This window comes from Polyodon spathula, chromosome 6 (assembly GCF_017654505.1).
Source record: "Polyodon spathula isolate WHYD16114869_AA chromosome 6, ASM1765450v1, whole genome shotgun sequence".
Classification (NCBI taxonomy): Eukaryota; Metazoa; Chordata; class Actinopteri; order Acipenseriformes; family Polyodontidae; genus Polyodon; species Polyodon spathula.
In genome coordinates this window covers 66,245,310-66,317,398 of record NC_054539.1, presented here as the reverse complement: position 1 = coordinate 66,317,398, position 72,089 = coordinate 66,245,310, and the positions used below count along the sequence as shown (strand labels likewise).

Sequence of the window (72,089 nt, the reverse complement as noted above, 5' to 3'; positions counted from 1 at the left end):
ATAACTCATCCAACATTCAGATAGCAAGCTCATTATTATTATTATTATTATTATTATTATTATTATTATTATTATTATTATTATTATTATTATTATTATTATTATTAGTAGTAGTAGTAGTAGTGTTGCTGTTGCAAACTTTAACTAACCAGTACTAGACTAAAATATATAACTTGCTTCAATATTTGAAGTAGTTTATATTGTCTTTTATCCCTAGAAATACTGCATTACAATTTATTTTAAACAAAATTTGTAGCTTTTCCATGATAATAACGTTAGATATTGTTTTATTGTGGGGGTAAAAAAAAAAAAAAAAATTGACGAGACTATTTCTATTCTGTTGTAAAAGCAGCCTTTTTGCAAGTTCAAGCCCGGTCTATTGCAACATGTACCCTATTACTCGATGATATATCACCTGTTAAACGACCGCTCTGTTCCAGGCCAGTTTTACGTTTTAAAACCAAGTATCTTAATGTTTTTGTTTTTGTTTTTTTACAATATGGCGTGCATACAATTTAATTCGTCCTCACCACCGGACCTTGTCCCGTCACTTTTAAAAAGGTTCTGGCGCCGTTGATTGAAGCCTTCGGAGCAAATGCTGATGTTATCGTCAGTTATGGCCTTCAGCATGATGAGCATATAACTGTAGTTTCATATATTAAAATGTCGTATTATATTAATGGACCCTATTGCATTAACAAAACACCAAATACAATTATTTAATGAAATAGGATTTCTCAAGTACTTTCGCTGATATTTTGGTGAACTTTATTTTTTCTAAATGCTGTACTTTTAAGAGGATACCTTGGACTGCTCTTGTTCCTTTGAGTGCCTCAATATAATGAAATATCTTATATCTGTGGCACTTTGACAAAAAAAAAAAAAAACATCTTGAAGAATGTATTGGAAGCCCTTGTCTTTAACATCCTATACAAATTGGTTATGGGATTGAATTGATGTATTTTCGGTTAATCGTATGTTTGAACATGATTAGAATGTATGTAATGTTTTACACATTGCTGTTAATGTTGATAGTTTGTATTCAGAAGAAAATACAGGTTTTAAATATATGATCAGTAACGTTAAATTCATAAGACACGCAGCAGTAAAGATACACCTCGCGGATTAGTTTTGTAAAATCAGCACCTGTGATAGTGGATAGCAATGTATGTCACTGGTAAAATGCGGCTTCATCGCGCTCATTTGGATAATAGTAATAATAATGCAGTCAAAAGTTGGTAATATAGTTTTTACTGTAATCCTTTGTCAGTTTTTTTTATTGTGTTCTTTTTTTTTGCAATTTTAGTAATACTGTCCCAGATAAACTAATATGTTCCCAGAAGATCGAAAAGGTTATAAATAGAATGTACTACTACTAGTATATAGCTATACAGTACACAACTATACAATAGACAACTAAATGAATGCTCTGTTGACAGTGATATATGGGCATAGAAATAAATTGGCTAGATAGAGGTGTTCCACAGTTCTATAGGCCTGCATGCGCATAGACAGGTGGCCTCGGTTTCTTTAGACTAGCGTCAATCCTAACCAGGAAAAAGCAGGGCCTACTGGCAGGTGGTCTTTAAACTGAGATGGCCATTAAGTAGGATTTGCTTGCCTGGCGTTTGTCTTTTTTATGTCATTATCCCTACCATGTGAGGTGACGAATATATTACATTGGTGAATAGGTGTTTACTTGTGCCAGTTAAGATGTGTTGAGCACTAGTGGTGTTAATAACGGGCATAAACTACGGCTGTTACTTTGTTTATGACTTTGCATTTGTTTAAGGGAAGAAAAGTTGTTATGCAGAAACTGGGGCTACATCGAACTCATATATTTGGAGAATAATAACTTATTATTATTATTATTATTATTATTATTATTATTATTATTATTATTATTATTATTATTATTATTATTAATACGAGTACTAGTATTATTATTTTGTGGTAAATACTCATTCTAAAACGGTTAAATCAAATTAATAATTATTATTTAATTATGTTATATCAGTAGTTATAGTTGTTCAAGTATGCATGTTAAACCATGTCTGTTACACAATCCTGCATTCACAAAAGCTTACTTTTTATTTCTCGAAATAGATATATATTTTTCTTTCTTTTTAATTGTGACATACCACTAGATTTATTTTTGAGAAGGTCATTTTATGACCTTTGTGAAGACAAAGCATGTTGGGGAAAATAGTCATCTGCCCCTAAAAGGCGCCTTTGGAAACACCAGATGGTTTTGCCTTTTGTTAAATTATATGGATTGTTTAGATTGATTCCCATTTCCAACATCTGCATGATTTACAAATGTTTACAACAGTGGAAACTGCACATAATGCATACACGTATCGCCATTAAATTGAATACACATATAACACCACTTCGCATATTGGATTTCGTTGTAATGTATTTAATGTCATTGAAAAACTGGTTTATTTATTTGTTTATTCCCACAGAGAAAAGGAGGCGAGGAACGAATGTAAATGTATATAGCGCCTTTCACAGTGTGCTGCGTAATCCCAAAACACCAGCTGACTGGCACACAACACCAGCTTCCATGTTTAATCCCATATATTGTCAGTGGCAGTTTTTGGAATCGGAAGTGGGGCGGTATTTAGCACGCACTGACCATCCCTGTTCTTCTTTTGAAGGTTATATTTATTATCTGTCAGGATATAACAGTTTATAGTGGGCTGTGTTTTAATCACCATTATTTGTCACAAAAATTGTAAAACTTAATCTGTGTGTGTGTGTGTGTGTGTGTGTGTGTGTGTGTGTGTGTGTGTGTGTGTGTGTGTGTGTGTGTGTGTGTGTGTGTGTGCGTGTGCGCATGCGCGCGCCACCTGTAAATTCCTAACCCATATGCATGAGACAGAAGAATAGTCGGGATGACACTTTTTCACTTCTAGGCCCCTGCATCATACTTTATCTATTCATATATAATGTGAGTCAGCACAAAGGGGTAGATTGCAGGGCTTTCTTTACCATAAAAGACTGGCCATCTGGTAAGCACTGCGTGTCGAATCTGTTTATAGAAGACACGCGTTCGGCAGACGACACTCATTATAACTGCAGCAGAGGGGGATAAGGAGACCTCTACTGACCCCGCACTAAAAGAAACGAGAGACTAAATAAAAACCCTCCAATACATAAAAAAACAATAGGTGACCCAGACAAAACACCGAGCGGCCAGCAACCTAACCGCCGCTATTATGCCTTAAAAACTAAAAACACTCGCTGAAGAGGTTTTCACTAATTGATGCAATCAACAGTAAGGGTGTTTCTCTACCCTGCTGATTACAATTACTAAAAAAATAAAAAAAACATGTTATATACCGTATCTATATAATTCTGCCTACCAGTCATTTATTTGTGTAGCAGCTGGTATACATTAAAATAGTCCTTTATAAAGTCACTTCTAAGACTAACTATACAAAAATGCACAAATACGCCTTTGATATAAAACCTTTGAAGAATCGTTTGGAAAAATCTGTTAATTTTGTTTAATTTTTCTTTATGTTAACATAAACAATTTTCAAAGATATATTATTACCGAACATGTATTAAACCGAGGATCTACATTTCTAGGATTAAGGAAGGAGGTCGCACATATGTCACGCCATATGGAAATGTATTCTACTCAATCCGATTTCTAAGAGTTTTTAAATTGCATTTCTTAAAGTGTTAATACAGTATGGGCGTGATCGTTATCACTTTAGAATAGAGATATTATTGAAAGTTTTGCGGATTCACAATGTCAAGAATAATCTGACACGTGTCTGAAAGCCTCTTATAAATAGTACTATTAATGACGAATTTACCGAGTTCAATTTCCATTGGTGGTCAACACAACAGTACCATACTTCTAAAGTAACATGTCAAGGAATCCTGTTTTATAAGGCCTTGTGATTTAACTTGTTCTGTTGCTCTTACATTTCATGTAATACGTGTTTTACATTGTATGTTTAATGTGGACGAATACATACGGCAAGTCAGAGAATGACAAGTGAATAGTTTCAAATAATTGAAACCTATTTATATATACGGCAAGTTAGATCAAAGAAGTTTTACTTCTAATACATGTCATGTTTACAGATTTTGTGGTGTTCGAAAGATGCTATGACGAAATGTATAAGTAAACTCAATATAGAAAATATTAAACCCCGCCGATTTTACAGCTAAATGTCAATCCTGGGACCAATGTAATATATGATATATATATATATATATATAAATATAATATATATTATATATAGATATATATGATATATATATATATATATATATGATTACCCGTGGGGCATTTTGATTTGGGTAAACTCCTGAATTACTAAACATTTGAGACCGCACCAAATAAACTAAACATTTGAGACTTAATGGGACGCCAAGCTGGCCGCGGATGAGGCGTTGGAATGGGGTGGAGGTGAGACGAAGCAACTATGACTGATCCTATTTTATTATGATCATAATCCGCTTGTTTAGTAAACCCACAAAAATCAGCAGATGTGAAGATTTTTTTTTGCTGATTAATCCTGTAAAGACAAAAACTGGATCATCCGCACAGAAGGAGAACAGTGAGCAAGAATTAGGCTGGGTTTATGATAAATTGGGATGCTCCCCTCCTCTTTGTCAGAACACTGCTTGCAACAGACCTTTTTGCTTGACAGTTGCTGCTCTCGGTAGGTTTTTTGATTGTAAAATACAGCTCTGCTTTTTTTCTCCCCCTTTTCGTTTTTGTTGTTATTTGTAGCCTCGCGTTAGTGTATGCTTTTTGATCAAGGCTTTTTTTCATCTGCATTTCCTTTAAGAGGGACTGGTCTTTTTTACGTTTGTAGGTGGAACTGAATTGGTTGCTCTCTTCTGTAAATGGTACCTGCATCAAGATACCACTTATTCGACTACAGGATTTTTCTTCAACAGCGATGGATCAAACCTTCCTGCTTAACATTATTGGATGTAGATGAACTGTAAGAAAAAAAAAAAAAAAAAAAAAAGAAAAGCTAGTTGATTTCGGGAAGGGCAAATCTGTAAGTTGTTGTGTGCTGCATTATGTCTCTTGGTGCATTGCATTAAAGACATCAGATTATTTTATCATTAAACTTTTTTTTGTTAATGGTTATACTGAACACATATACATTGTGTGTTTTAAACAGACTATATATATATATATATATATATATATATATATATATATATATATATATATATATATATATATATATATATATATATATATATATATGTGTGTGTGTGTGTGTGTGTGTGTGTGTGTGTGTGTGTGTGTGTGTGTGTGTGTGTGTGTGTGAATTTAATTTGGGATTACACTGGTCGATTAGAATATCGGAAGCGTCCGTTCTTGTATGCCCTTGCCTAAAATGATGTCATCGGGTATTTATACTGTAGCTTTTGTTTACATACAGAAACCTGACACGTAATGTATAATGCTTTGCAATGCGCTGGATAAATTGCACTTTGTGACACTAGGACGTCAGATAATCTTCTATTGAATCATATACAGTGCAAGAACTATTCAGATGCCTATTCTGCTTTTTTTTTTTAAGGGAGACCATTTTATTTGAATGGCTTAGAGTGTTTCACAGCGTTTGGTAATTATCTTGCTTCCAGGCGTTTGTCATCATTCTGTATCCAATATCTGGTAACGGAGCGCCTTTCCTTTCTTAATATGTCTAGCTTACCTTCTCCATATGCAGGTGTTTACATCAGACACCCCCGCCCCCACAAAAAAATTGGGGTTGTCTCTGCTACAAACGCGGAATTTTTCCCCCTTCCTCTTCCTCTGCTGCATTTTGCATGAGCTATGTAGGTCATTAGCATTTTAGCGTATGCAAGACTTGACAAAGCTGATGAGAAGCCAGATGGGCCCTCTCCTATTTTTTTTTTTTTTTTGCACCACTTGGGAGTTGAGCAAAAGGACTGACTGCAGCAAGGCAGTCTGTTTTAATACCATCACCCAGGCCCTTCGATGCACCGCAACGTGACCAGTGTTTCCAGAACCTCGAAAGGAAATAAAACAAACAAGCCGTGCAAGCGGTTTCCAGGATAGGTAATGTAGAATAAAATAATACCGTCTGTGTTTTTTCACATATTCGAGGAAGATTTTTTTTTTTTTTTTTTTTTTTTTTTTTTTTTTTTGAAGCATTTACAGCGCAATTACAGTATCACGTTGTTATGTATTAATGCATCGCCAAGCGGAGGAGGTAGACATTTTTTGGTGCAGAAGCGCTTCAAAAGAAGGCAGCAGTTACCCATATCTTGACAACACTGCTGCACGACAGTTAGTTGCTTTTGGGATTTTCTGTAAAATCCCTCAGTGTGGGCAAAGACAAACAGGGGCCTGTCTCTCTCCGTGTTCACAGCGGACCTTGATTTAAATGTCCATACAATTAAGGCACGCGGTGAATGCCAAGAGGGTGGCCAGATAGCATCGATATAACAACACTGCAATTGAAAAGTGTGTGCGGTCAGTAAGAAGTGCGCATGTGTTTTACATTATTACAACAAAACATAGTCCGCCTGTTGTCTAGTTGTCTATTTCTTGTAAACAACAGATTTTAAAGTCTTATAGAGAACGCTTCTATGGGTGCCTGTTGAAAAGACTGCTGCTCGTACGATGCTATTACAATCAAAATTATGTTAGTCTTGTTATAATTATGTAAACAGGAGAAGATAGCATATGTGACTGAAGCAGGCAGGTTTTAAATGTACTGTACATGTATGTTGTGAAAAAAAAAAAAAAACATGGTTATATTCAATCCATATGTAACTACATATAATATGTGTTTGAAATATTACAAGAAATACAGTATGTACAAATTGTGTTGTTAGAATGGATTTAAGCAAATTCTAAACAAGAACATGCAATGATTATAACCCATAAATTATAGGTGCTATACGTGCTGATTGCGCTTGAGGTTAAGATAAATATCAAGACAGATAAAAATGTTTAAGCCCAAAATTGTTAACAATAGAGAAAAAAGCCAGAAATGCGCACATAGGCAATATAAGTGAAAAATACCTATGGAACTATTCCAGAACTTTTTTTTTTTTTACCAATGCCTGTCCATAGCAGTGCAAAATAATCTTTAAAAATGTACAACACACTTTAAAAAATTAACAAAGCAACAATAGAAATAATTATACTTTTTTTTTTTTAAATTAGACACTCTTCAAGGTTATTGGATCCTTGAATGAAATTTGGTCGAGTTGTGGCATTTAGGACGCACTATTCTTTGAAATATGACCTTTTTAAAAACTGTAGATATATACATTAAGTAAACAAGTGCTCAGTAAAAAGATTCTAGATGCTAGTATATAATGTCATTATATTCGGCGTGCAATGCTGGATTGCTAGTGGAAGGTAGTGGAAAAACACAGCATGGGCCTACCATATAAGGACCCTTTAACCAGAGTGACAAATCCTTGATAGCTAAAACAAATACATAGTACACGCTTTACTGATTAAAGTATATCAGTAGCAGTCACTATCTTGGCTTTGTCATTGGTACCACAGTAACTGAAGTCATGTTTATAAAGCTGTTGATTCTCAATTCAATTTGAATGTAACCCTAAATACAGTGCACGGGTCTTGCTAGAAAAACATTTTCAATGTAGTATCTCCCAATTTGCTATATGTATTTGGTATTGTGTTCATTTAGCTATATGTTTAACTTGGGGGGATTATGAATGTCGTTTGGAATAGAGTACAATTATTATTATTTTAAAAAGCAAATTAAGGCATGTGTGTGTGTGTGTGTGTGTGTGTGTGTGTGTGTGTGTGTGTGTGTGTGTGTCTATACTATATTTCAAAGTAAATATTTCAGTGTATTGTAATAATGATTCTAAACCGTGTATTAAGCTGTAATTTAAGTATGGTTTTCAGTTCACATTTAGTAGCTTAGTAAGCTTCATGATGATAAATAAACATGTTGTCTTAAAAAAATGTTTATGTTCATTATTTAATCTGTCTCATAGTTATCTACTGAGACAATACATGTCTTTGAAAGTCTGATAGAATGTGTTGATACATTTGCTGATAGTTTAACAGAATGTAGCTGGACATTGTGAGGCAGATTTTCTGACTAGCTCTAGATGCTGTCATTGCATCTCTAATGCCCTCATGTTTAATCTCTTAACATGCATTTTCCATTTCATACTGTGACTTCATAACAATGAAATAACAGAATAGCACATGTTATGTAGCCATTTAAGAAAAATCACTTTTAAGACATGTCTGTTAGCAAATACGTTTCTTTCTGTATTTTTTCGGTAAACAATATTTCTGTATTAAATAAACTTGAATGACATTTACCAATTAATTAAAATAAAATTCGGCATGCAATGTTCCTTATATTTCGCATTTTATCTGCGATATACATTGTGATATTTGTTCACTTTATTACCACAATTTAAACAGAATTTGTAAAACTTTTGTGTTAATCCAGCTGAAATCAACAATCATGCAATAAAGGAACTTCTTACGAATTAAATCCACAAAGCATTAAATCCAGTGTCATAATAATAATAATAATAATAATAATAATAATAATAATAATAATATACACGTTTTTTATGACATACTTATAATCGATATCCTGTTGTGTACATAGATTGATGACCAGACCCTAATTTGTAGGCTAATATTACAAGGTCGTATAGAGGACATTTTATACACTTCTGGATGTAAAGCACGGACAGATTTATTTTCAACTTGCATCTACCTCAGTTTGAAGATACATTAAAATAAAACAAAACAGATCAGGTTGATTACATGTTAGCATCTAACACAAAACCCACAATTGCTGTTTATTTTTATATAAAATAGTGCACGCTAATGTTGCCTTTTTAAATTGCAATTATTTTAACTTGCAAAACCGTATTCTGTAGTATAGCTAAAACACATGTTAATGCTATACTATAAATTACGTTATGAAAAAAACTCAAACAAGACACATTTTACATAACATTTTTTTAAATCCAATGACTTAGACTATGAAGAAGCGAAGAAAGCCTAGTTATGTTTGAATGATATGAATATCTACAAATGCTACGAGGTCAGAGCATGATATACTGACTAGACGTTTCATGCGTAATGTCATCACTGTTCTTTTATGACTTTTCGTAAGAAGTGGAGAATTCTTAAGACAAGCTTGTCATTTTTTTTCGTTTATTCACCAAAATAATATGCTAGATCTCAAATGCCCAATAAATTACTAACATTATTTCAGAAGTCAACATTAATTATTCAGTACATTTTAATAATAACTGATGTTTTTCAGAGGCATCATCAAAATTATGAAGTAAATAACTACCTGAGTAGGTATTTGTTGCGATTTGTTGCTGTGTTTTCCAGCAATATGTTTACGTTATTGGAACAATAAACACAACAAAACACAGTCGTTAATGGGTGTGTAATAAGTTGTGACACATTGGCTAAAGCCTAATTCGTGTAATTTTTTTTTTCATTCTATATGTATTATTATACTTTCCATATTCAAATGAGGACATTTTATTGATTGTAAGCAAAAAAAAAAAACAAAACCCGAAAACTTAATTTCCTAAAAACAAACTATTTCAGCTAGGCCTATTTCCAGTATGTTAAACTTTAAAGGTCTCACGTTTTGCTGATCAGGATCAACTCAGCAGTGTCTAAATGCACAATTTCCAGAATTGTTCTCAACACGGGCTACTACGAACATAGCTCACAAAACTAAATTCGATTTATGTCCGTTATATATTTAAACCAAGGAGACCTGTAAAGCGATCCTCAAAATATGACGTAAGTGAAATGCTTTTGGAATGAATCTTTCTCCTAGACTTCATACAAAAGCAAATACTGTTATTATAAAGAAAGAGATATTACATTCTATTTAGAGAAAATACCATCAAATGAATTGTATTAATTCCAATCGTTATCCTCCAATAATAATAATAATAATAATAATAATAATAATAATAATAATAATAATAATAATAATAATAATAATAATAAATGCATACTTAACACTTATTCAAATTAGAGATTGCACAGCAGAATAATTTACAAACTGTCCAATTAAAATACTTGTTTTAAAAATATTTTTTAGGGCATGAAAAGAATGATGATGAATCCTATTCATTCTTTCTACGCTGTATCACGGTCCACATTCCTCAAATGCGTTTATTAAACATCTGAAAAATGAAGAACGATTATTGCTTGTCCATTCTTTAGCCTACATAATTGCATCACTAATTATTCAAATTCATACTGTAACATAGATATTTAAAACGAATGCAGTTAAAGTTAAAGAGAACATGCCAAGGGGATTCCTAAAAGATAGGGGGTTCGGATACTGTCGCTGGTAATAACATTGGCAAGGCATCTTCAGTGTGCTTATCTGCAACTTTGTGTTATTTGATTGCATTATGGTAAAGTGTTTCGACTGTTTAATCTATTCGAAGCAGGTGTATTTCAAAAGTTAAGGTTATGCCCTGTATTTGTGCTTGTGGTGCTGAAAGAACAGCTCTGTGTACAGAAATGTTGGGTTCAATGATAAAAAGCTAAACAAAACAAACCATATAGCAACATATCAGTGACAGTAGGCCTCAAAGTGAACATATTAGGAACATGGATGTTCATTTATCTGAAACGTTTGGATTTGTATTGATTAACTGCGAAATTGGCTGTACAGATAGAGTCGACTTATTAAACCACAGGAATGTAGACCCAAGTCTACCTGTCCTTACAATAAGACAACACTAAACTGAAATATAACTAGCTTTTAAAACATTACATAAATCAATACTTCAATATTTAAATACATGATTTCTGCTTTGTGGCGTGACAATGTGGTACATTTTTATTGCTTGGTTTCCAAACCATATAATAATGTTCTTTGTGTTTCGTATCGTGTCAAGGAGATAAGTCTGCCACCTTAACAAGAAAAACGAGTTTACTCACCCCTTCTTAGCATGAGAATATTTCAACATTAAAAATGTCCAGTGAAATGTTTATGACAAGAAATGTGAATGTTTATGTGTACGTGTTCAAGAATTGGCTTGACTAAACTATATAAATTACAAGGTTAATTGTTCATACAATTAGTTATTTAGAAGATGCTGTGTTGAAAACCGTCGTGTCCACTGACATCAGACTAGTTCCTTCCTGAGCTGACCACGTGGGTATACCCACAGTGATCCAACTTCAATTTGTAAAGATAAAAGTGAATTCACAAATAGAGAAAACAGAAAGCCGATCTGATTAGAATCAATGCATTCAGCAGAACAGTCATAAGAATCTTGTCATGCAAAACTAGCAATGATGATTATGGTATATTTTGCGAAAAATGTAACAAAATTAAATATGTAGGAGACAGGTACACCATTATATAAAAGCTCAAAAGGAGGAAGCTGGTAGTCAACGAGGTGCAAAAGCAGGAGGAGAGGATCAGATGTGTAAAGGCCATTTCCCAGGCCAAGCAGGGAGAATGGATGAGATGGGAGAGTGGAACAATGCAAGCTCAACTAGCAAGACCTATGGACAGTGGAACAGAGCAGGATCAGTTTCCTCATCAGATCAATACATGATGTTCTCCCATCACCACAGACCCTAAACCTCTGGGTGGGTGACGATCCTGCATGTCTTTTGTTTTCTGCAACATTAAGGCAGATTTTGACAGGATGTAAGGTGGGCCTAAGCCAAGGACGGTTTACTTGGCGCCATGACCAGGTGCTGCAATGTTTGGCCTTAGCATTGGAAGGCAACCATCAAGAAAAGGTGTTAAAACCAAGCCTAGCCCAGGACAACTAGAAGCTGCTAGAGACTGGAAAATGCTGTCAGATGTTGGTCAACAGCTTATTTTTCCACCTGAGATTGCCACCACTAACCTTTAACCAGAAATTGTCTTGTGGTCTCGATCAGCACGTTTTGTTGATTATTCTGTAAGGATAATGGTCACAATAAAATAATTTTAATTTTTTGTTGTTGTTGTTCTGTAAGAATTTTATGGTTAAAGGCTGTGAAGCGGAAGATAAGCAGAGGAGACTTGTAGTGTTCTTGACTTGTCAGCTGCTCAGTATTACTGAAATGAGAAGCCAGCGCTAGGGAGCCCTCCACACCAATGGTTAATAAACGTCAGAACATCCTGGCACCCTGGACTGTGAGCTGTCTGTAAAAAAAAAAAAGCAAATACATTTCACAATTTTAAACGTAGTTCAATGGAGTAAACTACTTTCCATTCTAGTGCCATTAACCACAAACATATGCAGCAGGTGGTTGACTAACAGGGGCACACTAATGTTATTTTTAAGCCATTTTGTTGTGCAATTTGCTGAGATTTAGTTTAGTTTAATCTGAGTAAAGCATCCATTAGCTAGAGCAGGGTTTTGGAAAAACTGGCTATTTTCCGAGCAAGTCTTTGTTCTAAATATAAATGTAATTAAACCAATTACTGGAACATGTGATCCAAACCCTAAAGGAGTCAATTAAATAATTGTATCTATTTAACCTGGAGAGCAATGACCCTCCAGGAATATAATAGGACATCACTGGCATACAGCAAGCAAGGCCAATATATAAAATAGAGCCCACAAAAGTGTTATTCCATGGCATGTTATAGGGTTAGAATTTTAAAAGGAAGGAGATGCAACCAGTGGGGTTAACATTTGTATACATATTGTTATACATTTGCTGCACTTAATGCTTGAATTGATATTTTCCCCAGGTACAAAGTTAATTGAATGGCACCTCCAGTGTGTACTAATTAAACGCTTCCTGCAGTCCAGCACCAACTTACCTTCACTGCCATCAGGAATTTATTCCAATCATCTTTATTTACTGCCTTCCTTAGTCTTTTAAAGTCTATTTTGTTTCTGAGAACTGAGTATCCTGCACACATTTAGAATGTAAGCTAGATACATACATTTTTCCCCAATATTTCTCTGCACTCTATCACAGCAACAGGGCTGTGCCTTCAACTTCACACTAGTCTCTAGCCTCTATAACCAGAGAACAGGGGATTGGATGCCAAGAAGAATGGAACCACAGATCTAGCTAAAGCAAACTTTAGCTACAAGAAATCATCTATCCTGAGAACAGTAGTCACTACCTCAACCCCCTGATGGATCAATAGCAAATATATGGCTTCTGATGGTTAAGGTGTCACTCGGTTGATACCAATGCTAGACTATTAACTGAAGAAGGTAAATCACACACCAGTTGTCCACCACCTGCCAGTGGTCTCGTCTCTGGATAGGCTTTATGTCAGTCCTAATACCAAGGCATTGAATTTTCCCTAGGGGATACGGAGATGCCCACCATATTTTCTACAGGTCACAAGCTCATCTCGATCCAGAAGTGCAGTATAAAATAACCATAGCAACAGATAAGTGAATTGTACCTGTAATGAGACAGGGAAGTGCCAGTATTTACAGCCATGAGAGATCCTTCTTAGTGTCCGTTCATCTTTCAGTAGAACCTGTTCCACTCTCTGATCCATGGACACAGTTAGTATCCAGCCACAGATTTCCTCTCGCTTGTCATTCTGAAAGCACCAAGATGACGGTGGTGATGACAGAAATGTATCCTGCCATATTGAAATGCATTAACTATTTGACTCATTTAAATCCTGCCCAATAACCTTCAGTTAAACCAGCATCTCATACTGTACATATCATATACTGATGCTTTTAAAGGAGTGCCACGACTGGAATGTAAGCATGTTTTGACAGGTAGCTGCAATACATGACAAATCTTTACCATGAAGAACATATGTCATTTTACTGTCAGAAAATAATCACCTGATTCTCATCTGCAAACTACTGGAATTCCAACCTCCACAGGGACTCTATGGAGGAGAAAGTGATGTGCATTACATCCATCAAGTTGCCTTTTCATTCAACTGTGCCAACCCTCCGACAAGCTTGCTCGAAAACAGTTTTAAAGAACGCTGCAAACTTGTTATTTGACCAGGCTTTAATTGTTAATCAGTGTACTCTGTTCTGGTTCTTCATTGTGAAGTGCCTGGAGATGCTGATGAAATATAAATAGCTGCTATAAGAAGAGGCTTCTGCTGTTCTAATTGTAAAGGCTATGGATGAAAATGTAACCCATTAGCTGTATCAGTAGCCTGAATTTGAATGTAATTGTATTTACCATTTACTAATAGAGAAAGACACTATGCTATGCTAATGGAATTCAATATGAAATAGGTTTAGCTGGAATGCTTTGATTGTGTACATTTCTTTGGTGGTAATGTAATTTATGTATGGTGTACACAACATTCATGCTAACAAAACAACTAAATGACGTGTTTGATTTATCGCTAAGCTTGCGTGTTTCGTGTCCCTGAAGTCTTGGATTACTACAGTGTTTTTTTCTTATTTTTTTTTTTAAGTAAGACAAGAACTTTTTCCAAAGCAAGTTATCTTTCTATTTTTAATTGTAACACAAAAGTGAAAAGCGGTTAAACCTGCTGTAAAATCTGCAAATCTGAACACACACACACTTATTTATCTCTCGCGTTGGATTTATTAACATGGACACATATAAAAAGTCTGTATAAAATAAGAAAAAAAAGCTATAAGTTGGATTATGCAACACCAGACACAGAGTGAGACAGGTGTCAGGATTCAATAACAATAGCTATTCATAACAAAAGCCATAACTGAAAGTAAAATACACCATATTACCAATGGCCAGCAGGCTGACATTTTCTATAAGTGACCTGCAATTATCAATTGGAGTAGTTTGATGTCCTTAGCACCAATATTGTATTTGCTGTAGAATAGTAAAAACAGTGTCCATACAGATTCATGCTTTGCTTGTGAAGACCTATCCGCTCTAATGATTTTCTTCAGATATGGCCCATACATTTTGCTGTTTTATTTATTTATTTTAAAAAACTGTATTATGAATAATAATTTTGAACCATGGTAGGTGATGCTGAACAAAAAATACGCATCCATTTACCTGCTAATTAACTAAAACAATGTATACTTACCAGGGGTGCCGCCAATAGGGGAGCAAGGGGGGCCACGACCCCTGGACTTGTCCGACAGGTGGGGCAAGTATATAGTTTGGACCCCTTGCTTTTACTCTGAAAAAATAAAGCTGCCAATTTTTTAATTTTTTTTTTTTTAATGTCCTCAGTGTGGTGACGTGGTGCTGTTGTGTATTAACATATTTTTTTCTTAAACGGTGTTCATTTAAATTTGAACTCACTTCCTATGGCTATGGGAAAGGACGATAGAAGGGAACATAACAGTTTCTTAGCTGGATGTGGCCAGATTGAATCTGCAGCACCGAGCTGCATGACAGAAAGTGAATTTTATTTAATCAGGTAAACTTTTAGTTTTTCCTGTAGACCTTAAGAGTTCTATAATTAAAATAACTGATATCATCGTGAGAAGCAAATACTAATCAATTCAGATTTAAACAGTGAGAGAAAGTAGCATGTAAGGGTTTGCATGACCATGTTTGTTTTACTGTTAAGAAACAAGGCTGCAGTAATCTATTTATTTAGATATGTGCGTGCAGTTTTGTATAAAATGAAACTTTGCACATTTTTTTCAAAATAACCTACTTTAGTGAGATATATAAAACATTTTTCAATGTTTATTTCTGTTCTCTGCTTCCTTTAAAGCTGTAATTAGCATTGTTAAATCATCTCTATTTCTTAATTACATCATGGATATCTGGCAAACGAGCTGAAACATTTTTCTAGCTATACATTATATATATAATATATATATATATATATATATATATATATATATATATATATATATATATATATATATATATATATATATATATATATATCTGGTTTACTGTGTTTGCAGAGTATTGATTGCAAATTAAATTGGTTATCAATAGATATAAAAATCCTGTTTTGTATTACTTGAAAAAGACAATCATATATGAAAGTGATAGTAAAATACACGCACACATTGTAGCATTCATTGGAAGACGCAGGAACAAGAGTGCAGTATTTACTTGTGTGTTTTCTCCTTGCTGTTTTGTGTTAGAGCTATGACTCTTTCAACACAAACTTCGAGTTAAAATATTTTAAGTGTGCAGCACATCATTTGCTGAAGTAAAAAGAAAGGCTCATTAAGTCAATCTGGCAGTTACGACTAAGTCAGCACAAATGACATTTCTAAGGCAAGTCGTTTGGGTAGGAATATACATCTGTACATATATTCCTGCAGATATTATTACAGTTTAAATGAAGAGCATTCCCATATGGACGATTTTAAATACAACTTCTTACAGATCCTGTCGTGCTTGACTAGCAGCAGAACAGCAATAGAAAACATGCACTGTTCTTGCTGAGTGCTTTTAAACCTTTGTCTGTTTGCTCAGCCAGGTGCTTGAGAAAAATATGCCAGGGTTTAATTGTTTTATTTGGCAAGAAATGCATTTCTTGCCAAGTTTTGTTCTGTGAATTATCAACAAGTTAATATAGCTATTTTGTTTCTCAGACGCCTGCTTTGATAAGTGATAGTTAAAGGGTTAATGTATATGGGCATGTTGCTACAGTAGAAGAGTATGCAGATTTGTGATTTTACCCTCCTGTGTGTCATACCTCAGCAGTAGCAACAGAAGCTCAGGATGAAGTCAGGTGCTTTCCATTGACCTCTCTGTAGAATGTTGCTAGTAGTAATAGTTGCCCTTGTGTTTGCAACATACAAAATTAAGGGGTTTTATGCACAGGTCTATTGGTCCAACATTAGTCTAGTGGTCCCCCACTTTTTTTTTTTTTTTTATCTGTGATGGCACCTCTGATACTTACAATACTTTACATTGGTAACAAGTATAACATTATAGAATTTATGACGTGGAAACCAGCCCTCTCTTGGGCTAATATAACACTGCTCAGCATTCCTGTGAAAAAGCAAAAATCAATATTAACAGATAGTTCCACTCATCCTATGGTGAAGAGAAAGGTTACTGTTGGAGATGCTTTTAAACTTCTACATTTTTAATTGGCTCAAGTGAATCTTTTCTGACTAACAGGGGTGAGGCAATACTTTTTTTTTTTTTTTGATGCAAGCTTGAGTAAGCCTGGTAATCAACATGATCTACTGATATACCACTGTCTACATACTGTAAACTTTGAATGAACAGATATTATTTACTTGAATCACTCAAATCCAAGACATGATTCAGGAAAATGAAAGCCAAGTTCTCCCAACCAAAACTCATTTAGGGCAACATCTTTGGAGCAAATATTTGGTTTGAAAACTGCACCAGAGACGAAACATTTATACATTGACAGGGGTCATCGACATGAGGAACAACAAACAACACTGAATATGTCATTTAATAGTATAATTCTGGAAAGCAACTGGCATTTCAGATAAAGCTACCTGGACTACTACTTTTACACATCGAAGGACCTAATTAAAACATGATCATCAAAACATGAAATATCAATTGAATTCCTGTCTTTTAAAAATGTGCCCTATGCCTGCAACCTTCAGTGAAATCATCACAATCCATAATACTGAATTAATAAACAAAGACTTGATTATATTCTCACACTGAAAAGTTTACACAAAACAAACAGAAATTACCACAGCTTCATCGTCCTTGTCACACAAACATAACTGCATCCCATAATGTAATCAGGGCTTCTGATTTTCGTTTTTAACCGATATAAAAACGATTAAACACCCTGATACAACAAAAATGAAAATCGTTGTATAGCCAACAAACCTTCAGAATACTTGAATGCACATTTTAAAGGAGAAGATGACCAGCTATTCGGACATCCCAATATATTTAGTAACTAAGGGGTCTAAGTAGGATAAAAGGCACAATAAATGTCTTGCCATCAGTAATTCTATTTCAAAGCTGGGGACAGGGTAATTTTGACCACCAGTTTATATTTATGTACAGTACTACTATATATTATAAAGCATGCCATAAAGAAAGAAATACAAGGGCCCATATCCTTACTTGCAGTGGCAGTGAAGCAATCAAATTCCAAACTCTCCTGAGTGCACATGGCTATGAAATGACCCAGAGCACAAAAAGCAGAGGCTTCATCCCTCTCCACTAACATTAGCACCGTCCTCTTTCCATAACATCCAAGCATTAGATGGCAATCACATTTTTAGCAACTGTTTAGAAACTTTAACATCACTATTCAAATGAAATCTAATATTCTCTAGTAAAATCTGTATCTATTAAATATACATGGAATTAACAGTTTTTAGTTCATATTTGTAAACTAATCAATATAAATGTATTATGTTATTCTTTCTCGCCTACTTCTTCAGTTGATTACTCATACACCCACAGCACTGCTCACCTGAATTTTTTTTTTTTAAAACCTTGGAAGGATGCACCAATGAATCGAGTGTAGGTCCCTCATTAGTATATTAGGTACTAAGGATGATAAATGCATTTTTAGGATCGAATTATGGTAATCCAGGATGTTGTGATGTGCTGAAATATCACAATGGTGGGAGGTTAGATGCCCTCCGCCTTCAGCATCTTGTCTCATAGCGTCCCAGCCATTGTGATTTTTCGGTACATCACAACACCGGGCTACCTTAATTCTTAATCATACGTGTTGGCAATTTTTCTATACCACACTTGAAATAAATGTCCAATACATTAAAAACAGCGATTCCCTGTGTGCAGGATTCTGGTTGTGGATTGTCATTCAGATATAACAAGTATCCGTTTTGAGGCTGTTTCAATACATTCCTCCCATTGACCTCTTTCAGCATACATGTCAAGAGCAGCTATCACATCCACTCCAACAAACTGAGAAAGGAAAAAAAACAAACAAACAAAGACAGATTAGAATAATAAATCATCCTTTTTACCCTGACACATTCAGCACATAAGTAGGAACATGACAAAGAGTACAAGGTTAATTTAGAGGAGTCATATTAATTTAAAACTGCAACACAAGCACTTACTATGGTATTCAGAACTAAAATGTACTATTTTAAAAGACACCTGTGGTTCTCAAACTATTAGCAGTTAGTTGAAGAAAAGAGGCCGGTATTTCATATTTCTTCTTTTGTCCAAAACTGCATTAAATAATATATGTTTTACTTTCAGTCTCTGGTCGTTAAAAAAAAAAAAAAACAAAAAAAAAAAAAAACAAACAACAAATATTATATATATATATATATATATATATATATAGATATATATATATATACACACACACACACACACACACACACACACACACACACACACACACACACACACACACACAAACACACAAATACAGTGGTTTGCAGAAGTATTCACCCACTACCAATAATGTCACATTTTGTTGAATTACAAATAATGTATGCACAGCATTTTAAACAAACTTTTTTTTATTCAAAGCTGTATTGGTTTAAGTGAACACTTTTATAGAGGAGGAGGGTAAATGTCAGCAAAACTTGCAAAGAAAATGTACAGAATGAAATTTACTGGTTGCATAAGTATTCAGCCCCTTAAGTCAATACTTGATAGAAGCACCTTTTGCAGCAATTACTGCTATGAGTCTTTTTGGCTAGGTCTCTACTAACTCTGCACAGTAGGATGGTGACATTTTTGCCCATTCTTCAAGGGAAAATTGCTCCAGTTCTGAGAAGTTTGTTGGGGATCGTTGATGGACTGCAATCTTCAAGTCTCGCCTTTTCGATTGGATTCAAGTCAGGACTTTGACTGGGCCACTCAAGAACATTAATTCTCTTCTTGTTCAACCATGCCAGTGTGGCTTTGGCTTTGTGCTTCAGGTCACTGTCCTGCTGTGAATTTCCTCCCCAGTTTCAGAGTCTTGACTGACTCAAATAGGTTTTCCTTAAGGATTCACCTGTCTTTGCATCATCCATTCTCCCCTCTATCCTGACAACTTTCCCAGTCCTTGTTGAAGAGAAGCATCCCCGTAACATGATGCTGCCGCCACCATGCTTGACAGCTGGGATGGTGTTGACTGGGTGATGTGCAGTGTTGGGCTTGCACCAACGTAACGCTTGGAATTTAGACTGAAAAGTTCAATTTTTGTGTCGTTTGACCATAAAACCTTTTTCCACGTGTCTGCATACTTTTTTGCAAACTCCATACATGCTTTAACAGCTTATTGTTGATGTATGAACACTGACTCCCATCTCAGACACAGAACTTTGCAGATCTCTCAAGGTTATTGTTGGCTTCAGAGTGACATCCCAAAGCAGTTTCCTGCTTGCCCGGCTGCTCAGTTTGGGAGGGCGACCTGATCTGGGCAGTGACTGGGTGGTATGATACATCTTCCGTTTCTTAATGATGGACTTCACTGTGATGAGAGGGATAATCAGTGTCTTTGACATTTTCTTGTACCCTTCTCCTGCTCTGCCTCTCTACCACATTATCCCTGACATTTTTCGAAAGCTCCTTGGTCTTCAAGGTTGCTTTGTTGGATCACTATGTGAGTTGCAGCTTGAAAGTCTTTATATACCTGAGGGAAATTATCTGCAAGTTAAATCACTTTAAATACACACAGGCTGAAACCATTTCCATTGTGACCTTTCAAACAAATCATTTGCACCTGATCTGATTTAGGAGTTGAATACTTCTGCAACTGAGATTAATCTGTTTTTTTTTTTCTTCAAATGTTAAATATTTATACTCTATATGCATTTTTTAACTTTTCAATGTGGAGTAGTTTGTGTAGATTCTACATGTAAAGTCTAATTTGAAAGTGTCGTGGAGTACGCCCAGGTGCCAACAAAATGTGAAAACTTTGCAAGGGGGTGAATACTTCTGCAAACCACTGTGTGTGTATGTGTGTGTGTGTGTGTGTGTATATATATATATATATATATATATATATATAATATATGTGTGTGTGCATATATATATATATATATATATATATATATATATATATATATATATATATATATATATATATATATATATATATATATATATATATATTTGTTTATATGACCAACATAAAAACAAATGAAGTTGATATTTTGCAATCTGCCCTTGAAATGTGTAATTCGTGAACAGATTTTGTTCTTCTGAACAGCAAACTGCTTTAAAATAAAACATTTAAATGGGTGTTTTTATAAACAAAACTCAAGAATGCTTGCATTGCATTGTGCCCCAACACCTATGTGATTCCGAACTGGCGCGTTTTGATTAGCACTGCCAATCCATGGAAAGTGGGAGGTATACTGGGTTTGCAAATGAAGAGAAACTTCCCTTTTAATGAAGACTACTACTGCACATGTGTTTCTTTGATTTCTTGAGAATAATAAAATAAGCATCTGTTAATTCCATTATAGTGGACAACCCACCGTGGAAGCTTATTTTGGGCGCAGTGCAGAAACTGCATATGTACAACATGGAACACAGCAATGAATATTATTGTAAATACACGTTATACTTTATAATTATTATTATTATTTTTTTTAATGTAGTTCATGGGGTGACAGCAGGGGCTACGTACAGAGAGTTTTGGCCGTTTCCACTTAATGGATGACTATTCAAGGCTTGGAATGCTTCCGCTGAGCAGCCCCATGGGATAGGGCAGAATAGGGAAGAGGGGTCTCGTTGCGCTGGAGCCTTGCTAGGAAGAGGAGCTGTCTCCAAGGATGGTTGTTCCAGCAACCCTGAGATAGCCTGAAAACACATAATAAATGTCTGGCGTGTTGACAGAAAAAGGAAGGAAACGGCAAGGTGTTTGGGACTCAAAAGCGAGCGCAGGCCAAAAGTCTCAATACCCCCCCAAAAGACGGACCCTCGGCTTCCCGCAGAACCCCACACCCATGGGACGAACAAAGACGTGTCGCGCATCACATGTACTAGAATTAAACATGAAAGACAAACAGAGTAGTTTGTGAAATTAAACTATAGGATTTTATACCTGCCGCTCAGTGGAGTGGTCCAGACGGTCAAAGAGCCTTTTCTTTGGTGGGCTGCGGTGATGTCGAAGACTGATAAGCAAATTTAGCCCTCTACTGCTGACGATGTCCAGCGCCCCATGTTCTTATACGATATTGATTGACGTTAGCTTTAGCTGCTGAGGTGGCTGCTCCTATCCTGAAAGAGAGATGAGTATAGAATTGAGGTGGCAGCCCTGCTCTAGAGATGAGGTTGGCTATGAGGGTTGAGAACCAGTGCCTGGTTACCACTGAGCGTGAACTGTTGATGAACAGAGGAACCGATGGGAGGAAAAGTTTCTTCCGGGAGACGTACCTTGATAAGGATGTATATGGGCATATTGTAGAGTTAAGCATCAGCTGGATTGCTGGGTTGATAATAGGGCCGGAGATGGTATGGACACAAGACGATAGTGGTATTGGATGCCAGAGACCTGTATCTTGACTATAAAAGCCAAAATCCAGTCCTGGTTAAACAGAATGGGTTGAATTTGATTTTGGGCACAGAAGGTTGAGAAGGTAGACCATGCTGTGTAGTATGAAGACCTTAGTAAATCTCGCTAAGGCTGCTGACATGAAGCTCTGAGTGGACTGAAGCAGGTTAGAGATTGTTGCATTTATCTCAATATCAGGTCCTGGAATCGAGGGATTTGAAGAGGTTCTGCTGCTGCTGTGGGAACTAGCCAACGGAATCTGGGGACCTGGAGATAAGACAGGTGACAATAATGAAATGTTGAAATTGATGATCTGCCTTTGTTGATGATGTGGACAGTTGATGTGTTGTCGCTGTAGAATAAAATGGACTTCCTGATCATTGGTGACCCCAGATATGAGCGGCTGAGATGATAGGGTATATCTCTAGTAGAGCCGAGGGTTTAAGATGGGGTATCTCGGAGGGTCATTCGCTTCAAAACCATTTTGGATTATAGATAGCTTCCAAATCCTATGAATGAAGCATCGGTGAACAAGGATAGATCGTGTGGAGCTGAAATTATAGGTCATCGTGGAATAGAGACAGCCCGTTCCAACGGTGGATCAGTCTTGAACTCTTTTTATGTCCTTTCTTGATTCATCGGACATGTTGATATAAGAATTGAGTTTTTTTTATTGTTGTTGAAAGAGCTCGGAGGCGAGAAATGAAGGTTCTGCCCCTGCGGAATGATTCAGGTGGCATCGTTGAACTGGCCAAGAAGAGACAGCAGATCTCGTTCCCTAATAGTTGTAGAGATTTGGAAGCTATCTATGAGTAGGTGGATGTGTTCCACTTTAGCAGGAAGCAAGCAGGCTTCAAACTTTAAAAGTATTTAGTGTAATGTCGGAAACTGGAATTGAGTGTCCCGCTTGTCTTCCCGAGTGTTGAAAAAATTGATTTGTTCCTGGTAATAGCTTGAGCTGGGGGATCCAAAGGTGGTGATATCAGTAGAAAGTCATCGAGAAGGAATTCTGTAATGTCCAGCACAAAGCTTCAGAGATAGTCGAATGTTTTTGGGCTGCTGCGACAGCTGAAGGTGAGTTGGGTAGTGAAGAAGTATTTATTTTTGCCAGTAGATTCCAAATAGATGGTGGAGGGAGGGGTGGATAGACATAACTTTACATGCATCTGCAATGTTGGCTTTCTGCTGCCATCTTGATGCTTGTGATGGCGTCGACGATTGTGATGTATTGAAGAGAACACTGTTCGTGAGAGATCAATGAATTTATGCTGCTTGTGAACTTCCCTCAGGGGGGCTAAAAGGTCGCTAATCAGCCTCTTTTTTCTTGAGATCTTGCGAATAGCTATACCTACTAGGTTGATTCTGTACCTGGGAAAAGGAGGTGCTGAGTATGGGCTGACCATGAATCCTTTGTCAATTTCTGCTTGAATTAAGGAGTTGGTTACTGGTTGCACAGCAGAGGTTGTCGCACATGAAGATGAGGAGGGAATGGTAGACCGGTGAAAAATCCATTTTGGAGGCCGTTGATGAGGTAAGAAACAAAGTGCTTATCTGGATGGTGATGAAGGGCTTCAGCTAAAGCTGCCACATTTGGAAGGAAATTGTCATTTCCTGTTTATGGGACAGATGATTTTTGAATGTGCATCGCCGCAGAAGCTGCAGATATGGAGGTGCCTACATGCTGCGCAGACAGGTTGTATTATTGAAATTGTTGTAGATCTGCCTGTTTCCTGAAAAGTTAATGCTGTGTCCATATTTGTCTGTGGCTGTCAAGTAGTCGGGTGGAGCAGAGCCGTGGATTGGGTTGGGAGCTGAGATTCTGGTGTTGAAACAAGGAGGGGTTGTGTGATGTTCTTGCTGGTATGAAGTTGACACTGAGGCTGCTTTTGGAAACAGTGATGTGGAATGGGCAGTGGAGGTGCACATCCCACAGACATTGGCTCACAGACTGCTGAAAATCCTGTTAAATAGGTCTGGATCTGGACAGAGCCAATCGGTGATGTGGTTATCTGTAGCAAGGATTGAAGCAGCTTTTGAGAAAATGATTTATGGTATTCGTAAAACATGGTGCCTCCGTATCTTACTGACAGTTCCATAACATGAAACATTTATTGGCCCAATTCGTTCTGGCGATGAGGGTAAACAGAGCAGCGGACTTCCTGGGAAACTGAGAAAGCCATCGCAAATTCCCCCAAAGAGAGATTTTTTAAAAGGCGTGGATCCCTGGATTTTAATGTTACCGATAAATCCCCACATTCAATGACCCGGTGGTCTAAGAATTCTGACGTGGCTATCAGAATGGAAATTAGACTTATGTATTTACTTTCTATAATGCTTTGGCAGAGTAATGGAGACAAGCAGTGGCGTTGAGTGGTGTTCGCTGGAAGTAGGCGCGGCTGGGGCTGGAGTTGCCGAAGCAGGGGTAATGGCAGCTGAAGCTAGAGTTGCTACCTGATTATCCAGTTTGTCAAGCCTGGCATTGATGGCATTGATGGCTATGATGGTTTCTGTGACTGGTTACATAAATCCTTTAATGTCGTCGAATATTTCCTGGAGCAGACTGTAAATGGGATGGGCTTGAGTTGGACTTGATGGTTGTAGTGCTTCACTGTATGATGGAATGGTGTCCCAGGGAACAGAGCAGTGTTTAGATTTCTCTGTTTGAATGGTTGTTGATGCCTTGTTGTCTGTTTCCAGGTCATTTTTATATCAGGGTAGTTTAATTTATTGGCTTTATTTATTGGTGTTAAATGTCCCCATAAGTACTGAAATGCCCTATACAGTAAATCACTTGATGTCTGGAGGAAATTATTTGTTATGAGACACTGAAGATCCTCTGCAATTTAAGGCACAAGGCCAGTGAACCTTCAAGGGAAAGTATAGTCAGTCTGCAAATGCATGATTATATATATAAGTTTTGTATTCAGATATATTGCCAATAGAAGAAAAAAAAAAAATTTAAAAAAATTACGTACTGTAATTAATGAGCATTTTTAGAATACATTGACAGCTTGCAGTTTTTTTTTTTCTTAGAGATTCAAGGTTGCATGATTTTCTAGAAATGAATAAAGATGGCTTCACCTTGGTTCAAGTTCCTTGGCTACTCACTTGGCTTTGTTCCATTCTTCTTCTATAAAGGCATATATAGCTTCTTAATGAGGCCCAGGTTAAGGTACAGCTCAGCAGCATGAAAATAATATATTATTTATAATTTAAATAGAACCATCACAGGTTGAAGGATAGCAAAAAAGGGGGCAAAAATGTGTCTACATTTATGTTTTTCTTTCTTGAGATACACACACACACACACACACACACACACACACACACACACACACACACACACACACACACACACACACACTATATTATGAATCTCAGATAAACTTAATGGTTTGAACAAAGTACATCAATAGAATATTTTCTGCAACAGACAAGTAGGCTATTCTCAATTTAAGAAAAGTTGATAATTTAACCCTATGTAACACAATTTTTGTTCCTGGGTAGTAAGTGTTATTTCCTAATTGCTTATGCCTCAAAAGTATAGAACATGGCTATTATTCCCCGCAAACTTTGCTTTTGTGACCAGGACAGTGATATTTCAAAATATCACTATTTCTAGTGGGAAAACGGGCAAATGTGTGTCTTTTCGTTCACATAAAGTCAGAAAAAAACAACATATGAATCCAAATTAACATGTATTTATACTAAAGTAATACAAAAATGACTACAAAAGACTTAGAAGTGAGTAGTTTTTTGAGATTTACGATTATACTGTAAATACAGTATAATCGTAAATCTCAAAAAACTACTCACTTCTAAATCTTTTGTGCCACTCGAACAGCTGTAAATAAAAATGCCTTCTAAAACTACTACTGTTGTCACAAAGCAAAACAACCGCAGATTCAGATGTTGATAGGTACCTTTCATGTTAGGCTATTTACCTTCCGTTTGTTGGCATAAGGTATGGAGCAACTTCTATCACATCATATACCTCATGTTCCACACTGACCAATTAGAAAACTGCACACAGAGTGCTAAATTGCACACAGATTAGTAAACAGTGCTCACAGATTAGTCAACGTTTTTGTTTTTTTCTCAACCATGTCGTCTCTGGGACTCCGTACGTTTGCGCTGACAATACAAGAACATACTGAAAAATAAGCGACACATTAAACTAAAACAATCAAGTGAATTTAAGAGACTAATAAAGCCATTTCTGCGGCCTTTACACACGCTTTAACAAAAGGAGAGTGCAGAATGACTGTTTTAATGAGTTTGCCAGAGCGCTGTGCTTTGCTGGACAGCTAGTTTACTGCAGAAAGGTGACTTAGTGCAACAATACTACTGTCCATCAGCTAAAACACTGCCTAACGCTAAAAATCTTAATCGTAAATATTTGACATAAAATGATGATGCTTTAGTTGGTAAACTTATATGGAACGCATTGATGGAAACCAGTGTGTTTTTTGACACATCTCCCGATGGCTTGCACCACCCAGTTCTGTCAATTTTCTTTTTATGATTTCAAGGTGAAGAAACCTGGCTTGTTTTGTGCTGATGTCATGTTCATAGCTTCTGTAGATACTATTTCCTTCAGCACAGTGATTGCCCAAACGTTCGCAAAGTACAAGCTACTTGGGAAAATGTGGCTTCAATTTGCACGCCAATAAGGTAGTCCCATTTACAACATTGAACTACACACTAAGTTAAGCTGAGTAAATACATTTTATTGGAACATGCAAAAGAAAGTATTGTATCTGTATTTATGATATTGTGGACTTTGCCATTGAAAAGATACACCAAGGTGGAGTTATTTTTTTCCCTGTCACTGACAGTGCAGACCTGTTTCAGCAGAACAGGCAGGAGGAAGAAAAATAAATACAACGATGTCTTGGATTTCAGTAATTTTTCAAGTTATGTGTCTGATGGGTGGATAATGTGCAGAAGTGTCTGTGTTGTTCTGTAGTGTTTACAAACCGCTAAAAATACATTATTTTAAGTGGCAAAGTCGGGTGACAGAGTATGAAGACAGATTTTTTTTTTTTTTTGCTATCTTCCAGTTCATTGAATTGTTCTTCATCCAAATTGTCATATCTACTTACTACTTTGGGATTTTTTGCAGGTAATTGGTCACTCAGTTTCAGCTGTACATCTGTAACTGTAAAAGCAAAATGGCTACCTTCCGATACTTTTAAATTCTGTGAGGCAGCACAGTGATCAATATACGGACAGCTGGAATCTCACTTGGCCAATCACATTGCTTGTTTCACATTCCATTGCCAGCCTAGGATTATAAAGTATACATACCACACTGTATTTCTGGATTTCAGTAAGGCGTGGCCCAACTATTTGTATCACCTCCATCAATTTTTCCTGAGTCAAGAATTTAATTGCCAGCTCAGCAGCCTAAAGGAAATAAAAAATGAAGTCCATGACAGGGTTGTTGTGCATTAGCGCTATTGTGGCAAAAATAATTCCGGGGAGTCTCCGGGGAAATCACCAAGGATATATATTTAAAATAAAGTCCAGTAGACTAAATTCAGTGTGTCAGTATTTTTATTTTGCCTGAATACAGTTTACACATAGAAAAGCAATTTATTCCTGTAGGTATTTTTTTAATACTGTTTCTACATGCATGCAGCTGACAAAGTGTGAAATCAAACAGTAACTAACAACAGAAGTGATATCAGAGTTGTTACATAGGCGGCCAAAGGCGCCAGGCCCCTTTCAAAAATTACCTCTCCAGAAAGTGAGCTCCTGGGGAGACCATCAATCTTGACATGGCAAGCTGAAATAGCTGCCAGATATAGACCTTTCATGTAAAGGGGGATTTCACCTCGTCAAACAGGTCCTGCAAAAATTATAACTGCCATGGGACAGGTAGTGGAGTGAAACACACAAGGCAGACACCATGTCTGAAAGATACCCCACTTGTACCCGTACTGGGAATGCGTGGACGATGCTCTGGCATTTTGTAGGGTGTCAATAACCGTATTTGACAGACCCAGACAGCTCAAATGCAGCTGTTCAGGGCCCAGACCTAGAGCTGCAGGCTTGATAGGTCGGGATGCCATAAACTTCCCTATGACTGATTGAGTGGGTCACGGTGTTTGGGCAACATTCACGGCTGGCCGTTCAGGAGCTGCATCAGGGTTGAAAACCAGTCTCCTGGGCCAATAAGGGGCTACTATAAGCACCTTGGTCTGGTCCTGCCTGATTTTCTCCAGACAGACGGGTTAGCAGGGCGAGCGGTGGGAAGGCATATAACAGTTGCCTCGGCCACTGGTGTGCCAAGATATTGACTGCCAGTGGGTCCCAGACTCCAATTATGAAGAACCTGAGGAGACAGTGGGTTGATTTCTGGGGGGCAAAGAGATCAATATCTGCTATCCCAAACCACTCCCTAAAAAAAACGTCACAACCTCTGGGGTGAAGTCTCCACTTAAGTGCTGGGAACTCTCCTTGAGAGGAGGTCTGCCCCCCAGTTTGTCACCCCGGGCAGGTGTACTGCCCACAGTGAGAGGAGGTTCTCGTGTGACCAGAGCAAAAGCTCGCCCGCCACACAATGGAGACTGGTGACCTGAAGCCACCCTGGTGGTTAATGTAAGCCACCACTGTTGTGTTGTCTGTTTGGACAAGCACATGTCTCCTTCGAACTTCCTGAAAATAATTATGCAAAGTCTGGTAAACTGCCTGCAGCTGCAAAACATTGATTTGGAGACTCTGCCAAGGGGTTTTCTACACACTGCCATTCCACGCAGCGCCCCAGCCCAGGCTGGACCCATCTGTTATGACAACCTCTCTTCTGGTGACACTGCCCAGTACTACACTGAGGTATAGATGGGCAGGCTGTTTCCAGCAAGAGAGCGCCTTTAGACAGTGGTGATGAAAGTGAGGAGGAGTAAAAAAAAAAAGCTGAAAACTGGCTGGAATCTTTTTTTTTTGCTAAGGAACCCAAATTGAATGAAGTTAAGATTGAGATTACACCTGGAATTAGAATGTATATCAAATAATAAGTCAACTTTAACTGCTGGTCTCACAAACCCAGAGATGCCAATACTTGAGAGTGAACAAAACAGCATCTGCCAAGCAAAATTAGGTAAAAGTCAGGATGGTAAAATAGGGTCTGTGAAACTTGATGCAAGCATTCAGTCAAATAAAGTTGAGGTAAAATATATATATATATATATATATATATATATATATATATATATATATATATATATATATATATAGTTTCAAGTGAAATTATTTTTTCTTAAATAAATGTTGTACAGCATGTCTTTTCTTTTAATGTTCTTGTTTCTTTGGATCTCAAATGCAACTTGTTTACATCAGAAAGTCACTCCCTTTTAATTGTTAAAGGTTAAAAAAGAACTATGTACACTTTCAATTATTCTTGTTAATTCCTATTTTTGTGACACCTTCCTTTCCCTCCTGTTTTTTAGCTTTAATAATAATAATAATAATAATAATAATAATAATAATAATAATAATAAATAATAATAAAAATACTGAACCTACAAAAGAAGCCAGACAAAATACTTTCAGTGTGGTACACACAAGGCAAGAGATCTTGATCTTGAGCTAATCATCCACTAATTTGGGCTTATTTGCAATACTAAGCATTTAATAGTGTAAATGTTTATTTTAAGCACAAAGTTGACATTTTATGTTTCATTTTATGTTACTATGGATAGTGCTAATAAAAACAAACACTAATTGCTTATGTCATGTAAGTTTAATAAAAAAAAAAAAAAAAGTTTAAACTAAAAAAGGGTCAACATTCTGTTGATAAAAAAAGTTTAAAATTACCTCTTGATTTTTCACTCTGTCTTCTATGGGAATCAAATGTCTGGCAACGTCTTGTTTTTCAAAAATGCTTGTTTAAACATGGGGTCTATTTTATAATTCGCTGGATCACCATGTTCATCTCCATCAACATTAGCTCACAAAGAAAAAGCAGACAGGCTGCAGTCACTGCAACGAGTATTTATTATGTCTATATGTTTCTGCAGAGAATATCGCTTTCCAACACCTTGATCCATAATCAGGGGTTCTCATAACTGGTATGCAGGTATGCATGCGGACCAATAAAAAAATGTGGACTCAAGTTATTGTTGTATAAGATGCAAGTGTACCGTCAGTATATGTTTAACAGGAAAGCATTTATAATGAAGGCAGAGACAGTGCTTATGATTTGAAGGTGAGCTATACATTCCTAAATTATGGATTATTCCAGGAGTGGGGGCCTACAGGCTTTGTCAACAATGTCCGCGATCACACCTCTCCCCTGTTGCTCGCTGCACAAGTGAAACACAAAGAAATACATATGTATGTTAATCTTTTGCCAGCACCTTCCTTTCGTTCAATAACTTTCGTCATTTTCTGCAATGTGAACTGTAGAACTGCACCATTACTGTTTAATTCACAGCACTTGTGTGTGGACTAATGAAATAGCAACTTGCCAAGACAGCCGTCTGCAAGCACCAATGCGGTACGTAAAGTAAAAGCAACAGAGTACATAGAGTGCATGCTCATTTCTAAAACAAAGCCAATTCCTATGCTTGGGTGGAAAAGAGTACCATGTCGGATTAATTTGACATGTGTACCATTACGCATAAACCTGCTCTTCATTGACAATCACCGTCACATTCACTTTTAATGTCAGTCAATACTAGCAGAATAACAACCACCTAGACATTTACTTGCACTTTGATTAAATGTTTCTTTCCTAGAACTTAGTTTATTATAATTACAGTAATCTGTCATGTATCCACCATGATCAAGCTCCAGCAACGTAACAGCGCAAATGCAAAATGGCTACAGGAAAGCCAAAGCGAGTTGTACTTACAACTGTAAACCTATGCACTTTGCTGCTGTGCAAATTAGTGACACTAATGTAAATGTATACAGCACTGTGGCAGAGCAGGAGCCCTGAGCATGAAGAGGGTTTTTGTGTAAATGTATATTGTAAATAGTGTAATATAAAGGTACCATTTATTCACCTCAGGGCTGCTGCAAAACCAAAGCCAACTGGGCTAAGGAAGCTGAAATTTGCGGACAGACGGAGTTTGTTTATTATTCAACACTGAAGATTAGTTTAGAGATTGTAGATCCCACCAAAGTTTCCGTACTGTTCAGTGTACTGATATGTAAATAAATCCTGTTCACCTGCGGGGCTTATCAACTTCAACCTGCGTCTCGATCTCCTGCCTGTCACTCAGCAGCAAATACAAGCACCCACATGGTTACCCTGTCATTAATACCCTGTATCTTTCTAAACAAGGGATTTAGGGGAGCTCCCTAATAAAAGATGAATCTCAAAATAATAATTGTGTGAATATAGCAATTGCTACAGCTGTACATTATGGTATTTAAAACAGGATTAATTTATCAGACTTTTTATATATCCGCCTTTTCTTTGGTCCCACTGCATTCGGATACACAACAGACTACTGTACTGAAGGTCTACAATTAAAGTTTTGGATTATACACTCATTTACTAAATATTTTAAGGCAGGTATATAAACCTGCAAATTTCTAGTCTATCGGTTAAAGACTATCGGTTCATCTACCTAAGGAGATCCATTTTACTGCAGCTATCAATGTGAATATATAATTTTTCACTGACCTGTCTGCGATGTGCAGCTGTTTAGCTTCCAGAGAGAGTTTGCTCAGTGTTTTCCACATCTCCAGGGTTTCCAGGAAAGCAGTAGCCCTAAACAAAAAATGAAGGATTTAAACTACCGATATAATGGGTTACATGAGAATGATTGTGGAACTGCCACTGATAAATCAACAAAATTACTAAGAATGGCATTTTATTTGCACAATGTTAAAGTACTACAGGGACAATAATCCAAATGCCACATGCACAAATGTTTATTCCAGGGAAAACTGTAAATACTTTTTTCTAACATGACAGTATCACATTATAAGGTATCATGGGGTATCTTGTGCAGAAATCATTATCAACACACCTGCCATGTTAACTGAATGTTAACATAAACATATGCCACTTAAATATTTCTTCCTAATTGATACTTGTCCGATAATAAGATTCAATTAATTGTTAATTGTATTTGTTTTGTGCTCTTTTGTTACGCTTCAAACTGTTAATTGTGGAAATGCTGTCATGAGTTACTCTGAGTTTGAGTTTGAAATTCCACTTACACAGACAAAAGTGTCTGTTGTAAGTGAAGATAGTAGTGAGGGATATGTTTTAGATGTAGAACATTAAAGTGGCATTGGAAAAATAAAAAATGCAAAAAAACAAAGGAACCAGCAACGGAAAGTAAAGTTATCGGTAGTTTTGCCGAACCTAAAACAGAAGTACAAAAGTAAGCGTGTTTGAACAATGGTTACACCAAAGAAACGGAACAGCTGAGTTTAAATCTGACGTCCTATTGTGTAATGTTATAATGAACACATTTTTTCAATTATTGTTGCGTAATAAAATGGCATGTACTTTTCTGTTGAATCGTTATGACTGTGGTTTAACTGACTAATTAAATTTGTTATGGATTGTAGTAAAGCTGAGGTGATACATCAATTTATCGATGCATTCTATTGTTGGACAACTATCGATAGTCAAGCCTGTGCAACGTTTTTGTGTAAAGGGTTTAAGAAAGGATTTTTTTTTTTTGTATTCAATTTGGAATCAGCAATTATTTTTTGCATTAAGCGCAGAGCTTCTCTGCTCCCCTCAGGTCTGACTCTCTGAATCTGCATGCGGTTGAGCTCACCTCGCCCCCTTTGAGTGTTTGCTGAAGGGATTGCATCTGTGCAGGAGTTTTCAAAGTAACAGAGCAAGTTAAGAGTGTTGTGCTAGAGTTACAAATACTGTATCAACCAAGCTACAAATACAATGCCATCCGATGTTTGACAATTATTTTCTAAAGTAAGGCGGCAAGTAAAGTGAAATTAAGTAATGCCTGGGATACTCCGGTAACACAACTAATCTGCGTGACCATTTAATGAGATGGCACCCTAGAAAACATCAAACAAAATGTGCATGTATTCATCTGAATAACCCCAGAGTAAAAATGAAGAAAAACAACCAAGATCATTCCAAAAATTGTATCTTTGGTCAAAAGTATTAAGTATCCCGGCAACGTCAGTCCCTATGAGCAGGTGTTCAATGATGCTGGGCAGATTGTAAGCAAGTGCCAGTCATCGCTTAAATTAAAACAAAATGTGGACACTACCATGTTCTGTAACACAGCAAAAATATAATCCATGGACAGTCTTGTTACTAAACTGCTGTGGACAGTGATAACTTTATTTTTTTTTCTCTTGATTGGTTATTACGTTGACTTGTTATGGATTTAAACAACTTTTCTTTTTTAGATTTTGATTTGACCCCCAACTGGTACAAATCAACACGAATAAGATAAAAAAAAAAAAAAAAAAAAAAAAGTAATATTTTTTTTTTTAATTACTATATTCATAAACATATGTAATCAATTTAATATGCATAACAGTTTTTAAAGTGTTAATATACTAACAATGTTACATAGTAATCCACAGCTCCACATGTATTACTGTTTTTTTTTTTTTTGTTGTTGTTGTTTTGTTTTACCCTTTCATAACGTTGATGAATCGATGCATCTGCTTTTTTGGAAAAAGTAGGCATTGGCCCAGCTGTAGATTGTAACATAAACTGTGGATTCGTTAATCAACAAAATATCTGCCTCGCACTCCCCTACAAAGCTGCCCAGTTATTTTTAATTATAAGATTTGTATAATTAATCAAAAAAAAAAAAAAAGGGTGACATCACAGAAATGTTTTAAGTAGAGCACCCCTTCAACACCTTTTCTTTCCTGTCATGAACCAGCCACCTGGTTCCCATATTCACTAACATGCTTTGCACTGGGTGTGCTTTGATCCAGTCACACTGCCGGATGGAAATGACCTAGTTAGTGCACATGTACTGTAACAGACTACGTGAAAGTAGGCAATCAAACAGGTATCATTTATTGAAATAAAAACACACGTTTGCTTTAGTTACAACATGTGCTTCTTTAAAAGCAGCACATATCAGATCTGCATTTCTCAACACAATAACTAGCTATAAAAACAAACGCAGGAGGATAGATACACTGTGAATTTCAGTTAATTAGCCACGAGCTGGACACGGTTTAGCAGATGGTGTTCAATTCTAATTGTTCTCATCATGAAGATTGCTGTCAAAAGGTAATTTTGCAATTCAAAGATATATGCAGCACAAGCAGCTGTTTAGCAGATTACAAGATTTTCTAAGCTTTAATACTGTGACACAAAGTCACCGAAAACATACATTAATCACTTTTGACATGTTTGCTGTGCCAGCATTATCCAAGTAAAATAATGTCAATTTATGCTGTCTCCTGCAAAGTTAGAATGAGAGGATTTCAACTGAAAGAAAGAAATCACTTTTGCATTCTCTTTGTGAGCTTCTACATTTTGATCAGGTCAAATGATCACTTTTTCCAATTCATGCCAGATATACTAGTTGTATTTTTTTTTCTAAACAAAATTACTTGACATGACTTGTTTTCTTGTATTACCTCACACCAATTAACTTACCAATTGCAATAGTCTTGATATCAATAAGATAAGTCAGCTCTGTTTTCTCCTAACACTACAAAAAAAAAAGGATATAAATTGAAACACAAATAAATCAGCTGCCCTAAATCTATAAAATAGGAACTTGCAATGGTCTAGATATAATCTAGAAACGGATCAGTCCGGGTTCTACAAATACCAGGACCACATAAAGGCTTTCCAACCTCATTAAGTCCTAGCAAGTCTTTTCATTAGAAAATCTAAATCTGAACACTGAAGAAACAATACCACACAAACAGCTGGCTTTACAGACCCAGGTTAACAATATGAAATAGTAGTTCAAGATTAATGTTAACAATAAGGTAGTCCAAGATATGTATTATTACAAAATGTTCTTATTCAGCTGGAGATAATCAATAATGAGAGGCACTTATCTCCATCTATGTTTCTTATTAGTTTTACATTTTATAGAAGTGGCCCAAACTTTGCACTTTGAATCATAAACAGAGCATAAATCACAGAACTACAAAAGGAACAAAGCCCAACAGTGCCACCTGCTGGAACACTCAAGAATTTAGCCCAACGTGTGTCTTTGCCCGACTGGTATTATACAAAGATACAAGTCATTTTCCTTTCATCCAGAAAGCAGTTCTCCAAAAATGAACACACCAAAACACCAGGCATAAGAATCCTGAGCACCAGAGGACAGTATGGAGCAGGGGTGTCAAACTCAAGGTCCTCAGAGGTACTTTATCCACCACTGTGAAACTATTATATTGAAGAATTTGATTTAAGGTGCCACTATGAAATCAAACAAAGACAAATATGTCGAGTTTCAAGGAAAGCAAATGCAAAAAAGTGGCCAAATTAAAAAGAACCCTTGATTTACAGCAGAACATGTTTAAAAAGGCAAAAAGTGAAAGTCATGAGGCATTAAAGGCAAGTTACCTTGTGTCAAAGCCTTTTTCTGAGGGTGCTTTTGTAAAGACTGCATGCTTAAAGTCACAGAAATAGTCTATCCTGAAAAAAAAAGTGTTTTCTAATGTCAGTCTTTTAAGAAATACTGTAGATGACCTGGCTACAGCTCACTGAAATGAGCTCACTGAAAAAGCAAGCAATTTCGTAGCCTTTTCTCTTGCTTTTGATGAGAGCACAGATATTACTGAGACCATTCAGTTATCTATTTTTATCCAGGGTGTTGATGGAGACGTCACTGTTACCGAAGAGCTTTTGGATGTTGCAGCTATGCACGACACTAATGCAACAGCTTGAGAAGTGTGTGCGCACATTAAATTACAGTGGGAGAAATTAGTTGGCTTGACAACAGATGGACTGCCTGCCATGTGTGGTGAAAAAAATGAGCCTGTTGCTTTGGTGCGCAAAAAAGTACAGGAGGTGAATTGTCCACAGCGATACTTTCAATGTACCAATGTATTCTACACCAGGAAGCTCTGCGTGGGAAGGTGCTGAAAATGAATCACATAATGGTCATGGTTGTGAAAAGTACTTTAGCCACAAGTACTTTATGAACACAGAGATTACAAAACTTCATTATGAAACAAAGAAAGTAGTAAGTGCACAGTTACTGGGAATACCTTTTTACTCATGCACTACTGACCACTGGACAAGCAGAGCCACAGATGCCTGCATGTCAGTAACTGCCCAGTTAATTTCAAAGAGCTGGGAAATGCAAACCTGGTGCATAGGTTGTGCTGGGATAAACACAGATCATACTGCTGAAGGTCTGAAGGAAGCTCTGAATTTGGATATCAATAACATGTCAATTATAACTACTGACAATGCCTCAAACAATTGTTTGCTTCTAACTCTTAGATGCCATGCATTGGACATAATTTAGATCTGGCCACCATCAAAGCAATACACACTGATCAAATGTCAGCAACTTTATCCAGACTGGGGAAAACTGTCTCAGCATTCACAAGGTCTTCCAAGAGGACAAGGAAGTTGGTGAAGAAACAAACCTAAGCCTGATGAAAGCACAGACAAGCCAGTCAACAAGAAGAAAAAACTTGACTTGAAATAGCTGCTATCCACCATCAAGATGCAGAAAAAAAGGTGAGACAACTGCATCAGCTGGCACACCTGCTACACCCTCTTCTTCAGAGGAAAGACTGAAAAGTGAGCTCATGCTTTATGGCAGAATGCAAGAAATAGATGCTGAAGATTGTTTGGCAAATCCTCCAGCTTGGTGGAAGAAAAATTCAGGAACTTTACCCTTGCTCTCCGAGTTTGCTAGAAAATACTTATGCATTGGAGCTTCGAGTTGTGCTTTAGAATGTGTGTTTAGCACATCAAGAATCATCTGTAGTCCCAGACGCAGCAAGCTTAAACATGAAAATGTGGATATGCTTGTGTTTCTTGCAATAAACTGCCACTAATGAAACAACTGGAGCCTATTTGATAACTTTTTGCAAACATATTATTTCTATATTCTTGAATGTGCTGACAATTATTTTGTTGTAGCCTATAGGCATATTTCGGGGGACGAGATCTGGGGCTCCACCCTGCTTTCCCTGTCAATCTTCTCCTATTTCCTATTTAAGTCTGAATCTCACACAGCTCGCTGTCTAGCGTTTTCAGTTTGTTTTCTGCAAACCTTCGACTCCATTGCTTTGCAATGTCCAAACTTTATGCTCTAGTTTTTTCCTGACTCGGATGATTCCGAATTCGCCCTGGCTTTCCTTACCTGCTCTGACGATTTTGCAAGCCACTCAGCTTCTTGCAGTCCAGACCCTATAGCTTCTACAGCAACTTTGCAAAGCACTTTACATTTTAAGCTGTTTATAGACAAAACCATAACAAACCATGGAATAATAGTGTGTCTACACAAAGCAAAAAAAGTAGAGTGGCGAAATATATAGCTTGCCCCCCCTTTGCTCTATGGGTTAGGTGCCTAGGTCTCAATCAAGTTACAGTTCAACAGGAGACAAATATACTAAACGGTCACAAGACATCAAGTACATGCAAAAACGTTTGTCCTATCATGATTTATGATGAATGTAAGACCCCAGGCATTCATGTTGTACATATAAAGATAAATTAATATACTTGATATTCCCCAGATTGTTAATTATCAAAGAAATAGTGCACAACAGTGCCATCTGCATGACCAGAGAGGATTCCCTTTCCAGAGGATTCCCTTTTAACAGTTGAAGAAGTGCTGATAGTAACATTGGAAAACAGACCTAATCACCACCTAATGTTATTATAAAAGGGTGTCACGTCACGACATGTGTAATAAGACTGTAAAACATTGAAGTATACAAGAAAATATCGTTCACCATGTATTGTAATAATGATCATATTAGGAAACTGTGCCAGGACGAGCACAACATTTCTGCATTTTAATATTGTATAAAGTGTGACCAAGATATTTACTTTGATGATAGAGAATCTCTTCCATATATCGTGGATGGCTTATTGGATATATATTGGCAAGACGAACCTGGGAAAGTCAGATACAAGTTATGTGCAATATTTACAAAAATAAATGAAAAATAAATGTGTATTTTGTGCATAATGGAGAATATTGTTGTGGTGGTAAATGGCACGACAGGCGTTTAATAATAAACAGTATAGTTCAATGTTTACTTTAATGTGTTTAATTTGTTGCTTTTACATTACACAAAATGGATGGCAAGTTTCATTATAAAACCACTAGGTGGCTCCCAATGACCAAGTGCTGAGGTTCTTAAAGGCGATAGGAAACACTTTTCGGTTTGCTTGTAAATTATCTAATAGATGGGAAAGCAATGTAAAAAAAAAATCCCTCCTGTGACGTTACTGGCTGGAGAAGGCCGCGTGAGAAGTGTGAAAAGTACGAATTTGTGTAAAGTAAGCGATTTCTCGAAAGCAAATTGTTTGGAAAATGTCACATTTTAACATGAGATTCAGAGCTTTGCAATTGTGACTTACAGCTGATGATTTTGTACAATATCATTATAACAGAGTAATTTACGGACGAATTACTTGTAGTTTTTCACGAGTTGTCAAATGCCCACAATATTTAGTAGTAAAATAAACGCACTTAGCATCAGTGAAAAATAAAAACAATGCTTACTATCTATGAGAAGATTTAGTTTCAGTTTCTCTTGCAGAGAAATTACAAACAAGCAAGTTACAGTGAGGGAAAAAAACGAGTAGGATATACTGTTGTTCTAACAGAAATCAAACTGATATTCTGAGATAATTTTTGGTGCAGAAAAACAACTACGTCACACTCTTGGAGTTAACTGCCATACCAGCATTGTCCCGCCCCTTAACAACAAGTACACACTCTTGATTCGCTGGTACAGTACTCTCTGACCTTTCAACTACCACCCAATAGGCTCTCGGTGACTGTCACCGATAAATGTACTGTAGTCAAAGTAGATTATCCACTTACGCTGCTACATACAGGTAAGCTACTGTATTACAAAAAACAAGCAACCGCGGTACTTCTAAAATGCCTTAAATCATGTAATAAAATATTGCAGCGTTTGAAAATCGTAGTATTATTAATAAAGATCGCCCTTATATATAAAGCCGCCCTATCTTAAGCGCAGCAGTCATTTTGATCAATTTAAAATAAACGCCGCGACTCCAAATTGAAGTAATAATACGGTAAATGTGTAGATGTATTATTTTTTTGACATGTTTCACATAACTCAAAGGTAAACGTGGAATTAGTTTTACTAATAATACCCTAATTGGTTTATTGCGAGACTTGAGACACAATTCAGATGTTTGAGTTGCATTGCTTTTTTTTTTTACTGCATTAAAAATTCCCAAGAAAATAGCTAAACGAACCCAGAAAACATTGCCAACCAATTTTAATAAAGTTGTTTAAAAAAATAACTGCGTTGTTTCGATTTTCTTATAGATATTGAAAACGATAGTTTGGTGTTGTGTTTTTGCTGTCGGTTACAGACAGGTCGAGAAGCATCATAGCTCTCCCCTAGTAACCATATACAGAAAGACTGCAAAACAAAAACGTCGCAGTTGTTGGTGTTGCGTGATGACCTAAACAGCAGGACTCGTTTTTGTTTTCAGCAGCGCCAGAAACAAATGGAATTGATTGATTTTAATAAATATGTTTAATGTTTTTTCTAGTTTTACAGAACATGTTGTTCTTAAAAAGAAAAAAAAGAAAAAAAAACTGGAGATGCCGGGGATTGAACCCGGGGCCTCATACATGCAAAGCATGCGCTCTACCACTGAGCTACATCCCCTATATTAGGAAGTCCGACCTTTGTATGTAAGAGAGCCAAAGTTAAAATACTTCAATACGGATACATTTTGTAAGCGCTTTGAAGTCCGCTTCATATCTGATCAAGTTTCGCTTCATGCAAACATCCTGGCTTTCTTCTGTTAACCTTCAGCACAAGAGTCAAGCGGGAGAATGCCTGTTTGCACATATATGTGGTGCCAACAAGACAACAAAACTGACATTCTGCATTGTGCCATATGGAAGTGGAAGTTCATTCCAAGTTTGGTTGAGGTTATCTTCCCGCTCAAACTTCTTAAAATCTTTTCTGCACCTTGCCAAGCAAGGCTTTCCAGATTTGAATCTAGTGCGAAACTGCTCAACCCAAATGTCTGACTCCTTTAAGTCTGCAACTTCCAGCTCCAAGTCTCTGATTGAGAAGCTCAGAATCACTGTCAAGTCCAGTGCTTCCACACAAGTCTCATGGGGACGAATCATAAACTTGAAGACCTTTTTGTTCTGCGAGCTATTTCAATCAATGTTTTTCCTTTTTTATGCAAATCAAGGTTGTTATAGTAGAAAACATACGTGGAGGCTTCAAGTAAATTGTTGATGCTCACAATGCATCAGAGTAGAAAAATGCAACGTGTCTAAGACTTTTGCACAGCTGTGTATATTGTTTAAGAAACAGCTTATGTGCACCGTGAAAAGTGCTTAGGCACATGAAGACACTTTGATTAAGCTTCTTTTCAGAATTCTATCGAATTCCATCTTGCACTTTTCACGAATCCGTGTTACATTACTGTGACAACTACATTCGAAACGAAAATGTGATTTGTTTAAAAAACAGGATTGTTTTCAGTCATCTCCTCTTCCAGTGCCACTGTTGTTTGTGTTTTTTTTCTGCTAATGTTTAGCTGCTTGCGCTGGTTTTGGTTACAAGTTATTTTTTCAGAACATCTTTATAATCAGAAAAGCAATTTGTAGCTGGCTTCAAGAACTTTTACACAGTCACAGAAAAATTGGTTTGGCTCATTCAGAGAAAGATAATTAAATATATTTGCCTTTTCTTAACATTTAAGCCTAAAGTCTCTTTCACAACACATGTAATCCACACAATTGCTGGTTTCAATCTTACAAGTCATCAGATTTCATTTAAGTCATAATAATAATAATAAAATAATAATAATAATAATAATAATAATAATAATAAATAATAATAATTCATGATAAAATCTTTGTTTCTTACAAGAATCACCCGAGACAAGATAATTTACATTTTGTACTGTACTTTTCCCTGCACCATATAGAAATCATTATAACATTTTTTATTCACAGATCAAAGAAGAGAAAATACATTTCAGTTGAGCTGATCACTTAGTGGTATTTTCCATTAATAGCAATAGAAATAGTACTGGCAATGCTCCACATGCAGACTTACTACAACCCTGAGTTCAGACCTGCACACTGTGGGCATGGAAACTATGAACTAAAGAAGAAGCTTCATTACATGGTCAACAGTCCTGTTCACATGTCACTTCCAGTTCCAATCATTGAACAGATAGTGGTTCTGTAACAAAAGTGTAATGTGTGGGGAAAAAAGACAACAGTATCGGATGTCACAAAAGTCTATGGCAAGATACTGTGGATCCTGGATACGTTTCACTCTGTGCACAAACTAGCATTTTGCAGTGAAAAGCATAGATGGAACACATTTTCATGCAGTAAAACTTCTACCTTAGCCTTCTACTTGCCCTTGTCCAAGTACTGGTAAATGCTACCACGTTTTGGCTGCAGAGATGGCAATTGGGGACAAAGAAGCTGAAGATAAGTGTACATATTCACTCTCTGCACTGCTTAAAAGAAAACATGAAAAAGCAAATTAGTCTGGGAAAAAAAAACAAAAAAACAGGAAAGACGATTATGATTATGATGTGGAACCAGCACCAGACTCTTCAAAAGGTGCAATGAAGAGAAACAATTATGAAGACACAATGCTGGGTGACTTAATCATAGGAAGTCTAAGCAGAATAAAAATTAGTCCGAGCATAGCCTGGAAAAGGCATTACATTTTGCTTGTAAGACAGTGCAATGTGATACATCGAATTACAGTGAAACAGCTAAATGTGCATCACATTTCAGTGATACCAGCTTCTTTCGGAAAGAAACTGAACACTTTGGCTTCAATGATGAAGATGGAAATCCAATTACCAAACATTCCACACCAAAGTCATGTAATATAAAGACTAGCTTTCCATGGGACACGCCTGAAATTGAAATGACGTATCAGCATCTTCCTTGAAAATATGTACAATCATTAGACCCAGAAAATCGGCTCAATTCAGCAGTGATTGAAGATGCGATTTCTGCTCTTGTTTGCAAAAACCTGACATTTTGTATTATGTTCTGGAAAGCAATGCAGCTGTAAACAAAGACATTGTGTTAATTCCATCAACACTGGTGTGTGGGGTCCTGGAAAGCACTGGTGTTTTGGTGTGGTAATCCTTTCTACACATGAGTAACTCTTGATTCTAAAAAAAAAACAAAACAAACAAAAAAAAAAAAAAGCTCAAGCACATGGTGCTGTTATTGTTATTTATCGTTGCTGCCTGCTGTCAGATGCAACTATCCAATGCAACTTTCAATAAAGAGGAGTGGAATGTGTTCCTATGCTGAAGAGGTGCAGCGAAACAATTCATATGACTGTGGGTTGTACACAATTTGAAACACATGTAAAAAAAAAAAAAGAACACATTTGGAAAGACATTGCCGTGGACTTGGGCAAGAATGATATTTATCATAAATCATGAAAACGTGGACTGTGTGCAGTTTAGGTTATTACAAACATTTACTTTTTATTTCAAATTGTAGTCGAGGAAGTAAAGAAAAAATGGCCTAACTTGGAAACACATATCAGAGAAAGAAGCGTGACAGGGCAACCAAGAGCGGTCAGGGCTTAACAGTCAGAAAGGAGGGGCAGTACATGAAAGTGATGGAAAGTATTTTTGGTAGTTCATTGCTATAGCTCTATAGCTTCTCAAATATATATATATATATATATATATATATATATATATATATATATATATATATATATATATATATATATATATATATATTACAGGAGCGAGTGTTTTAAAAATTAAATATTGGTCATAGGGTTCCTGATACTATGACAACCATGTTGTGTAATGTCATATGTTTTTTTTTTTTTTTTTTTTATTTTATAAACATTATTGTAATCTAGTAGAAATGTAATAATTAGCACATGTTTTCCATCAGCTCTTGCTGATCATTAAGTTTATACTACATTTAATATATTTTTTGTTCAAAGTTATGTAAGAATTAACAAAATTGTATTTATTTTTTATTAAAATACTGAAACTAGGTATGTTTACTACAAAGCCTCTACTGCACACCAGCTTCTCCTGGTCAAAATGAAGGAAGTGCAGGGCTAAAGCTGGTGTTGATCCACAGGGCCTTCCCTTCCTAATAACTGATATTGGTTATCATATGAAAACCAGCCAGTTATTACATAAAAGTTACCAAGAGGACACATTCTCTAGGCCTCAAGGTCTGCAGCGTGTCACAAGTGACACTTTTTGGTTAAATAGCCTCTTGGGCTGATGAGTCTGAGTAAGATCATAAAACTCTTGATAACAGAAATGTATGTTCTGGGAAGACTTGAAGGTCAGCTACTGCTCATATTATACAGACTGAAATCACAGTATAAAACATGCATTACAATTTCTAATTGGATCAATTAATGCTTATGGTGTTTGAGTCTGTTTGAATAGGTGGTGGACTAACTCCCTGCTGCTACCCATTTACACGTGTTTCTATTTAAACAACACATAACAAACTCCACCACATGTTTGTCTTGCAAAGGCCTTTGATTTTCATTGCACAGTACTGGAAGCAGGCTATTTAAATTTAGCCTCTGAATGTCCTCCAGGCACTTGGTAATATCATTTAACAATATGTGACGACTAGGATTCCAATCCAGAAATACATCACACTCACACAGAGCAGCGCTGCCTTTATCACTGAGGTACTGAGAAAGGAAAAACACATTTACTGAACAGCTGGAAAGGTGATGTTTCTGTACAGACAAGCAGGAAGTGAGATAGTTTGATCAGGATATCAACAAGCGTCTCAGTTAAATATTAGCAATCAGAATCAGCTGTCATGCATAATCTTTTTATTTACTATATTGAGAAAGCTATCATCAGCCTGAAGGTTGTGAAAGAGCTCTTTTATTTAACCTTCGGGACGTTCTTCTATGTTTTTGAGGCCTTTGCGCGGCTGTTGGTCCATCCACCCAGAAAGGATGTTGAAGGAGAGATCGTCCTGGTTACTGGTGCTGCTCAGGGTATTGGAAAGCTTATAGCAGAGAAGTTTGGCGTACTCGGGGCCACCCTGGTGCTTTGGGATAATAACTTGGAAGCCATTGAACAAACAACAAAAGAGCTAAGACGCAGTTTGGATGTCAGGGTCTATGCCTATGTGTGTGATTGCAGCAGACGGACAGAGGTTTATAAAGTTGCAGAAATGGTAAGTAAAAAAAATCCTAAGAAATGACTTTTGAAGATACATGCTGTAGGTGACCTATGAAATCATTTTCACAGTTAAATGGTCTGGCTTTAACTTGTGAACACTTAAAGCCACCACATTTAAACAATCTTGTTTTGAGCTAAGTGAAAATAATTTTAAAATGTCCCCTAAGTGGATGTTAGTTTGCGCCTGTATGTGTACTATATGTGTGGTTGTCTCAGTACCCTACATTTGCCTGCCATTTGAGTGTGAATGGCAGAGTCAGCGTTGTACAAAGTGGAACAGAGGTCATATGTGCTGATATTAAGGAGACTTGTCTTTAATCTGTGGAGGCCTGGGTTTGGTGCTGGCTCAGGTCTCAAATGAAATGAGTTTGGTATCCTATACCTACCACTCAGCTGCCAGAGCTGTGAAGGGAAACTGTCAAAGAAGCTGAAAATACTGTACTTGACTGTAGTCAGTGCCATTGTCACTCACATATATTTATCAGCCAGGTACTTGTATATTTTGCACCTAGAACCATGGTAGTACTTTACTTAATAACATTCTCTTCCCTTTATAAACTAAGCATATTTATAAAGTAAAAACTCATTTAGTTCTAAAACATTGTTCAGTAGTCATCATACGATAGTAATCAATTTATGAGCATGAAGGCAAATGCAATCGTGTTTAAATGGTCATTATATTAAGGTCCAGTTAAAGCTTAAAAGGAAATGTAGACGCGTCCTCTACCAGACTTATTAGAAACACTTCTGGGATCTAATGTGTAACCTGTATCTAGGAGGGTTTCTTTTGTGTTTTTGTTTGGCAGGTGAAGAGGGAAGTAGGTGATGTGTCCATACTGGTGAACAATGCCGGAGTGGTAACAGGAAAGTACAATTTTACAGATGCCCCAGACAATTTGGTGGACAGAACTTTAAGGGTTAATGCAGCAGCACATTTTTGGGTAAGTGAATTAACATTGCATTGTGCTCTATTCAAATTCATATTCATGTTTGCAAATAACCCTGTATCATGCAAATCAGTGTTTAAGTTGTGTGGGCAACAATGGAAGCAAGTTTAAGTCAAACTTTTTTCTTTACATTTTTCAGACCTACAAGGCTTTTTTACCTACCATGATGGCCCGTAATCACGGCCACCTTGTGTGTATTGCTTGCCATGGAGGACTGTTTGCAATGAATGGTTTAGCAGGCAAGTCAGCTGTGTTCTACTAACTAAACAAAGCAACATCTTTCAGAGCTGGCCCTCAGACACTGGTTACATCTTGTTGGTGCCCTTATTTTGCCATGGATGGTGTTAGTCCCTGCCCCATGGTGTTTGTATTGTGCGTTTCAATCAGGTGCCTGAATCTATTCCACTCAGGGCTCCCAAATATGGGTCAAAACTAGTTAATTTAATTATCTCCTTCTTCTGCCATGGAGAGCTTGTGATAGTTTGATGAGTGGTTAACTGGGGTTATCACTAATTATGTACTGTATTATTTATATTCTGGCCAGATTGTCCATGAACAGGGCCTTTTGTTGTATTTATGAGTCTTGATCTTTAAAACTACAGACCAAATGTAATCTGTTTTGTTTTTCTCACATAGATTACTGTGCAAGCAAGTTTGCTGCTGTGGGTTTTGCTGAATCCATAGCTTTGGAACTTCTTGTTCTTGGAAAGGAAGGAGTTAAAACCACTATTGCATGCCCCTACTTGATCAACACTACCATGTTTGCAGGCTGCCAGACAAAGTAAGAGATCTGGGTTCAAAGGATACCGTTCTCACTAAAGTGATTGTAGCTAATACAATAACTCCATAAATCTTACCTGCTGTGCACTTCCATTCGTTATATAGGTCACAAGCGTCAATGTTTGAAAGATTCACGTTATAGTAAATAAACATGTATTTTTATTTTAAAACATGATATAGTACCACACGTGATCAAAGATATGTCTGTTTGCAAGCCATGCGCTCAGTTAGTGTTGCGCTTGCTTGGTCATTTCCACCCCTTCAGTGGCTACTTTCCTGTTATTAACCAACCAGCTGCTTACTCTATTGACTGACATGTTTTGACCCCAAAGATATTTCAAAGTCAAATTCAATGTTAGACTTTAACAGGACACAGTCAAGTAGAATTGAAAGAAACACAGCCATGGCGTGAACATCTTCGAGTTAAAACAAAGTAGCAGTATACATTACACAGTTCTGGTGATAACCTTCTCCTAGTTTTATTAAAAGAATATATGTGAGTTCTTAAGAATACATTGGATGGACATCCCATATTTGTTCTTTAAGACATTGCCAGTAATGTGCCCATTCATGTAACTTTTTTGGTTGTCGTTAAAGGTGGCCTTCATTTCTGCCTATCATGGATCAGCATGATGCTGCAGAGAAGATAGTGGACGCCATCTTAAGAGAGAAGCTCTATACGCTTCTGCCGTTTAGCTTATACTTTCTGATGGCCTTAAAAAGGTAAACATCGAATTCCTTCCTTTTCATGATTTTGGTGAACATATTTTAAAATATTATTGATGCAACCAAATCATGGGAGCGAGACAGACCCCGCAACACAGGAAATAAAAAGAACCAGGAAGCACCAGTTTAAACTTTGTAATGCCTAGGTTTGGAAAAAAAAACAAAAAACGACAACAATAAAATGACTGGTGATGAGGTTGCATTTGCTAATAATTCCTTATTTAGCAATATTTTAATATAAGAATATTGCTACAGACCTTATTACTGCACACATGTTTAGTGAGGATTAAAGGCAACAGTGGTCAATAAAAGCCCCATAGAGTTAAAGTGTTCTACTCAATGGCCCATGCTGTGAGTCAGTTCATTGATTTAACTTTTTGTTCCAGTGTCATGCCGACCAAACTTGGAATTATTTTTGTAAACTTTCTGGGAGGCTTGGACCTCATGGACCAGTTCAGTGCTGTGACGCTATCACCTGCAGCCAGCTACAAGAAAACCCAGGAACCAGCCCAGCTTCCCAAAGAACAAACAAATCTCAAACAAACAGCAGGAAATATCTCAGAGTACAATTCAAATGAGAGTGACCGGGTATAGACGGGTAGATGTACGGGATGCAATTTTCTGTTGCAATGTGTTTGTTCTGTTACAATACTTTGAGAAAAATGAATTAAACTATACATGGAAAGCCATATTTTCATACAGAGAGTGAAATTCAAGAAATCTTCATGTACTGATAAACAGCTGCATTTTCGAAAGACAAAGAACTAAATCAAGAATCATAAGCCAGATAATCAGAAGTTCTCAAACTCGCAAATTTGTTTTCAGGAGGGATCACAACACCATCAGACCACAATGCAGCAAGGTATTTTATATGTATTAATTAACATTAATTTTGAAACTCTGTCAGATTAAGAATACTACAGTGTGTCTTTTTGCTTTATTATTCCAGTTCATTCACTACAAAATCTAGATGAGATATTGCTGTACCAGGAAGGCAATAGAAGTTTCACCCATTTCAGGTTTTAATACAAGCTTGATAAGCCACAGTCTGTATGTAACAAGATAAGGTGTGTCTTTTTAAACTTCTTGTAAAACCAGGAGCAGATCAGACTGCTGTTCAGTGGGAATCTTATTTCCATCCTTGTTCTAATGCATTTGTAAATGGCCAGTTCAGACACTTTAAAGGTGGCCCCAGTTAGTTTGAGAACCACTGTTTAAAATGTATGAACTAACTGTTTCCGAGGAGGTATGGCTTATCCCCAAGTCTTGCTCTAAAGTTACAAAATCTATGTAAAAATCATGCTTTTGTAGCTTGAATCTACTCATTAACTTCTAATTGAGTTAACACTTGTCAAGATTTGTGCCTTCTTTTGGAAATCGTGTGTTTTCATGTTAGATTTCAAAATGTCAGATTGTTCAATTTGTGTCAGTTTTTCGTTAAGTATATGGAAAACTTCAACGCGTTATGTAATTGAATATGTTAACATAACATTATTTTTTTTTGTTATATTTAGAGATTCAAATATTAAACTACAATAACCAAAAACTAGTCAAAACATTTATTTGTTTTTATTTTATTTCTAATTTTGTAAACCTGTTTCCTAGTCCCTGTTTGTAACATGTATATATAATGATTCAGGTGGATTTTGCATGCTTTATTGTGATGGGAGGATTGAAATTTGTGAAATGCTGGAAGTAGAAATTGCAACAACAGGTTGGCCTGAGAGAAAACTGTAGAAACAGTTCTTGAATTAAGAGCATACAATCAGATTTGTATAAGTAGTCTAAAATGAATACACCTGAAGTACATTCTTTCCCACAGTTGTTTTTGTAATTGGTTTAAATGAAGTAAAGATGCAACAGCACCCAGCAATATTTTTGCTTTGCAGATTTTGCCATGAAATAATAGTATGTTTAACTAAACTAGAACAGCTTTTTTCCTGAAACAGTGTTTACCAAACAGAAAAGTATTTCCATTATGTTTCTTTGGTAAATCTAATATTCCCATGTCACATTTTGTGGATAGTGTGTTCCAAGAACTGAGATGGTGTTGCTCTGCTATGCTGTATAAGATGTATTTTTATTTGAAAAGTGAGACAAGGATAAGTGCGCACAACCTTAATTTAATTTCAGATGATGCTTCTTGTAGCATTAAGTTTAATTCTATTTACGATATATACTGTGTTAATATTGGGTTATTAAAAAATAAACCATGTACCTCATTAGATGCGTTATCAAAGTAATACATGCATTTATATGTGTTCCTCACAACTAGGGCTGTAACAAAAGGTGCATTTTGACCTTTGAAGGTTCCGAACAAATTACATAAGGAAGGGTCAAACCTTGGATGGTAGTAATGTGCATAATGTACTGGTGATGTCACTATAGCTACTTGTATTATATTTGATTGAAAATGCTGTTTTACAGGTAATTTGTATAAATGGAATAAAACATTGACATGTAATTTAAAACTATGTTATATAAAACAGTAATCATGTTTTTATAATTTAAATAAAAATACATATGTATTTACACATACTGATACTGCTTGCGATATATACAGTAAGCTTTCATTCCAGCAGCACCAACTGCAGCTGACTTAGGCAAAGCAAAGCTTTATTTAAGTCACTGTACCAAGCAGGTTATCAGTCACATTTTACCTCTACTACTAATAACAATATGAATTTAGGCTTGTCAAGTGACCCTGGAGATTAGTTGTGCCTCCATGATACATCAACAATCGCTTGCACAGTTTGCATTCAACTTTTTTTTTTGTTGTTGTTGTTTTTGGTCGTCTGGTCATTTAACAAAAAAAATCCGAAACAGCAGAGGGGTTTCGAGACATTTCTTTCAATACAGTTTACGCTATACAGCGCTTTGCTGTCGAGATGGCGAATGAAGAAATTAAAGATTTGTATCTGGATAACATGAGCTGGAAGGGGCAGAGCCGGACAGTGTCCAGTATTCTTTCAATGCGAAAATAACCATCAAGTATGGGATATTGCCGTCAGGCAGTAGAATTGGCTGAGCTTTATAGCAAAGCTGCCGATAGGCGTCCGTGAGCTGACGTGAAAGCCCGCCCCCCTGGGAGCTAGCAATACGCAGCGCGCAGAGACTCTCATTCCCGTTTTCCTTCAGGCCTTGCAGGAAGCTGAGCTCGTAAGTTCTCTCTGGGTTTTTTTTTTTGTCTTGAGATTAATTTCACTGATTCTACCCCTTCTTTGAGTTGACTTCAGTTTTTGCTTGTTGAGCATTATATATATAAATATAATTTTATTATATATTTTCCTTTCACGCTTTGCCCCTGCATAGCGTTCTTTCCGCGTTGGACCTTCGTCTTTAATATATATATATATATATATATATATATATATATATATATATATATATATATATATATATATATATATATAATTTGTTATATATATTTTTTCGTTGGGTTTTTTTGTGCTGTCTATTCTCCCTAATGGACTAGAGTTTAGAGGACACGTTGCGCGCCTGTAGGCCACGCATTTCTTGCAGCCTCGGTCTCGCACCGCGCCAGAGCCGGAGTTAGACTGCTACTCGCAGTCACTCAAAAACTACCACCCGCGGCTTGTGTTCACCCCACCGCGTGGTCGTTGTCTTCGGTAGCAATACTACCATATCCTGCACTCAGTGCGGCTGCAGTTCATCAAAAAAAAAAAAAACTTTTTTTTTTCCCCATTCACTTACATAAGGAAGACTACCACCAACGACAACTCATTGTCCCTTATCACAGGTAAGTATAGAACAGCTCCTTTGTCTTTTAGACCAAGGACACTGTACCAGCACTTAGCGTCTCCGCTCTGCGGGTCAGCTGACGCTTCGGCGTCCAGTGCATAGCGTTTTTACGCAGCGTACACGCGCTTCAGCGTTTCTAGTGTTGGCACTTTGGAGCAGCGCTTCGGCACTTGGGGCTTGGTGCACGCACTTTGACGCTCGGTGCATCGACGCTAGGCACTTCGACGCTCGATGCTCCCGCGTTCGACGCTCGATGCTCCCGTGTTCGACGCCTCGATGCTCGGTGCACACACTTCGACGCTCGGCGCATCGACGCTAGGCACTTCGACGCTCGATGCTCCCGTGTTCGACGCCTCGATGCTCGGTGCACACACTTCGACGCTCGGCGCATGCACCTCGACTCTCGATGCTTTCTCAATCGATGCTCGATGCACGCACATCGACGCTCTACGCTCCCGTGATCGACGCTCGGTGCATTAATACATCGGCGCTTGGTGCACGCACCTTGATGCTCGGCGCCTCGACGCTCTGCGCACGCACATCGACGCTCTACGCTCCCGTGATCGACGCTCGGTGCATTAATACATCGGCGCTTGGTGCACGCACCTTGATGCTTGGCGCCTCGACGCTCTGCGCATGCACATCGACGCTCCTGCGATCGACGCTCGGTGCATTGGTACATAGACGCTCGGTGCACGCACCTCGATGCTTGATGCACGCACCTCGACGCTTGATGCTCCCGCGATCGACGCTGGATGCATTAAGACATCAACGCTCTGTGCACGCACCTTGACGCTTTGCGCTTCGACGATCGGCACACGCACCTTGACGCTCGACGCTCCAGCGTTCGACGCTAGGTGCACTAACACCTCGACGCTCGGTGCACTAACAACAAGCACCTCGACGCTCAACGCTCCGCGCTCGACGCTCGGTGCATTAACGCCTCGACGCTCTGTGCACGCACCTCGACGCTCGGCGCTTAACACTCAACGCCTTGCTGCTCGGTACACGTACCTCGACGCTCGACGTATTAATCAACGACGCATCCCATCATAAAAATGTCTTTGTTCCATCGTTGCGTTACCTGCCAGGCGAAATTGCCGGCGAGCGACCCCCATGAGGACTATGTGGCATGCCTGGGACCAGAGCACGCCGCGTCTGCCTTGGCAGACAGATTGTTTTGCTCGCTGTGTGCTAATTTCCAACAGCGCACTCTTTGACAGATGGCGAGGAAAGCAGTGGGGAGCCACTCCCCTTCCTCTGGGTCGTCCTGCACGGTGTCTGCTCCTCCGCCATCTACACCACTGCGAAAATTGCAGCTATCAAGGAGCCCCTCCCAGCTTACAGCTGTTCAGAGATCTCCAGAGCATAGACGTGCTCGGGAACGCTCCCGTAGCCCGCCTATCCGACGCCGAGGCCCCTCTCCTCGCAGGGAACGCCCTCGTTGGTCGCGGTCGCGCTCCATTTCACCCCGTCATAGGGGGCGCTCTCGTTCCCCTCGCCGGGACAGATGCCACAAGGACAGGTCAGACGTGGCAGAGCTGACATCTAAGATGTCCCAGTTCATGGAGGTGATGATGGGTCAGCAATCGCTGCTCATGTCACTGACCAACAGGGCACCACAAACCACTGACGCTCAGGTCGGGTTGACAACTGCCCAACCGGCTCTGCCCGCCCCGGTCATCCAGCAACCCCAAGGGGTTTGGGATGCAGATGCGATCTCTAGGGACTCATCGGAAAGTGAGCCTCCCGCTGAGGAGGATAGTTTGGAAGCCGAACTAACCTCTCACAATTCAGAGCTGGACACTGAGTTGGAGATGTTGGACACCAACGACCCCTTGTGGTCACTTATGGAGCGAGCAACTCGCCACCTAGGGGTTGAGTGGCCAGCCGTAGAACCACCCCGGCGGTCACTGTTTGAGTCGCCCTCTGTGCGGTTTTCGCAGCCCAGGACGCTCCCAGCCTTCCTGGACTTTATTAAGGAGGTGCAATCCACCTGGGGGGCCCCAGCCTCTTCACCGGTAACCTTGCGGAAAGCTTCCACGTTTGCCATGCAGGGAGCAAGTGAGGCAGGACCGGCGTCTTTTCCACCAGTCGATGTCACCTTCGCGGCCCTGGTCAAAACACTGACCCTCTTGGGCCTAACTAAGGACCCTGCATGTCCTAATCGACAGTGCAGGATCACGGAGGTTCAGTTAAAAAAGGGCTATGCAGCGGCTACGGAGGCAGTCAGACTGTCCGACGTGGCCAGCCTCCTGTCAGTCTACCAGGCGTCGCTGGTGAAAGACCTCACTGAGCACCTTTTGGCGTCCTTGAGGGCGGAATTGGCGTTGATTGCCCAATTCCTTGTCAAAATAGCCCAGCTAAACGCTCGGGCCCAGGGCAGAAGTATTGCGTCCCTAGTGGTCGGTAGAAAGCAGCTCTGGCTTTCGCAGGCGAGAATCCAAGAGCTTGACAAGGCCCCGTTGTTAAATGCCCCCATCACACCGGGGCACACGTTTGGCCCAGCGGTGGAGGAGATGCTGCAGCGTTCTGCTAAAGCCAGGGAGGCGTCTCAGCAAATGGCAAAGATGTGGCTGCATAAGCCCTTTCGGCCTAAGCGCCAGCAGGAGCATCAGTGGCGAAAGACACCACCACTGCACCTACCGCGGCCGTGGGGTGCTAAGACACCCCTGTCATCTGCAGCCGTGCGGTCGGTCTCCATTTTCTGGACCGCGGCGCGTAGAATGGCGCCCTAGAGGAGGTGGCAGGTCACGTCCTCGTGGCACTGGCCAGGCCCCTCGTGAGCGAGCGCAACCGAAGCAGCCCTGAGACATCCAGGCAGCTATCGGCCCACCCCTACATTGTCCCGCAGCTCCAGTTCTGGCAACAGTGCACCAACGACATCTGGGTGCACAAGACCATTTCCACCGGGTACACCCTTCAGTTCCAGTTAAAGCCTCCCCCCTTTAGGGGGGTGGTCATAACTGCAATAAAGGACTCTGTTCAGTCCTCAACTCTGAATGTGGAGATACAGGCACTGCTCAGAAAGCGTGACATTCAACAAGTAGACCCTGCTCTCATCGACCAGGGGTTCTACTCCAAATACTTCCTAGTGTCCAAAAAGGACGGCGGGTTCCGCCCTATTTTAGATCTGCAAGTACTGAACAAATACCTACGTCGGTTATCGTTCAGGATGCTTACGCACAGGCACATCATCCAGTCGGTCCAGCACGATGACTGGTTTACCACCGTGGACCTGACAGATGCGTACTTTCACGTTCCCATCTGCCCGGGTCGCAGGAAGTATCTGCGTTTTGCATTCCAGAGCAGGGTGTACGAGTTTTATGTTCTCCCATTCGGTCTGTCTCTAGCTCCTCGAACCTTTTCGAAGTGTATGGACGCCATTCTGGCCCCTTTGCGGGCTCAAGGCGTCCAACTGCTGAACTACCTAGATGACTGGCTCGTCTGCGCGCAGTCGAAGGAGCAGCTGGCACAGCACACAATGATGGTTACAAACCATCTGCAGCGGCTGGGTCTGAAGACCAACTCGGAGAAGAGCCGCCTTGTGCCAAGCCAACAGACCGAATTTGTGGGTCTGCATCTGGACTCAGTGTCCATGGAAGCGACTTTGTCAACACAAAGAGTTGCCTCGCTGGAACGGTGTCTCTCCCTGTTCAGGTTGAGAGAAACAGTCAGCATGGAGCTGTGTCCGCGCATGCTGGGGCTGTTGGCTGCTGCCTCACAAGCCCTTCCCTTGGGCTTATTACACCAGAGACCTCTACAGGCCTGGTTCAATATTTTCGCATTACATCCGCAGAGAGACAAACACCGCAGGTTGACGGTATCCCAAACCTTCTGGGAAGCACTACGCTGGTGGAAAGTTCCGGCAAACATCCGCCAGGGCGTTCGCCTGGGTCCCATCTTCCGGAGGGAAGTGGTTACGACCAACGCTTCCAACCAAGGTTGGGGAGCAGTCTGGAACGGTTCAGGGACCTGCAGAATGTGGTCAGGACCCTGGAGGTCAGCCCACATCAATGCTCTGGAACTCAGGGCAGTGGACCTCGCCCTCTGGCACTTCTTGCCGGTGCTTCTAAACAAGCACGTGTTGGTGTGGTCGGACAACACCACAGTTGTGGCGTATATGAACCGCCAGGGCGGCCTACGGTTCCCCCGCCTTCACCGAATGGTAGCACGGCTGTTGCTATGGGCACAGCTGTGTTTGACTTCTCTGCGCGCGGTTCACCTAGCGGGCAGAGCCAATTACGTAGCGGACCTCCTGTCCAGAGGAGGCCCTCTCGCTGGAGAATGGCGTCTCCACCCTCAGGTGGTAGAGCGCATCTGGGAATGGTTCGGCAGAGCGCAGCTAGATCTCTTTGCTTCGCGAGAGACCACGCACTGCCCCCTGTGGTTCTCGGTGAGGGACTCCGACAGCCCCCTAGGAGTCGACGCACTGGCTCACGAATGGCCGCCAGTTCTCCTATATGCTTTTCCACCGATTCCGATGCTCCCCGCCCTTTTAGAGAAGGTCAGGGTAGAGCAAGCGACAGTGATTCTGATCGCTGCCCGGTGGCCTCGGAAAATATGGTTCCCGAGCGTGGTGCCGTTGCTGCACGGTCAACCGCGGGAGCTTCCCCTGCGAGCAGACCTATTGTCACAGGCCGAAGGACGGCTTTGGCACCCGAACCCCAAGCTCATGCAGCTATGGGCTTGGCCCCTGAACGGGAGCGCCTGTCAGCCTTAGGGCTTTCGATGGCGGTGATCTCGACCATTCAGAGCGCTAGAGCGCCCTCTACCAGGTCGCAGTACGCGTACAAGTGGCAGTTGTTCCAAGATTGGTGTCTGGCGGGGGGCCATAACCCAATATCTTGTCCTATGGCAATAATATTACAGTTTCTACAGAAACTGTTAGATGAAGGGAAATCTCCCTCAACACTTAAAGTGTATTTAGCCGCCATATCAGCTTGCCATGTATGCATTGAAGGATTATCACCAGGCTGCCATTTTCTGGCATCTCAGTTCCTTAAAGGCACAAGACGCTAAAGGATGACCAGCTTACCGTCATGGAGCCTTGACGTGGTGCTAGAAGCCCTTACCAAGGCACCGTTCGAGCCTCTCCACACAGTGGATATGAAGCCCATGTCTATGAAAACCTTGTTTTTGCTGTCGGTAGTGTCAGCAAAACGCGTCAGTGAGTTACATGCACTGTCAGTGCATCCTTCATGTATCCGCTTCGCAGGAGACGGTTCTAAGGTCTCCATGCGCCCAAATCCAGCATTTTTGCCAAAGGTTATATTTCCGTTCCACATGAACCAGCCGGTCGAGTTGATGGCGTTCCATCCTCCTCCCTTTTCCTCTCCAGAGGAACGACGGTTACACATGCTCTGCCCTGTGCGGGCATTGAGGCGTTATATTGACCGTACAAAGACCGTGAGGCAAACAGAACAACTGTTCATATGCCATGGTTCTAAGATCTTGGGTCAGCCGTTGTCAAAACAACGCCTTTCCCACTGGATAGTGGATGCTGTTAAATTAGCCTATGAGTCTGCAGGCTTTCCGCCGCCAGGGCAGTTGAAGGCGCATTCCACTAGGGGTATGGCAACGTCCTGGGCCCTCTTTAGAGGGGTGCCAGTGTCTGATATTTGCGCGGCAGCCAGTTGGGCTACACCGCATACCTTTATGAGGTTTTACAGACTAAACGTGCTGGATTCCTCTGCTCCATTATTTGGAGCATCTGTACTGCACTCTATGGCACCTCAGGTTGCCAATGTAGTGGTTAATACCCCACCTTAGGACAGGTGTCATTGCGAGCATAAACGCTGAGGCGCAGCGCCGCATATGCCTAGATGTATTGCCTACGCAGTTGCGTTATGACGTAAGTCTGTCCTACTGCCGAGAATCCTCCCTCGCGACAGCTTGGGTACACTGTTCCCATACTTGATGGTTATTTTCAAATTGAAAGGGAACGATAGGTTGCGGATGAAACCCCAGTTCCCTGAAAGAGAAAATAACCATCAAGCCATAAGGTAGCTCCGGAAGTCTTCACGGCCTGAAGAGCAAAAGAGGATGAGAGTCTCCGCGCACTGCGTATTGTAAGCTCCCAGGGGGGCGGGCTTACACGTCAGCTCGCACGGAGGCCTATCGGCAGCTTTGCTATAAAGCTCAGCCAATCCTACTGCCTGACGGCAATATCCCATACTTGATGGTTATTTTCTCTTTCAGGGAACCGGGGTTGCTTCCACAACCTTTCCCTCCAAATTTAAAGTTGTTAGTGTTCTCGGTACATTTTGTATGTTTCAAACATCTTTTTCTATCATAGCACTTCTCTTACACTGTCTTGTACACTAGGTATTCAATACATATTTTACTGAAGCACTACTACCGCTTTGGCATAATATACCCTGCTCCACACACGGCAGCGGCGCCATATAGATTCCTACTTATAAGGATTTGGTAGCGGATTTTAATAACAACTTTTGTTTATGTAATATGCATTATACAAAACAAAAGATCGAATTCTTCACGGGAGTGACATTTAATGTGTGATGTACAATATTCACACGTTGTGAAACGGTTTGTTAGCAGAGGGAGGAAAAAAGTACGTGAATGGCGCCTGACGAACCTTCGACAGTTTAGAACTACCTTCGAACTCCTGGATAGATAATGAACCTTTGGACACAGCCCTACTTGTAACCATGTGTACTTTAAGTCTCTGAATTCTGTTTCTATTTATTCTCGCCAAGTTAGTCACGTTTCAGAAAAGGTGCTACAATATGTTTTAGGTGTTCCATTAAGTACCAAGCTACTGGCGAAGATGTTTTCTAGTGTAGTAACTGTTTAAACCACCCTGAAATAGGTTAACAGCTTCACAGAGAACTGTTTTCAGCTTGCCCCGTGCTTTGTATGCGCATGATTCCTTGGTTGGGAGAGTCATTGTTGAGTCATCACTAGACTCGGGACAGTGAATGTTTTTTTTTTTTTCTTGCAAAGGTTTCATTCTAATCCATGTACCAAGCACTATTGCATTGTAGATCTGTATTTAACGGTAAACAGCTAAGCCAGATCAAATAATAAGAATGTAGCTATTTTACAGGTGCCTCGTGTTCTCTAAGTATAAAGAGATGTCGATTAATTTTTTTATGGTAAGTAATCAAGATATCTTGTTTCGTACCGTACACTTGTGTTATACATATATATATCCAGCCCAATATTATATATCATATATATATATATAGATATATATAATATATATTATAATTTACACCGAAACGTGGGTCCAGCGAATGTTCGGTTTACAAACCACAATAAGGAATGACTTCCAGAACTGCAATAATTTTTGAGAAACTTTGAGGTTGAAGAACGGCTTGGCTGACATTATTTGGGTTTCATAGAATTGTTATTTTTAGTACAATTTCCCCCTTATAAGGGGAATATTTGGTCGACGTACCCCCTCCTGTGCAATCCTCTTTATTACAGACAGTATCTGTAAGAATAAAAGCAAGCCCCACCTACTGTACAGCACCAAAAACTGCAGCTGAAATAAGAACCACACACCTTGTAAAAGTGCTGGAATTCTTTCCATTTTGCAGAATTAAGTGAAAGGGATTTTAACAATCCTGCACTAACTTTTTCTAGGATTCCCTGCAATTGCAGTACTATCTGCACTAGTGTAAAATACTTGGCATTTCATTATTATTTTTTTTGCCACTTGTCTGTTATCTTGACTTTTTAATAGCATTTTTATGCCATCAGTGTTTCATGAACTTGTAGAAGTGTATTTAGGTAGAAGTTTTCACCCTGCACAGTTTTAAAACAGTTTGGCTTATTTAAAAAATGAAGTACGGTTATTTTATTTTTAAAAATGAAGTACGGTTATTTTATTTTTAAAAATGAAGTGTGGTTGTTTTATTTTTAAAAATGAAGTACAGTTGTTTTATTTTTTGCATCAACATGCATCCCTACAGTGGCATTTCAGAAATGAAAAGACACCAAAGCAAGCAGAGCCAATCTGAGTATTTTCTGTATCCTAATTTGTATATTAATAATAGTAATTAGGGGTGTTTTCCCATTCAAATCTTTATGGAAACTGGGTTCGCTCAAGTAACACTGCAGAAGGTGGGTCTTTACGAAATGGGAAAACGAGAGAACAGCAAAAGGTCATACTGATTATAATTACGAAGTAATGCATGTACAACTCTATGAAGGTTAAATAGCGGTATTGGATCAGTGACACATGGCAGAAGTGCAGGGGAAAGATTGTCCGAGTTCTGTTTGTTTGAGACCAGTGGATTTCTGCTCCAGTAATTCTGGTCTGTTTTTGATAATCCTTAATGCCGATTAAAGCATATCTTTCATTAGAAATTGCCCATTTGTAACCCATTCAGAATAATGTAAGTGTGGTCTGTCGCTGACCCCTAATCTTATCAGCTTGTTTCGTGGTTAAACATGATATATTCTGAGCCAAGTCAGATGGTATTCTGAGCCAAGTCAGATGGAGAAGGGCCAACAATTTATTTGTATTTGTTTCATAAGTTCCACCTCTCAAACTATAGTCATATCCTAAGTTTGAGATTTTTTGGGACTTGCTGTGTAACTATTTGTAAAGGTAAAGTTTTGGACAAAAAGAAAAAAAAAATGCCCATGGGGCACTGTTGAAAGACTTGCACTGTGCAGATGTTGAAAGTGAATTGGACTTTGTCTTAGTCAAAGTAAAGATAATGTCTGAACAAGAAGAGGAAAAGCAGTACAAAAAGGGACTTGTGCTAAAGAATTGTTAATTGCATCTGTTGCTGGTTACGGCCTTGCATTGTGACTTGTACGAATTCTGTCTGGAAAATTAGAGACTACCAGAATTGATTTTGTTTCTTGCAGCATCAAACTGACAGTTCCCAACAGACCACAGCAAAATATGTCCACGTCGAGTGAAACCCTGTACAGGACTTTAGGACTTCAGAAAGGGGCATCAGCCAATGAAATCAAACAAGCTTATAGGTACAGTATAAAGGAAACCTTTTTTGCGAACATTTCACAACAAGAAATTGCCAAGAGTCAGTTCCATACGGACGCTATCTGTCTTAGAACTCTCTTATGCATAAAATAAGACACTCCCTATTTTGTCCAAAGTAATTAAATGCTATATGGGGTGGGGGGTGGGGGCGGGTGTTCAAAGCTTGATAATCTATTAGTAAACATTTGTTAATAAATTGCTGGAAATAAAAAGGGGAACCATATTTTGTATATACATATTTATTTAAATTACTTACCAGGGCAAAACAGAACATTAATATTGAATTTAACTTTTACAAACTTTTTATGTTTTTTTGCTAAGGCTAAATCTTATAATACCCTTAAAGTGTATGTGTGTGTGTGTTTGTGTGTGTTGTATGTATGAATGTTTTAATACATTTTAATACTTAAACATTATTATTTCATGGACACTGTAATACAGTAAGTGCTGTGAATCCCAGATTGCAAAACGCTGCACTAAACCCCAGCTACTAACGTGAGCTCAGCTAGAAACACAGTGCGTAGTACTTGCATTATCAGGTCTGTGTGATGTATTCAAATGTTCAGTATAGGCAGCTGTTTTTTTTTTTTTTGTAATAACTATTAATTTACAGGAAACTTGCTCTGAAGTATCATCCTGACAAAAACCCTGATAACCCAGAAGCGGCAGACAAGTTCAAAGACATAAACAACGCCAACGCAATCCTTACTGATGAGACCAAAAGGAAAATCTACGATGAATACGGTTCTATGGGACTGTATGTGTCTGACCAGTTTGGAGAGGAGACTGGAAAATGTTATTACTTGATATCCAAATGGTATTTTAAGGTGGGTAGTCTTTACAGAAAGCAGATGTTTGTTTCAGTGTGGTAGATGTGCAAAGGCAAAGAGTATCTCAGCCTTCTTACCAGTAGGGTTGTATTTATTTATTAACACCCTAGCACACAAAAGTCAAGTTAGTAAAGGCCCAAACACTTTGTGGGAATAAAAGCAGTCTGTTCTGTTGACATGCCTTTTAAGATGAACAACCTCTCAGGATCGGAAACACATTGCCAGGAGTCTGAAATCTGCACATCTTGCTGTTCTCCAGCAGTCCAGCTCAAAAACATGGACCCATTAATAATTAAGACCCCCCCCCCCCCCCCCCCCCCCCAATAATTTGCTTTGATTCCCCTTGAGGTTGAAAAGCATCCTTTGTTCCTGATCATTGTTGTTGATCAAGGCACCCCATAATGCTGCAGGTCTGACACAGAGAGAGAGCGCTCCTTCCGAGATGATATTGTGCACAGCCACTATGCTGGTATTGTCTGCCAGTGAGGGTGCTACTTTATGTGATTAGCTGACGTGGTTCTTGTTAGTGAGGCGACGCCCTCTGGTGGTATCAGCAAAAAAAAAAGTGAACCCTAAACTTGCTTCTGATTTGCCAACAGGAAAAGCAAATGTGTTTAATCAAAGCTCTGTCAGAGATCTAAATATAAAAATAATATTACTATAAATAATGTTACTATAGTAAACTGTATATATATATATTCTTTTCTTTGTAATGAAGTGGTCTGTGGAAAGACAACATCTCATCTGAGCTGCCCATACAAAGTTGTATTCATATATTGTATTATTATTCAGGAATCACTGCACAACTTGAAAAAAATGGAAACTCTCGGCTTTAGTAGAAAACACAAATGACAGTATATTATTATTATTATTATTATTATTATTATTATTATTAACTGGTAATTTAGCACATGCTTTTTTCCAAAGCGACTTGCAGAGACTAGGGTGTGAACTGTGCATCAACAACTGCTGCAGAGTCACTACAATAGGACATCGGTTTCACGTCTCATCTGAAGGATGAGTGAACTACAGCATGATGTTTTATCTAAAAACAGAGATCAAATTAAAGGTGTTGTGGTTAATATATTTACAGGGTTTTGTTTCTATTTATTGCATTTCTTGTGAATGTTTAGTATAAGAATGGAAAGATAGATAGGTGAGAGCAAGTTATACTGAAACAGTTTAGTAGAAATTTATTTAAATTAATGCATGCCTCTATTTCAGCTTAGTTTAGTCACACTAGGGTATACACTGTATAAAAACAAGATCATAATCCCATTTACCCTTTGATCTTTGCTTTGCTGGGTAAGCGAGAATGTCAAGTTGTAGGAGTCACATTTGATCGCAAAGATGAAACGGTAAATCCTTCCACAGAATGCTTTTAGAAACTGGGGAACAGTATATTATTTACTAGATTGTCAGTCAGTGAAGCAATTTTAGCAACCCACTGTGATGTCCCAAGCAGGATGCAATAGCAGGAAAAGGACAGTGAAAACAACATCATCCAATCAGTAAGGTGCAGCACTTACTTAAATAGACACTTTTAGGCTTAGTGCATGCCACATTCTGCCAGGATAATCCTTAAATCAGAATCTGGATGTCAACAGTCACTCAGTGGCAGGTTCCTTCTTTCTCCTGGAGATTAACCTTAACAAGAGACCTTTTGATTTTCTCAGTTAATAGCCTTGCACATTCAAAAGGAGCCTGCAATACTAGGCTCTGGTCTTGCTTTGTGTTAGGTTTTGTCTTTGCTGCGCTTGAGTTTCAACTCAATGTTTTTTGGTAATGTTCCAGGGTCTGTTATTCTGCTGTGGTCTTGTCACTTGCTGCTACTGCTGTTGCTGTTTCTGTTTCTGCTGTGGAAAATGCAGATCTTCAGGAAATGATGAAAGATACCAGTATGTGGACCCAGAGGACCTAGAGGCACAGATCAAAGCAGAACAAGAAGGTGGTAAATAGCATTGCTCACTTTAGATTCTTTTATTTTTTTCAATATCACATATAGATAATCTTGTGGGAAATGTTCACTTCTTTAAAAACTACAGAGCATGCTTTTGGACCAAAATTGTATTGTATTAGGTAATTATTTGTGATGAATGGTGAAAAATGTTGGTAAGTCAATTCATGAAATAACAACTGTGGAGTACTCTTCACATATAGGTGGCCGAATGTCAAGATTTGTCAATATAAAAGTACATTTGTATTTTAGAAAATAAATACATTATTAAATAAGAAGTTCTGGATAGTATGAAATAAATAAAAACCACCAGAGTAGGTCTGAATATGTTGGGAACATATAAGATGAAGTACTAACATGCTTGTATCAGAAAGTAATGTAATGCTTGCATTCTTATTTGTACCACTAGGGAGCACAACAATCAGCAAAATAAATGGTCTTGTTTATTTTTTGCCATCCTTTAGGGCAAGGGTCCGTAACCCTGGTCCAGGTTTTATAGGTGTCTATGTCATTAATGGCTAAAGATCTGGAACACCTGTTAATCTTGACTAATTAAAGCAGTAATTGGTGCAATTAATTAACTGAGAACTCAGGGTTGGAGACCCCAGCTTTAGGGTGTAGCTGGGTAATAAAGTAGAACTTGACACATGTATGTAGATACACAAAAAAAAAGTTCAATTTCATTTACTTTATTAGAAGCACTTCAAGGTAAATGATGTACTGTACAGTGGAAAAGGCAAAAGGGACATAAAGAACCCCTTGATTTAAAAAAAAAAAAAAACACCTTACACACACTCCGATAACAAATTAATGTGTAAATTTTCCTAACAATCTATAAAAACAGAGAATAGCTGCTTTCTCAAAGATGTTACGAATAAAGATATTTGAAAAGGATACTTAAGCCATTATTACAACACAGCTTGCATAGCTTTAGATCAGTGTTATAAAGAGAGGAGTATTGTGTGCAGCTGTGCATTGATAGAACTGTTCGCACCACCTACAGGCAAGAATTTGAGTCCCCCTTTATACAGTAGTCTCTGGCTAAGAGAACCCCCTCGGGAAGCAAGCAAAGCGATCTTAACCGAAGTGTTGTCTAAGATGACCACCACACACAATATGAATCAGTAAATAAATACATATTTATTACTTGTCATGACGCACGTGCATCAACATGAAATTAACAGAATAAGAGAAAAGCAATAGGCAAGTGTATGTTAATAAACTATAATAATAAAGTAAAAGACAAACTAATGTTAATAATTTCCAACTTATTGTAGTAAGAGAAGCGCCTTTTGTTTACATGCCATTTTGTAGTGATGAGGTGCACTCTTGGAAATCATAATACAAATGAGGCAATGATATGATTCCAGTTCTGAAAAGATGGAATAAACCATTTTAATTTCAGTTTGATGTTGATGAGTTATCAGGTTACAAAACAGTACTGTATCAGTTGTGAATGAATCGCTAGCGGTGCCAAAAAGGTTTTCTTTTAAGCAAAGTTCCTGTTCCTTTAGGAGGAGCATTTACAATGGCGCAAATCTGTTTCACCACAAGGGTGTTCTCTTTGGCGAAGTGTTCTCTTAGGAGGTGTTCCTATGCGCTGAGACTACTGTAGTTAGAAAATAAAAATAAAACATCAGAAAGTAAAGGTTTGCATGGCTACACAAAAACCCACATACCTGTCCATCATTGAAGTAACCTTGTTTTCTAAACTGTTACTTGTTTATAACTCTTTAATAGCATAAGTGTCATTGTTCAGCATTTTAATTGCTTCACTTTACAAACTTTGCATAGTACTCAGGACAACTACTAGCTTTTAAAATGTTATAAATCATAACTAATTAGAACAACATTCATTTGATTCTCTCCATGTTCCATGCATTAAATTAGTTTGTTTTGTAGTTTCCAGTAAGAGGCTGTGATTACAAAAAACACCTCAAAACAGATCTTGAGTGGATATATACATCTTAGAAACTTATTCAGAAACCACCCTTGAGTGTTGGTGTGCATTTCAGTGTGCTTTGTCAGTGTAAGGAACCATTAACTTAGCACTCTTAAGTAAGCACTAAATATCAAGTGTTGTTTCCAAGTATATGTATAGGTTCCCCTGTAATTTATCTAAAATGTGGTTAATGTAATACAAGGATACCATATTAACTTGTCATTACTTAGGTACCTGTTTTTTTTTTTTCCATAATGATTATTTTCTACCTGTGCCTACCATTTGTGGTAATGCCAAACATTTATTTTATAACTACTGTATACAACTAAGAGGCACCTAAGTGATTATCTTCTATTTGCAGGAGTCTTACAGAGAAAGCTGTAGCTGAAAATTGACTTTTATTGGATCCTTTGTTTGTTTTTAAATATAGCTTCAAGACTTTTCCTTTTTAATGTTCAGAAAACAATGTTGCCTTAATGTTAAAGGGCTTCGTCAGCCTAACCGATGATACTGTACATTTATTAATATTTCAAGGAACAACTTTCCTGTCCCTGATGGCATTAATATACAGGTGAATGGAGTGTGAGTCAGTGTTAGACTCGAGGTTGCGTTTAAACAGCTGAGTGAACATTCATCGGTAGCGGGTGTTCAGGAATGCCAACTGCTGATTTTATAAAATTTATTATAACAGGTCCATCAAGCTGCTGTAAGTGTGTTTGTTTTTCTCCGTAGACCCCGTGCACTTGACTGCTGTAAATAAAATAATTTATATATATATATATATATATATATATATATATATATATATATATATATATATATATTACACACACACAGGCTAACTTCACAATAACGAACCCTTCTTATGACGAACACCCGTTTTTAACAATCTCAACAGATTTTTTTTAATGCAAATTAGCTCTATTAAAACAATCACGTACAGGATCGACCCGGATAGAACGATCTCAGTACTGACTGACGCTGAACTTTCTCCAGTGTCAAGTGTGTTGTTCTCTCAGTGAAAACAAAGACCATTGTTGACTAATTAAAAAAGAGCGCTAATTCAAAGATGACCTATTGTAGTACGAATCATGCATGATGAATGCAATCATTGCCTGTCTGTCATCTTCTCACAAACTGCAACCAGGCAATGGGCATGAGGAGCAATCTACTCTGGATAGTTTTTTCAAGAAAGGACACACACACACACACACACACACACACACACACACACACACACACAACGGGGGTAAATGCATTGGTGATGGCAGCAACTTGACACAAGCAGCATCCGTTCCAGGTGCCAACTCATACCTGTTACAACCATGGGCACAGTTCTTGCAAGGAACTGCAGTAGCATAGTGCAGATACAGCAAGGAAATATCTCTCTGCCCATTAGTGTATAGGGCCAGGAAGTCTGTTTTAACAAATAGCAAAAAGAAAGAAAGAAAAAACTCACTTAAAACTAAGTGCACAAGTTGGCCTGTTTTTATTAGATTATCAGTTTAAAAAGTCATGATGGGCCCTAACCAGGATATATTTAATGGCAAATATTACAATTTTCACAACTAAATAGGAAGAGGAACATATTTGGCAAAAGCTGTCTGTATGCAGACTTTTGTACGTTTCAAGTGTATTTGACTATTGTTTTTGCATTAGTGGTATTGAATTCAATTAAAAATTAAAATAAATCTTCAATTTAACTCAGGACAACAAAATAATATGGGAGTCAAGTAACTGTCAAAGCCACATTACCCATTTTTTTACCTTTTACATTAACTGGTACTTTTTAAAGTGCTATACCTTTTGCTGTTCAGTTATTATCAATGTTTAATCCTCCCTAGTTAGTGTGTGCTCTTTTAAATTTCCCTGGCGCCATTAATCCTGAGGTCTGTTATGACGTGACCAGTCGGAACAGCTGCACTAGCGTTCAGTGAGACTGTATACCCTCAAATCTCTTATCCTTTAATACAGGAACACAACACTTTTGATCATGCCTAGACCTCTTTTGGTCCAGCCTGTTAGGTAAAAATGCTGGGACTGCCATGTGAAGTTTTGCATCCCTGATGGCATGTTGTCATTTGTTTGTAAATATTAATCAGTTCAGGCAAGTTGTTTTTTTTCAAATTGCAAGATGGCATTTACATTCAGGGTTTTACTCCAAAGTGCCATTTCCACTATTTCTATTGAAAGAAAAATGGAAACTAATGCTACTACCATTTTTGGACAGCATTTTCTGTTGGAAACTTACCTTTCAACACTGCAGAAGTATACTGGACCGAACTCCAGTGTTGAAGGCCATCTCGTCACGTGGTACCTTCTGGATGTGAATGCTGCAGTGTATGAATTGGATGTGCTTCTGGTTTTATTGATTATTTATGGGTATGGTTGTTAAAAACTGTTATTGTTTGTTTATTTTGTTGGAGTGCTAACCAAGGTTAGCAATCCTTTCGGAATGTGTGGTGATATTTGTATTGATGTTTTTTTTTTTCTGTTTTGTTTTATTTTTTTAAATAAAACACCACCTTGAGTGGTCTTGCTAAAAACCTTTCTCTCTGAAGCCACGAACTTGAACACGTGCTGCAGCCCAGGCCTTTAACCACTGTGAAGTCATAAGCCAAAGAAGTCACCCTTGCATTTAATTTTTGTTACGGCTTTTACAATATGAACCTGTTTTTTCAATGACGTTTTGTTTCATTTATTAGGTGACAATGTTATAGTTATACAGCCTGCCTGTAGTCAAGATCCAGAAAACGCAGGTGAAACTCTCTGCAGCAGTCGAAGTGACTCGTAAGCATCCTACACTTGCCTTATTTGTCTGTGCCTGTGATCGTCGCACTGCAATTTCACTCACACCTGCAGCATGGCAATAAGCGCTTCATTAATTCATTCCATTGTCAGTTTTATTTTATTTTTGTGCAATTAACTAAATTTTCACCTCCATTGTAATTCATTTCAGCACCTTCATTTGTGATTGTATTGCTGCTAGGTAACACTTATCTGAGGCCTGTTGCGGTGCCCATGTCTGACAATGAAAAATGATGTCAATGTTTTGTGGACCAAAGAATTCATTGAGCCAATACAGGGTCACCCTACCTGACTATCAGGGAGGACTACATATGTGGCCAAAGGGGTGCAATATGGTTAATATTTTAAATGCAGTCACACTTTCTGTCATTTTCAAAATAGATATGTCGCATATTGTAGCTTTGTTTTTATCAAATGGCATGTTCTACCATGTCAGTCAGTTAATTCCATTCCATTCCAGGGATACCGTGCTGACTGTATTGATCACGTGACCTTTAACAGAATTGGTAGCGAGAGGCTGAGACAGTACCTCTTTTGGACTGTCAAAAGAAAGTCAATTTTTCATTTTGATGAAGTAGACTTAACTGGCCAAGATTAGGATAAGGGAGAAGCTGATTGATGGTCTGGTGTACCAAGACCTAGCAGAGTGTGGAGTTAAGATTATTTCTTATTTTATTCCTCATTTCATTTGGCTTTCTGGGGAAGAGCTGTTTTGGAACAAGGTATTTTTTTTTTTCCAGACTTGCCCTTATTTCCTGAGTAAATGAGTGAGCACATACACCAGACTTAAGCTGTAGCTACTATAGTGACACACAGTGAACATTTGGGATCTGCAAGCTGCAGGTTACTTTTGTACACAACTTTCTCCCTTTTTGTAAAGACGTTATCTTTTCATAAGGCAAGTTTAAAAATAAAATTAAAAAAAGTAGTAGTCTTAGCTATGCCTTTAATTTTAATGCAGCTAAAGTGTTTACACCTCTAGTGACAAGTAGGACAACTTGCTTGCTGCAGACTATTTCAAGATGTAGAATGAATGTACTGATTGTTAAAAACAATAGTTCAGAAAGCTTGATAAATATTATGTTGGATGATAAAGTTGGTTGGTTGAGTATGGAGACCTTAATGAAGGATTGCACCTGGGCTGCATTGTGTAATGCCAACTGTCCAAACTGCTGGTGGCAGCGCCAGGCATGTTTTCTTTGGATGGTCATGTTAATGGCACTGTATGTATCAGAGAAGTATGACAGATCAAGCCCACACAAAGAACATTTCATATAATACTGTATGTTGTCAATTTGCTAATGCTTGAGCTTCAATCATGCTATTTCAATAGCTCTGCCCTTTAATAGTCTGCTAGTATGTTTGTAAAATCTTACAGTGATTGGAAGACATTGGGGACTGGCCGTGACATGGGGTCTCCATACACGTACCCCTGTATGAGTTGCCAATAAATTAAATGTATTTTGTATTGCTTTGTATTTGGTGGCTTCCACTTGTCTTTATTGTACACTTCCTGATTTCAATCTCTATTTTTCCTTTTTGTAGCTTCTAGAATCCCTATCATGATCCAGCCACAGTCCGATACCAGCACTTCGGAGTTCAGCCAGCTCTCTATGGAGCAGAAAGTCTCCTATAAAATGGATAAGCAGCCAAGCAAAGCCACACAGTTCTGAGGACTTCATCAAGGGGTTTAGAATCTAGCTCACTGGTGCCAATATGTATGTTTAGATTTGTGTATGTCAAGGCTGCCATAACATGATTCCTATGTATGATGGAGTAAGTGAATTACTGTGTAAAATTTGCCAGAACAATGCTAAAGGAAACGGATGTGCTTGTGCTACTTGCTGTGCCGCACAAACACGTGCATGTGTTGTACTATACATGGATGTTTTCTAGTCCTGAGATTACAAATAAATTCACAGGTACCACAGTTCTTAAAAGTCTGAAATGGTGATGCAATATTGTAAGTACAGGGTGGTTATACTTTTGTGCTTCTCATGTGGAAAACCTTTTGGAGCTGAATTGACTTGTCTGCATGTTGATTCTTATCTCAAAAATAGAAACTGTACTTGAGAGGAACTGTGACCATATTAAGGCCATATAGGCTACACTGCCCGCAGTGGAGGTTCTAGAACTTTGCTGCATCTATCATGCCAAGTCTTGTTGCTCTTCAGGGAGTGATTTTTTTCCCCCTCAAAGTGGCCAAGTGATTTTATAAGGAGGTGCACAGCAGTGGTTCCTCTAGCTCAGATATTAGTTTTAACTTTACTTAACAAACTAAACCTCTGTCTAGGTCTTAAGTGGTTACTTTGTGATACCTATACAACCTGCAGAGTAACTGCTTTATAACCACCCTGTATATTGGGGCTTGTGCCATCCTGATAGTTTTGCATGGAATGAAGGATATTGCCATGTGATATGTTCATGTACTGTTCCTGTTTAAATTGCCCTTAAATGTGTACTTGGGGCTCCCGAGTGGTGCATCCAGTAAAGTTGCTCCTTGTGGAGTGCAGGATGTGCCCTATAGCCTGGAGATCGCAGGTTTGAATCCTGGCTATGTCACTGTGTGACCGGGGGTTCGCCGCCAAGGTAGGGAGGGCTTAGGTTGGCAGGGGAATCCTCAGTTCACCGCACACCAGTGACCCCTGTGGCTGGTAGAGTGCTTGTGGTTCTGCAGTGGAACCATCAGATCTGTGTTATCCTCCAGCACTATAGGTCTGGTGGCTTCGCTGTGGATTCTCACTCTGTGTAGACTGGAGATGTTTCCTGGAGTAGATGGTGTACTGAAACAGTAGCACTTGCATGCCACTGAGATGTCACCCTAACCCCACAACTAGCGGGGTCTCTATTGAGATGTTAAAACGTTTAAATCCAGCCCCATCAGGCAACATCCCAAATGAAACAGGGACCGTAAATTCAAGTTCATATCGGCCCTCACCCTGAGAACTGAGCATGCATCCCACTTCCAAACAATTACAGTATAACGGACTCCAAAAGATTTACTAGTATGATTATTTATTTTTTGGCTTGTTAGCTTATAAACCTGCTTTGTTTATTCAAATTCTCTTTCGATTAATTAAAAAAGGGATTTGGTGTTTCAAACATCAGAGAATAGTTTTTTAAACAGCCCTTTTTATAAAAGTATAAAATGTGTCACAGTCCAGAGAGATCTGTTCTGTTCATTTTGTATTTAAGAGGGGAAAAAATGCCTTTTGAACAATCAGAGGATTCTTATGTACACATAGGGTAGGGCGCAAGCAGCTGCTTTACCAAGACAGCAAAAAAAAATAATAATAATTTGCTTTGCCAAATGTTGCTTTTTGTTTTCCTAGATGATTTCTACCACACAATAGTTTACTGGTGTTCAGAACATGTGGCTTTGCTTACATTACACCACCACACTTCCACATTCACAAAAACTTTTTTTTGTTCGTTTGTTTCTGCTGTTACATAAAATATTGGCTGTTGGAAGAATAGAAAAAATAATGTTTTAATGCTGGACTGAATTTAAATGCTTGAACCCTCTAACACAAAACTTCACGCAAAGCCTTCCAAGCACTGAAGTCTGCAGTCCTGCTTTCTGGGTTTTCTTCAATAATAAGAGTCCAGTCGTTGAATACGGTAGCTCATTCAAACCTGGGTTTGTGTTGTTGTTGTAAGGCTTTTCTCTGTGATTACAGGCAATACAGAGCACCTGCTATGTATGATTTTGTGTTTGCATGTTTTCATGGCTACGCTGCAGTTTGCCAGTCGTTATTTGATCTTAGTAAGAAGTCAGTATCTCGTCAGTACGAAGTTGTTCATAAAAAATAAAAAAATAAAAAAAAAGTTTGGACTGCTACTATTGTGTAATTTGCACAGTTGGAGCCCTTGCACTGTACAGATACATTTTCTGTATAAAGGTTCTGTATCCTTTTTTCATCCTTGTCACTTTACCTCCTTTACCTCCTGCTGGTTTAAAAGTCGTTCATTGCAAGCATGCCCCTTCTTATGATGCTCCAAATAACTATTTTCCAAGAGCAAAACAATAACCAGAGTGTACTTCCCAACCTCCCCATTAAAAACACTTTCATTTAGCCACAGATATTGCACTTTTGAATTCATTAGTAAATTGTTTGAATGGAAAGTGATAAACACCTCACCTGTGAACCACTTGCTTTGCAGGATGCAAATAGCATCAGTAGTTTTGTCTGGGGTTAGGGCAGTAGAAGACTTAGTGGCTGAGCTAGCTTTGCTTTTGGATGGTAACTTAAGGGGCTTTGGTTCAAGCACTAGTTTAGGTTTTTGTTGCATATAAAATCTGTTTAAGTAAAACAAAATACACTCTGATTCTGCTCCAAATCACTAAATGTGGGTTAACTCATTTTGTACCGACCAGAATACCTTCTGAACATTTTTTTTTTTTACAATTGGGGCATTCATTGTGCAACATGAGATTCTATTTTTTGAGGAAGTGGCCACTATTTTATACCAGCAATCTATGTAATGTTAAATACAACATGATTAGAAAATACAGCTTTTCATCCCTTCATTTAAAATAAATGACAGATTATAATGTGTATACAATTGTTTTACTAAGTATGTCCATTTTGATAATGTACTTGTTATTATTGTTGTTCTGATGCATACCATAATAAATATTTGCATTTTAAATGGCTATAACATGTTTATAGACAGCTGTGGAACTTTTACCACAGCCAAA

General features: G+C 38.4%; 2 protein-coding genes and 1 non-coding gene across 3 annotated transcripts; 2 read left to right on the top strand and 1 right to left on the bottom strand.

The window, feature by feature from the left end:
* Positions 1–40,043: 40,043 nt before the first annotated feature.
* On the bottom strand, positions 40,044–40,115 carry trnaa-ugc. The gene has a single exon. It is a non-coding gene; the product is annotated as a tRNA-Ala (tRNA).
* A 3,609-nt stretch (positions 40,116–43,724) lies between these two features.
* LOC121317492 (epidermal retinol dehydrogenase 2-like) lies at positions 43,725–48,651 on the top strand. The gene is made up of 6 exons (XM_041253490.1): positions 43,725–44,644; positions 45,456–45,590; positions 45,736–45,835; positions 46,233–46,377; positions 46,974–47,099; positions 47,489–48,651. The coding sequence occupies exons 1-6, from the start codon at positions 44,279–44,281 to the stop codon at positions 47,694–47,696; spliced, it is 1,080 nt and encodes a 359-aa protein (XP_041109424.1). The 5' UTR covers positions 43,725–44,278; the 3' UTR covers positions 47,697–48,651.
* Positions 48,652–50,184: 1,533 nt separating this feature from the next.
* On the top strand, positions 50,185–70,051 carry LOC121317493 (dnaJ homolog subfamily C member 5-like). The gene is made up of 5 exons (XM_041253491.1): positions 50,185–50,261; positions 59,715–59,834; positions 60,464–60,677; positions 62,475–62,628; positions 68,933–70,051. The coding sequence occupies exons 2-5, from the start codon at positions 59,752–59,754 to the stop codon at positions 69,058–69,060; spliced, it is 579 nt and encodes a 192-aa protein (XP_041109425.1). The 5' UTR covers positions 50,185–50,261; positions 59,715–59,751; the 3' UTR covers positions 69,061–70,051.
* The last annotated feature ends 2,038 nt before the right edge of the window (positions 70,052–72,089 follow it).

Coding starts and splice junctions, on each gene's coding strand:
- LOC121317492 (XM_041253490.1), top strand. CDS start 44,279: ATGCATAATCTTTTTATTTACTATATTGAGAAAGCTATCATCAGCCTG. Junction 45,591..45,735: donor ATGCAGCAGCACATTTTTGG/GTAAGTGAATTA, acceptor TACATTTTTCAG/ACCTACAAGGCTTTTTTACC. Junction 45,836..46,232: donor TGCAATGAATGGTTTAGCAG/GCAAGTCAGCTG, acceptor TTTCTCACATAG/ATTACTGTGCAAGCAAGTTT.
- LOC121317493 (XM_041253491.1), top strand. CDS start 59,752: ATGTCCACGTCGAGTGAAACCCTGTACAGGACTTTAGGACTTCAGAAA. Junction 59,835..60,463: donor GAAATCAAACAAGCTTATAG/GTACAGTATAAA, acceptor ATTAATTTACAG/GAAACTTGCTCTGAAGTATC. Junction 60,678..62,474: donor TATCCAAATGGTATTTTAAG/GTGGGTAGTCTT, acceptor GTAATGTTCCAG/GGTCTGTTATTCTGCTGTGG.